Below are 72,089 nucleotides of genomic sequence, written 5' to 3'. Positions count from 1 at the left end.
GTGACTAAAATATAAATTTTGGAAACTTTGTGCTCAAATTCAAATAAGTTAAAAGTTCAGGGACTAATTGAAATATTCTGGTATTAGATAAAATGGTAATTATAGAAGGATTAAAAAGGTATTATGGTAATTTGAGCTTAAAGGATATTTTATCTCTTTATTTAGGGAGATAACACGTGGGAATAGAGGGATTTGGAAGCTTTCTTCTTCTTGCTTTCATCTTCTTCCCGTTGCTCCAACTCCCAAATGTGAGTTTCATTGTTAAACAATTATTCATTAAAATTTTGATCATTAAGTGATACTTAAGCTTATAGAAAGCTTAAGTTAGCTTTAAAACAAAGAATGGAAGAGTTAGGAGAGATTGAAGTCAAAGAGTTTTTAAATGAAATATTGAATAAGAGTTGATAAGTTAAATTGGAGGTTAAATTTAACTTGTCAATGGTTATATTAAGAGATATGAAGTGATAGAATTAAATTTAGAACGTGTTAAAATTTGAGTATAATTCTTGAATTCTATGTAGGGAAGTGGATTTTGAAGTTAAGGATGTATTGAATGAGTATAAAGTGAGTTAAGCATATATAGGTGAATTTGTTATATGTGAGGGGATTAAATATGCAGTTTTGAGCTAAGTTGAGTAAATTGCGTGCTCAAAATATGAATCTCGGCCTATGGTGTATCGGTACACATTCAATATGTACTAATACATCAAGAGTAAAGTGCAGAAAATATACAGAGTGTATCGATACATAGGAAGTGTATCGATACACCCCTTGTAACGAAAAACATCGAATGTAATTTGTGTATCGATACATAGGTAGTGTATCGATATACACATTAAGGAATGTATCGATACACTACAGAGTGTACCGATACCTACTTTAATCAAGAATGAAAGTCGCCTTTTCTTTAGTTAAGAAATGAAGGATTCAAATCATAGTATTTAGAATGCTGATATGCATATATGATTATGTAGATATCGATCGAGAGCAAGTCCAGACCATTCGACAAGTAATAAGCATCGAGGAAAAGAAATAAGAGATCAATATTGATTAGTGAGGTCAGGTGAGTGCATATGGATTGGTATATGATGTGTATAGAAAAGACTAGCGATGAGTCTATCTAATATTTGATTACATGATTTTATGAATGTTAATATGGGTGATATGATTATTATGTATGCATGAATACATGAATATAGTCATAGGTGTTATATGTGATTTCATGTGTAATGAGTATAGGTAGTGGTATGATGATAATGTATCAATTTTATGAATTAGATTTAAGTGAATAAATGAAAAGTAAGATAAACTAAGTAAGGTTGACCTAAATGATAATATAAGAATATGAATTAAATTATATGGAAGAAATTGAACATGTGACATATGAATATGAAATCATATGAGAATTGACACGAACTACGTGAAAAGAAACTACTTGATTACATGTATACGTGAACGAAACTATGAGCTTATATGAATATGTGATATGCTTATATGAATATGTGATATGTTTATATGAATATGTGAAAAGATAAAAGATAATGCCCATTATATGAGTTATGAGAGCTAGAGGTATAATTGGCATGCCAAGAGTCGAGGTTACCTATGTCTTTCGAGAATTATGGACAGATTACCTATGTCTTTCGAGATATATGGACAGTTTACCTATGTCCTTCAGGATATATGGACACGTTACCTATGTTCTTCGGAACATATGGATAGGTCCTTCGGGACACAGATTTCATATGCCACTTAGTGGATTTTATACGCGCTGTGGTGACAGTATATATGTGCACAACCTCATAGGACTTGCATATCTTTAGTTCTTACATATGTACATGGGCTATCTAAAAGATATAACATGAGTAAATGTTATGTATTTGTTTGGTGATATTATATAATATGATGTGTATGAGTGTGAAAGATAAGATGATAAGACATAAAGGGATTAATGATAACTTATATGAAAGTAATTAGAATGTAGATGGTAATATATGTGCATATGTGTATATTTTACAAGAAATAATATATTCTTTTGTATGTTATGATAGCATTGGTTATTCATGCAGTATTAAAAGTTAGAGTTTATATTAGATATTTTATATGCCTCACTAAGTCATCGACTTAGCGTGTGAGTGTTTCACACGCAGGTTGCGGAAAGTGAAAAGAGAATCTAAGAGGAGCAAGAAAGGTCAGCATATTCCTTACAAAGTTCATATCAGAAAAGTAATGCTTACTATGTATGTTGTTCTTTTAGATATAGTTGGCATGAAATATAACGATTTGAGTTGTATATGCTCTGATAAGTTTATAAACTTTTATTTTGAAATAATATGAAGTTTTCTTTAACGAGAAATTTTCATTATTTTGAACAAGTAAAGGTTTTAAAAGTTGATGTGACATCTCAGCCTTGGATTCAGGTCGGATACGGGTTTGGGGTGTTACAGCCTGAGTGAATGAAATAGTCTATACGAGTTACTTATGCATGATAATAGTGTATCAGTCGTCCCTCCAATTCAAGGGTGAATCAAGGGAAACTTGATGAGAATGACTAGAGTGTCACAACTAATTAGCTAACCTAAGTCGAACATCAGGCTAACAGATAACCCAATAAGTGAATAGTAGTATCATGTTTCTAACTTGTCCATACCATATGTAGATCGTTAAATGTGCATATATGGTTAGTTAGGTTTATGAATAATACTAGAGTAAATCCATGGTAAATTTTGCATTTGATATTTATAAGCATGAAAGGTGACTCCTTTTGACCACTAAGACCTCAAACAAGACTCTAATAATGTTTGCTAGCCTTATTAGGATGAATGAGTAATTTTGAGACACATTTTCGTGCCTAAAATAGGGCACTTAAGGTTGTGAGTATCGGTATTAGAAGAACAATATCAATATTGTTCTTTGAGTAGTGCAAAAACAAAGGCAAATGTGAGGGTATTATCGATACTCCCTCAAGGAGTATCGATATTCGTGGTCTAGTTTCAATACCCGAGGGGTGGTTTCGATATCGGTAGTAGCTTAAGGATTCTATAATACATTTTGGGTATCGGTACTCATGGGAGTATCGATACCAAGGGTAGAGTATCAATACTCCCATAAGAGTATCGATACTGTAGGTTTTTTCAAAACATCAAAGCCATTTTTTGTATCGATACTCGAGCTAGTATTGATACCCACCTATAAGAGTACCGATACTTCCATAAGAGTATCGATACTTCCATAAGAGTATCGATACTAAAGGTTTTTCCTAAACATTGAAACTATTTTTAGTATTGATGTTCAGGGTATTGGGCAATAAGGATACCCAAGGACCAATATCGATATTGTTGGCACAGTATTTATACCATCGCCGTGTATTAGGCAATTTTATCCATTTGGTTTATGTGTTATGGTTTGGGTGTTTTGAGGTTGTATAAGTTTTAAGTATCTGAATACAAGTGGAAACAACTAAATTAACTAATTACACATGTAGAAATCAAGCAAGTTAGGATGACATAAGACTAGCTATTGTATGACGCTCGGGAAATAGTTAGGACACCTAGGTTACTCTAGCATTATGACGTTTGACTCTATGTTATGATATTCGAATATCTTTGACCATGTACGCATCTGATGCATGTAAAATTTCAGATCATACCCAATACTCAAGAGCCTATATGTGGGTTTGAGATGTGAGCTTTCGATGCACGTAAAATTCATGTCCTCACCCCGAAACTCTCTAGTAGGTGAAATAGACGAGGGAGATAAGTTTCGATGCACTTAAAATTATGGTTCTTACTCCGAGACTATTCCGTCGTAAGATAGGCTAGTGTGTAGTCTGAGATGCACGTAAAATTCCTCCGACCAACCTATCTCATGTTTTTTATATACTTCTACATACCCTTGGGGTACAAGGTAAGCTAGGGGTGTCATCCCGAGATGCACTTAAAATTCCTCCAACCACACCACTAGACTTACCTCAACATGTTTTTGATAGTATTTGTATGCACATGTCTTCGTTTGTTAGCATGATCAGTTAATGAATGCATGTAGTATGGTACAGGTATTGTGTGACGCGGAGCTTGCGAGCTCAGTATTTGAAATGTGTTTTCGTTCGCACGTTTTAAGTTTCGTGGAGTGCGATGGGACAACGACATCATTAGAGGAGTCTCAGCGAAGTGCTAGAGTATAATGACGACGACTTAGTGGGCTTGTAGAGGTCATGATTTGAAATGAGTTAACTTGTAACATTTTAATAATTTATTCTATTTATCGAGTTTCTAAATTGGGGTCTCATTTTTGTAAATTTTATGATTTTATATGTTGTATAAATGTTTTAAAGTGAGTATGGTTTCAAGGAAAAAAATTGGGTTAACCACTTTGGTGGTCCTGTGTGGCATTCAAATTCGTGGGATTTGGGTGTTACTTTTGTTAAAAGTCAATTTTTTTTTATATTTGTTGTGTTAATATAAAAATTTGTATTTTTATATAAGATTCAACTTAAATTATAGATATAATTTTTAATCTCAAACTGAATTTGATGATGTTTTGTAAAAAAATTATTGTAAAATACACAATTATTTATTTGGTTTTAGTTTTAATTTAAATAATCTCATCAAAATATTTCTTAACAATATTTAACTCATAATGAAAAAAATAAATATTTTAATATTTTAACACATCAAAAATTAATATAAACCCTAATTTATATTTAATAATAAATATTAATCTAATAAAAATTAACAATAGTATATGCGTGGATTTACCATGATGTAAATGTAAAAGATAAAGATAATATAAAAAAAATAAGCACTCTTTTGCTCTTTAATCACCCATTTTTAATACACAAAGTCTAGCACTACATTTATCCCTATATAAACTAACTCTAATAGTTGTATGTAACATACTAAATCCGAATGGGTCTAAAATGCCACATTAGGCTACTGAGGCAACCCCTGGTTTTCAAAACATTTTCATTTTCTTTTCAAAACATACATCATGGTATCAAATAGACATAAAAGACAGTTATAAAAATATTTTATAAATCGGAGCTCCGTGACATATTTTTAAACCAAAATAATATAAACTCAAAGTTTGATAAACCAAATACATGAGTAAGGTTATATAAATACATATGCCCACTAAAGTTGCAGTACAATACTCTGAAGGAGATGCTAGAAGTCCTGCTGTGAGGGAGCTCTACGAATAGCCCAAGCTAAAAACCTGCGAACGAAAACGTCTGAACGTTGATCTTACAACGCCCAGTAGTATAATCGCTAATCTACAATAGTATTTTGAGTCCCATAACCATAAGCATGCTAAATACATGGTACTAAGCTGTAACAGCCTCAATACCGGGTTAGTGACTAAATTGTAAAACTTCAGAATTTGGTGACCAAAGCATAATAATTGAATAGTATTGTATTTGGTATAGGGTTAAATTGCAAGGAAGAGAGAATAGAGGGGTAGAATAGTCATTTACATGGAAAAGAATTAAAGAAGAGATATTTATATTAACTCCACGTGGAAGAGAAGAAAGAAAAACAAGGTTCCAGAGTTCTCTTCTTCTCTTTTTTCTCCACACGTGAAGAAGGCAAAACAAATGTGAGATCTTTTAAAAGCTAATGGTTTGCTGAAATTTAAGTCTGGTTTTGATCCTTAGATGCTAATTAAGCTTATGGAAAGCTTAATTTGTTTTAAAGTAACAAGATGAAGAAGTTATAAGAGATTAAAGAAAATGGGTTTTTAAATGAATTTATGGAAAAGAGTTGATAAGTTGAATTTGAAGAAAAATTTGACTTGTCATCATGCTAATTAAGGAATACGAAGTGTTATAATTGTATTTAGAACATAGTGAAATTTGAGTATGATTCTTGAATTACATATGAGGGATAGGATTTTGAGGTTAAAGATGATTTTCATGGATATAAGTTAGTTTAAGTAATGATGGTTGAGTTTAATGACATGATAGGGGTTTAAATAGAAGAATTGAATGAAGAATTGATGATTTTCGGGCTTAAAATACAAATTATGGGTTGTGTGCATCAATGCACATTCAATGTGTATCGATGCACTATCAAATAATTGAACATCGAATGCAATTAGTGCATCGATGCATGAGGAGTGCATGGATGCACCTACCTAAAATACAAACTTCGAATGGGATTTATGCACCGATGCATAGATAGTGCATTGATACATGGTGTAGTGCATCAATGCATACCTTCATTAAAAGATAAAAAATAGCTTTCTTTTTAGCCTAAGGAGTGATAGTTTAGAATATATCAATTAGTATACTGATATGTATCAATGTATTACTATGTAGATTTAGAACGTAATCTCGTTCTGGAATAATCGAGAGATTAGAATTGAGTCAAAGCCAGGCTAAGGTGAGTGCCCATACTGGATAGAATTGTATGGAGATAAGACTTGCGATAAGTCTATCTCTTATAGTTGAATTCCTGATTTCATATTCATGTATATGCATCCACATATATATATATATTGGATACAGTGATTTCATGTATAGTTCATTTATGCTTTACTATGATATTATATGAAAGAATGAAATTGTCAGAGGATCAATCCAGGTATGTGAAATAATGAAAGTGATCACATGTGTGTATATGAAGTGAATGTTTATATGAAAAGTGATGAGAAGATATGAAAATGAGAAATGTATTCATATTTAAGCCCATGAGAGTTAATATGAGAGTTGTAGGTATAATTGGCATGCCAAGAGTCGAGGGTTCAACGTAGTCCTTCGGGACATATATGTAATTATGTGGAACATATATGTGGTACTTTGGTACACTTATTTGGTTCATTGTATTATGTATATGGTTCTTAAGGAGTGGTCTTTCAAGATATATACAATGGTCCTTCGGGACATAGTGGTTCTTCGGAACAACCAGTGGTCCTTCGGGACATAGTGGTCTTTCGGGATAAATATTCAGTGCCCCTTGAGAGAATTATACGAGCTGTGGTGACAGCATAGTGCACAACCTCTATGTACTCACATACATTTGTTCTCAATAATGTACATGGGCAATCCAAAGATAAATTAAAGCAAAATTAGCATAAAAATATATGTCTTATAAGTGCATATTATCATCATATATGTTATAGTATAATAAATATATGCAAGTTAAGATGTCATGATCAATGGTAAGGATGCATGTTCATAAATTCATTTTTATACATGTGTATACATATATTTATGTTATGCCTCACTAAGTCTATGACTTAGAGTGTAAGTGATTTACACGTAGGTACCAAGAAACGAGAAGAACAGAAATAGGAGTGGCAATAACAGCAGCACTGCCAGAAGATCAGATCAGAAGTAACTGATAAAGTATGTATTTTGTCGTGTATAGTATGTTGGCATGTAAGTAAAGTGTCAGTTATAAATGCTCTGATCGATTTTGGTTGTTTTGGTTATTTTATGTAAATAAATCGCTTTTATGTTAATGAAGGTTTTAAATTTTCCTTGAATTATTGTCAAGAGTCAAAGTTTGAAAAGTCAATGTGACACCTCAGACTCGTATTCGGGTCGGATACGGGTTGGGGGTGTTACATAAGCAGTAGGTACATGCATTATCTTAATCAAGTGTTACCTACTTAACGTTTTAATATTCTATCGCTAGGGATGGGCATGGGACCTGAACCCCACGAGTTCTGACCCAACCTGACCTGATTGAGTCGGTTTTTTTTTTAAAAATTGGGTTCAGTTTGGGTCAATTATTCTTTTTAAAGGTGATGTTCGGGTCGGGTCGGGTTCTAGTTTAGGTTGAAAATTATCTGAACCGACCCGACCCCAAAAAAATAATTTTATATTATATATTTAGGGATAATTACAATAATACTCCTCTATATATTATTTTTTTCAATTAAATCTCTATTTTTATTGAATAAAAATAATGCTTTTTATTATTTCAAGTGGGTCGAGTCAGGTTCGGATTTTATCTCAAAAAGTTAGGTCGGGTTTGAGTCAGGTGAATGGTGTAGATTTTTTGGGTCGGGTTGGCCGAAACCCAACCCATGCTCATCCCTATATATCACCGAAGTAGGAGTTTCTTCCCTTAATCATCTACTAAAGGCCTCGCCATGAGTACACCTTTCTTGGGTCTCTACCCACACTGGCTGTAACTGTTGTGCGTTATTTAAATACTGCCCTGACTAGTATCTAGTCTCACATAACCATCAGACACTAGTTAACTGAGAGAACCCAGTGTCAAATAACATCGGTAAATTCTCACTAAATTATTGAATGATCTCCTGGTCTCACATAGTTATCAGGTATATCCTAGAGGGGGAACTCGGTCTCATATAACATTAGTACAATTCCAGCTCTATTAAGTATTGGCTCAGTCTCACACAGCCGTCAAGATAAGCTCTAAGGATATATGTTATATTGGATTGATGTTGTAATATCCCAAATTTTGGACTAGTGACTAAAATGTAAAATTTGAAAGTTTGGGGATCAAAGTGTAAAGTTATAAAAGTATAGGCATTGAAAATATAAATTTTCAAAAGTTATATTTTGGGTTTGTAAATGATTAGTTCATCACAAGAATAATATTTTATTGGGTTTTAAATTTTTGAGCTGGAGTTTGTATAAAAGCCTATTAAATTATAAAGTTCAGTATAATATTCAGATAAACATATCGAATCGAAAGCTTACAAAAATTTGAAAGAATGTATTTTTGGGTTATAAAAATTATAATGATAATTTTAATCAGTGGAAATTGATGTGGATTAGTGGAATTTGGTGAAATTTGCACTATAAAGTGGAATAGTGTAATTTAGTGACTAAATTGAATTTTTGGAAAATTGGAAGGGAAAAAATGAAATTGATAAATAGTGTTTTTATATTTATTTATTTTATTAAATTGTAAATAAAATGATGGCATGGAGCTAAATTTTAGGATTCATTAAGGGTAATTTTGACTGTTATACCAAAATATTTTTTAATTCATTTTAAAGGGGAAATTTACGATATATTTTACATGAAATTTCAAGAATTTTCTCTCCTTCTTCAGCTGGCCGAAACCTCCATAGCCAAGGTGAGAAATTTTCTTTTTTCATTTTTTGATCCATTTTATTGAGCTTTAGGACCAAGATGTGAAATAAGAAAATGTTCTACACTAGCTAGTTTCTCTACAAATTGGTACAAGTATTTCATTATTTCATGCTTTAATTGTGAAGTTTGTGGTTTTTGGTGGATGAAGGGGAGATGTGAATTCAATGAAATTAGGTTTGATTTTGATCTTAGAAGTGTTATGGAATCTAAATCAAGCATGAAAATAAATTAGAAACAATTAGGGGGCTTACTTGAAAAATTCTGCCACCTTAGGGATTAATTGATAAATATTGAGTTTGGTTTATTTTGAATTGTGATTGATTGAGAATGGTTGAAAATTGTTTGATTAAGAATGGTTGAAAATTGTTTGGAAATGAATTTGGATGATGATTCAATCTTATTAAAGGATAAAGTTCAGTATAATATTCAGATAAACATATCGAATCGAAAGCTTACAGAAATTTGAAAGAATGTAGTTTTAGGTTATAAAAAATATAATGATAATTTTAATCAGTGGAAATTGATGTGGATTAGTGGAATTTGCACTATAAAGTGGAATAGTGCAATTTAGTGACTAAATTGAATTTTTGGAAAATTAGAAGGGCAAAAAAGGAAATTGATCAATAGTATTTTTATATTTATTTTATTAAATTGTAAATAAAAGGATGGCATGGAGGTAAATTTTAGGATTTATTAAGGGTAATTTTGACTTTTATAGGAAAATATTTTTAATTCATTTTAAAGGGGAAAATTAGGAGATATTTTACATGAAATTTCAAGAATTTTCTCTCATTCTTCTTCAGCTGGTTGAAACCTCCATAGCCAACGTGAGAAATTTTCTTTTTTCATTTTTTGATCCATTTTATTGAGCTTTAGGATCAAGATGTGAAATAAGAAAATGTTCTACACTAGTTTCTCTACAAATTGGTACAAGTATTTCATTATTTCATGCTTGAATTGTGAAGTTGGTGATTTTGGTGGATGAAGGGGAGATGTGAATTCAATGAAATTAGATTTGATTTTGATCTTAGAAGTGTTATGGAATCTAAATCAAGCATGAAAATAAATTAGAAACAATTAGGGGGTTTACTTGAAAAATTCAACCACCTTGGGGATTAATTGATAAATATTGAGTTTGGTTTATTTTGAATTGTGTTTGATTGAGAATGGTTGAAAATTGTTTGGAAATGAATTTGGATGATGAATTTGGAAATAAGAGAATATTATTGGAAAAAAATTATAAAATGTTCTATGGGTTAGATTGAGTATTAGAATGATCTTGTATACTTGAATTGGTGATTTGGATTAATTGGATCTTGGTGGAGTTGTTAGGGACCATTTTGCAAGGTTCGGAAAGTTAAAGAATTAAGATATAAGCTTTTGGAAATTGAAGTGTTATGCTGGAAAGTTTTGTTTGAATATTGAAATGGGTGAGTTTGGAAACTGGTAAAGGTTTGAGGATCAATTTGAAAGTCTTGGAAAAAGTATTAGTGATGATTTTGCAAATATATAAAGTTGAGATACTAAATTAGAGTTAGTGGAAGAATGATGAAAATGATGATTAAATTAAAAGGAAGTGATCATCAAGGGATTAAATTGGAAGTTTTTTGAAATGCAGGGGTTGAGAGTAATAAATGCTTAATTGGGGGCAAAATAATAGACTGTGGAAAGTTAAGTAATTAAAGGTTAAGGCATATTATTTTAAGGACTAGAAAGGTTATTTTGGAAGGTTGAAATGGAAATGGATTTTTAATTAAAGGAAGTTGTACTGAATATGTAATTGTTATGTTTTGAATTCAGGTGAATGCATATTTAATATGTTAGTTAGATACTAACATATATTTAATATAATATTTTCAAATAATTTATTCTCAGATAGATCGTGATCGCAATCAAAATCGAACTGAGCAAAAAGAAAACAACAAAGGATCGGAGTGAAAGAAAAATTGACACTAAGATTTACTAGTAAGGCAAAAAGGTGAGTGTGTCTAAATTATTTTATATATTTATATTAAGAGGAAGGCTTGCGATGAGTCGACCTCAGTTATGTAAAAGAAACATTTTTTAAACGTACTTGAAATTATATTTCTATTTGGTTTCTTTGCAACGTGTTAGATACTTTCGGATACGAATTTTTCGATACATAGTTTTCTTGATATTTTATTTTATTAGTATACTCGAATGATTTTATATGAGAATTAATATGTGATTTGATAAAATGCCCAATGTGTATGGATTGAGAGTGTGAGGTAAAATTGGCATGCCATGAGGTGGAGTGACTATATGATATGTGTTTTGTATGTAACCTATGGTGAAATTCTACGATGCACTTACGAGTGCAACCCTACGAGGCACTTTCGAGTGCAATACTATATCTAACACTCGACGAGACTCACATACCTTAGATTCTCGATTATAATATATTGGGTTATAATTGTTTTTGAAAATAACCAAGATATTTCATTTATCGAAAGTCTATCAACAAACGTCTTGCAAGTTACAGACTGAACAAATACAGTCGTGACTATCATAAATAAAATATACCAATGATCGCTTTGTGATAGCCTAATAAACAAAAACATTAACAAGTGAAGTAATGATATACATAAACTTATCACACCAACAGATCCGAGCATCAAATATGGAGGAGAGAAACTTGAAAAAGAACCAAAATGGCCAACAGAAAAAGCGATCTCCCCTTAACAGCATTCTCATCTGACAAATATATGCGATAACCAACAAATCATCTTGTACAAAACGAACAGAGGAACCAGACATCGGGTACGCAACCAACCATGGATTCATGTAAAATAGTAGACCGAGAAGAAAACCAATTAAAAAACCTACACCGGAAGTCCATAAACACCGGTAGCCATGATACCTTTTATAAAAAAAAGGGCCAAGAGAAACATTATTATTAAAATAAGTTAAAACTAACAATGAAAAACTAATAAAATAATGGACGAACACGAAAAGGAAGCAGAAGGACAGGGAGGTGGCCTTGAACAGCCACCATAGCTACCCTTTAACCAACATTGGGCTATAATTTAATTAATGAAAATTACACGATAATACGAATTTATATGGTTTGAATATAAATAGTATAAATTATACAAGTTAGAAATATACAAGAAATTTTTTTTATATTTGATTTGCTTTTATATGATTACATGTGAATTATCCTTGAATAGTAGAATTTTATGTGTTTTAATATTAGATTGATAAGTTTTCTATATTTAATTTTTACATGATATTTTGTAGTCTGTTTGGTTTTATTTTAATTTAATTAACGCCTCACTAAGTAAATACTTAGTTTGTGACCAGTTTACACGTAGGGAAACAAAAAGAAAAGGTTGTCGAGTAAGGAGCAGATCAGTGTCGCCTCATGCTACTGTCTGAATCAATAAGGACATCTATTTTGATATTTTGTTTAGATAGTGGCATGTATAATATAAATATTTTAACTGCTTTGGTAGTAAGTTTTAAACATGGTTTTGTAAAATAAACGCTAATACTATTAAAATATAATAATATTTAATATGGTAAGCAGTAGTTTATAAATTAGGTATGAATAGTATTTTAGTTTAGTGAAAATAAAGTTTATATTGCAATTTCTAACGAGATTTATTATTATAGTGTTTTTAATTACAATAGTCGATTTTAAATAAAATAGAAATTTTACCTATTTTGAACAATATATGTTTTATACGGTTGATGTGACATCTCTAACTTTTATACGGGAACATATATGGGATAAGGGTGTTACAAATGCAACTATACATGCATAACTGAGGGCCCTAAGCCCGTATAACACTAACAATGTCCCACTAGGGCAACTAAGGTAGTCTGACTACACCTTAGCATAGTTGGACACGCTAAAGCAAGGTCATCCTCTCACTAGCTATTATCTAGCTCTTTCTCTCATCTATAACGTTATGCAAGGGTTCATTAGTCTATTACTATTGTTAATTATTAATCTACTCTATTATGGTTGTTCGTTACTTAAGGGTGTTTTAGTCACTTCTGTCTCTAAAGAGATCTCTATGAATTTCATAACTTAACAAAAATTATTGTGTTTGATGTTAACTGGTTGTAACACTATCTAGCCCGATACCTGACTCGGGTTCATTATTAGGTAGCGATACTCTAATCGTTCTTATCACACCTCTCCTTAATTCATCAACATTATCATGGTATATGATTCCTCTATTGCGTGATATGATTAGTTTATCATACCGCTTGTCGGTAGATCCTGTACAACGATCATTCGTTCTTAACTACTCAATACGTGATTGATTGAGGATACTTGGACGTATCACGCCTAGGGGTGTAAACGAGTCGAGTTGAGTTCGAGTATTGCTGAGCTCGACTCGACTTGACTCGAAAACTTTGAAATGGAGCTCGACTCAACTCAAAAACTCACGAGCTTAAAAGTTTCAAACTCGACTCGAACTCGAACTCGAAATCCTGAACTGAAGCTCGTGAGAAGCTCGAAAAGGCAAGAAATGAAAAAAATCTTAAACTTAAATCGATTGAAGCCTCAAACTCAAACCTGAATCTTAAATACATGAAAATCTTACTGTATTTTTTAAAAAAATCAATACATAAATATGAATATTAATATTATTAATAATTTATTTTTTTAAATAAAATCTTAATATATATTATATTTTCGAGCTGCTCACGAGCTTTTCGAGTCGAATATCAAGTAGCTCGTTTTGGCTCGTTAAGAACTCGAGTCGAGTCCATTCGATCCGAGTATTTATCGAGCCTTGATCGAGTCGATCTCGAGTAGCTCACGATTTATCTCGTCTCATTTACAACCCTAATCACGCCTAACATGGTTACTTCGGTCGTAATCCACTTCTAAGAGTGTTTCTCGGCATCTTTTTCTATTAATGTTCCTTGCAAAGATCATTCATTCACAATCATTTGCTACGTGCACCTTTAGGGTTACTTTTGAAGTTTATTTCTCATTAAGGGTATTTTGGTAGTTTACCAGGGTAGTTCAGTCATTTCATAAATTATTATCATTTTTCAAGATTAGTACATTTCATAAAATCTATAGACATTTGGAAGCAATGAACGATGTTTAAGATCTTTTGATGTTGATGAGTATTGGTAATGCAAGAACAGTACTGTAAGAACTGTAGTGGTACTCACAGTATCTATACATCTACTTCCAGTATCGGTACTCTCTGCTAGAACTATTCAGAATTCATCTCAGTTCATTCACTACCAATACTATTCATCTAGTATCGATACTCGAACCCAAAAATATTTTATCTAAGCTCAGGAAATACCCAAAAATCATCCCCCAAAGGTTTTAGTTTAGTTCCAAATCATGTGCTAAAGCTTAGGGAAGTTACTTAGGGTCATCTAGCACCCAAAAACACAATCTAAACTAAAAAAATGTCTTTTATGGCATGAATAAAGCATAAAGCCTATAATGTTCAAATACTCAAATATTAACAAATCATCATGCTTCTGAAAGCCTTAACACCACAAAGGATTAGATATACATTATCTTGGTTAAAGAATCCTGAAATGAAGCTCTTTAACTAGCAATCACTCTCCACCAAGACTTGGTTGATAAACCCCCACTTTTCTTGCAAACAAAAGAACCCAAGGCTTTGAATCATTAAAACGACATTGCTAGAGGGATTAAGAACAAAATTGAAGTATGAAAGATGCCCAAGAACTTATCTTTGAGCTATGGTGCTTGGGAGGAAAAATGGATAAGAAAATATGGAGAAAGGAATAAGAAGAAATGAAGAGAAGAAAATATGGAAGAACACACATATAAAACCTAAGGTATCATCCTCTTTTCTTTAATGATCTAATTATGCTCTTAGTCCTTCATCTTTTGCCTTATAAACAAAATTCCCTTTTTTATGGCTAATTGAGCCCAATTCCAACCTAGTTATGCCTAGCTTGATCCAACGAACTTAAATTGTATCGTCCACACGATCCACTTACATCTCGGATAAATCCGAAACTACTAATCCGAAATTTGGGGTGTTGCATTTTCTAATTTATGGAATCAGGATATACTAAACTATGTCTTTGGTCCTTATAATTTTATTTTTCAAAGTTGTATTTAATGATACATTGGCACATTTTGTAAAAAATACATTTTTGCCACGTCAGCATAAGATGATTATTGTATAACACACATTTTTTGAGTGGAGTGTCATATGTGAAAAGCAAGTTTTGTAGGACATGCCTTATTATCATGTAATACGAAAAAGTTACATTTTGATAAATAGTGATAAATAGATATTATTTCGATAAATAATAAAATTTTAGGTAATTCTTTTTAGTAAAATTGCCACTTACACTGGGCTGTTAATCACAGCTAAGATAAAACTATATATGTTTATATAATTACCTGGGCATTGAAAAGAAAGAGAGAAAAAAAAAAGGTGAATGAATGAATCAATGAGTCAGTAGGTGAGTCAGTGAGTCATCAGTGACAACCTTTTTTTCTGTCAACTTCCCAACATCAATGCTCTCACAAGGTACTTTGATATTTCCCTCTAAAATACAGTGTGCCCCCTCACCATTGAGATAAAACAACCAAAATTTTAATGCTTTTTATGGTTGGGATAGAATCATATTATATTTTCGTAATCTAAATTCATTGTACTCCTACAATCTTGCAGACAACAACTCTCATTTTGAAATCTTTTCAGTTTTTTAGTGTTATTCCTTTGAAGATATTTTTCAAAAACTATTAAATCTATGTCAATAAGAATCTCCGAAGACACCACGTCATTCGAAACCATCGTTTATTTGAAATGCACTTTGAAGTCTATAATCTTCAAATTTTACGTGATATCTGAGCAGAGTTAAATATATATGTATGGTCTTATCTCCCACTATAATAAATTTCTAGTTCCGCCCCTAAGTCTATCAACCTATTAATATATATGATGACTCTAGGTCATACACCACCCGTCAAATGCTAGTTATAAATGCCCATTAGACAAGTATGATGAGTAGGTTCTTTTTTACTATTTTTTTATTTTACTATTGGTATCTAATCTATTGATCAACTAATTCGAATTTGATTTTGCAAAGACCCATCATGGGGACCAGGGCCGTGGCTGAGGCGGCGCGAACTGCGCGACCGCACAGGGCCCCCAAAAAAATGGAGCCCCAAAGAAGTATATATATAGTGGCATTTTTCCAATAAATGCCACTATAGATGGACCTATTGCGACGTTTTTAAAAAAACGCCACTATTATTGCGGCTAAATTGATAAAACGCCATTATAGATGGATCTATCGCGGCGTTTGTCAAAAAAACGCCACTATTGTTGCCCCGAAATCAAATATATCTAGAAAATAGGGGCCCCTTTATAAGAATTTGTACAGGGCCCTGAAAACCCAGCCACTGCACTGATGGGGACCACCATTTCAACTCAGTTTGTTCCATTCACAAACGTCAAGGTTCGAATCTCTGACATTGCTTAAATAATCTAATGTCTTATATCACTGACAAATAAGTTGAACCTATTAACTTCAAAGGGTGTTGTGATTTATAGTAGTCATTGAAAAATATTAAATTTTTGTTCACCAGAAAAATATTAAACTTTATTTGTTGAGTTAAACTTTATTTGTTGAGTTAAACTTACCGTCTCATTGGCTAAAAAATTACAGCGTACACACCTTTTATATGTAACTACTCAAACTCAAATTTTTTTTAAGAGAACAATAATTCTGTTAACCACTGAGGTAATTGGATTCAAATTGAAGTGTTATTTAAAAATAATAATTAAAACGATTTGAAATTTAAATTAATCTAAAATTTAACCTAAATTTAGCCATGAATATTTGACCTAAAGTATTTGTTGAAAACATTTTGATATTTCGATATAACAAATTAAGTTAAATGAATTTTAAGATTTTCCAAATGATTTTCTATGTATATTCGATATAACTATTCGAATATCAAAACATTACTCCAAATCTTTCAAAAATCATTTTTAATCCTTACTCAAGTGTAAAATTAAGTTTTAATCTTAAAACAATCTCAAAATAATTTTGCAAAGTATTTCGAACCATTTCAAAGCCAAAAATTCCATATTTCTCAGAGGGAACCGATTCCCCCCAAGGGGGTACTGATTCCCCCCTGAATGGTTTGGCTCCGAGAATTCCAGTATGCTCGGAGGAACCGATTCCCCCCTTGTATAACGGTCGAAATATTTGAATTTTACACTTAGGGAACCGATTCCCCATAGGGGGTACCGATTCCCCCCACGCTCCAAGCTGTTTTATTAATTGTTTTCACACTAAAACGGCTATATGATCTTCACTAATCATCCCCAACGTTCAGAAGTGATTCAAGGTGTATTTAAACAAGTTCTAAAGCCTTTAATCGATAAGAAATCATAGAGAAACAAGAGAGAAAGCATCAAACACCAAGTTTGTGCAAATCAAGCCAATTTTCATTCCATTATTCATTTTGCTTTCAAAGAACGCCAATTGTGCTCATTTGTAATTATTTGTGAGTGTTCTTGTCTTGTTCTAGAATTGTGCAAACATCTTACCTTGTGAGGTTTTCCTTGTAAGTTTGCAAATTTGTGTATTTCTCTTTGAAAAAGAGTGTGCTCAAGAATTTGGGGTATAATTCTTGAGGGAGCTGTAAGGTTACTCTTTGTCCTCAAAAGAAAGAACAAATTAGTGAATTTGTTGGAAAATCCTTAGTGTGGATAGCTAAGGTAGTGGACGTAGACTTTGGTTGATAAAGTCGAACCACTCTAAATCGCTCTGCAATTACTTTCAATTTTCTGCAAAAGCTTCCACCAAAATTTTAATTGCCAATTCACCCCCCTCTTGGCCGATTCCGTCAATCGATTAACTCAACAATTGGCATCAGAGCCTAACTCATTTGAAGGTTTAATCGCCTCTTGAGTCGATTCTGGAAGAGTTATATCGATAATCAAAGTCATCAATGGCCTCCGCTTTAAACTCCGACTCCGGTCTCGATTCGATGCCCGTCAACAAGCCTCCTTTCTTCAATGGGGCTAACTATGCCTATTGGAAGAATAGAGTGATGTACTTCATTCAAGCAAGTGACATGGGAGCATGGAATGTCGTAGAAGAAGGATACTTCAAGCCTCTCACTCATCCAAGATTATAGAGTGAATGAGAGACAAAAATGTTCCAGCTCAACTCCAAAGCCATCCATATCATATTTTATGCTCTTGGACCAAATGAATACGGAAGAGTTTCATCTTGTACAACCGCCAAAGAAATATGGGACAAACTTCAAGTCACTCATGAAGGTACCGATGAGGTAAAGAAATCTAAAATTAGTATTCTAACGCATAGCTATGAAAATTTCAGGATGAAACCAAATGAAGATATCAAAGCTATGACGGATAGATTTTCAACGATTGTCAATGGTCTCAAATCATATGGAGAGATCATTTCAAATGAAAAGCTTGTGAGGAAGTTAGTCTACTCCCTCCCAAAATCATGGCAATCAAAGAAGACGGCAATCATCGAGTCTAAGGATCTAACATCCTTAACTCTTGAAGAGCTAATCGGTTCACTCCTTACTCATGAAATGATGCTTGAAGATGAGGTGGACCTTGATAAGATTGAAGAGACACCAAAGGAGAAGGAGAAGAAGAAAAACATTGGAGTTGCTCTCAAATCCACAAAAAATGAGAGTGATTCGGATGAAGATGACGATGACGAGGAAATGGCATTGTTTGCCAAAGGGTTCAGAAAAATGATGAGACCTTACCGAGGAAGAAAATTCAAACGAAATGAAGGCCTCAAAAATGAACCAAAAGAAAAGGACCCGATTATTTTCTATGAATGCAAAAAGCCAAGGCATGTCAAATATGATTGCCCACAATTAAAGAGGAAGGGTCAATCAAAGAATAAGCATAAGGCTCATATGGCTACATGGAGCGATGAAGAAGGTTCCGATGAAGAGGAACAAGAAGTAGCAAACTTGTGCTTGATGGTATTCGGGGAAGATTCTAAGGTAACCTCTAACTTATCTGATTTTGATGATTTATCCCATGATGAGCTATTAGAGGAATATAATGGGTTGGCTTCGGATTATGAGAAATTCTTTTAAAATATAAAAATGATGTTTCAAAATTGAAAAATAAAAATAAACTCATATCCAAAACCAACAATGATCTTGAAAGTAAAATCAGAGATTTGCAAATCAAACTAGAAGAGTTTGAAAAGAAAAATTTAGATTTGCAAAATTTACTTTCAAAGGTCAATGATGATCATCAAAAGAAAATTGATGATCTTAAAGCTTCTTTTGATAAAGTTGGAACAAAACGTTTTGAAAGTGGAGAAAATTCAAAATCCAACTTTGTTAGAAAAAGTTTTAAAAACTACAATCATAGAGGTCCCCAAAGAACCTCTAATGGAAAAATCGTTAGAAGTATATGGGTTCCTAAGGAGCTCATTACTACTAAAGATAAGGATATCCTACACAAATGGATACCTAAGGGGACTAGGATTTTGGAAACTAATGAATATGGACCCAAATGAATTTGGGTACCAAAAATTAGAAATTAATCTATGTTTGTAGGAAAAGGAGCATTGCTACAAGGCACGGGAAACAAATTCAAACTCATGGTACCTTGATAGTGGATGCGCAAGACACATGACCGGAGACAAAAGCCGGTTTATTAAGCTTAACGCCAAAAATGGAGGAGAAGTGACTTTTGGTGATGATTCAAAAGGTCACATTGAAGGTATTGGTACTATCGGTAATACCTCTTCCATACAAATTAAGAATGTTTTATATGTGAATGGATTAAAGCATAATCTATTGAGTATTAGTCAATTTTGTGATAAAGGATTCAATGTCATGTTTGATATTAATGGTTGTAAAGTTATTGGCATTGCATCTAATCAGATTATGTTTGTTGGTCATAGAATAGGAAACATATACATGGTGCATTTAGATTCTATTGATATGACTAATTTGTGCCTAGTGGCTAAGGATGAACATGATAGTTGGTTATGGAATAAGAGACTAGGACATGCTAGTATGAGTGTTTTGCAACGGCTAATTCAAGGTGATTTAGTTCGAGGGTTGCCTAAGCTTAAATTTGATAATGATAAAATCTGTGATACTTGTGCTAAATGAAAACAAAAGCGAATTTCTTTTAAATCCATTAATGACGTATCAACTAGTAGAGTATTACAATTGATCCATATAGATCTTTTTGGGCCAACTAAGACTACTGGCTTGGGTGGAAAACAATATGCATTTGTCTTGGTAGATGACTATTCTAGATATACTTGGGTTTTATTTTTAAGTACTAAAGATGAAGCATTAGAAAAATTCATCACGTTTTCAAAAGTAATCCAAAATGAAAAAGGTTACTCTATAACTAGTGTTAGGAGTGATCATGGAACTGAATTTGAAAATCTTGGATTTACTGAATTTTGTAACTTTAACGGTATTAGCCATAATTTTCAGCACCTAGAACCCCTCAACAAAATGGAGTTGTTGAGAGGAAAAATCGAACTTTAGAAGAAATGTCTAGAACCATGCTTTGTGAAAATATTTTGCCAAAATATTTTTGGGCGGAAGCCACAAATACCGCTTGTTATGTTATAAATCGAGTAATGATTAGGCCAATTTTAAAGAAAACTCCATATGAAATTTTCAAAAATAAAAAGCCTAATATTAGCTATTTTTATCCTTTTGGATGTAAATGTTTTGTTTTAAACAACGGTAAAGAGAACCTTGGCAAATTTGATGCTAAAAGTGATGAAGGAATTTTTCTGGGTTATTCCTTAAATTCTAAAGCTTATCGAGTATTTAATAAAAGAACTTTAGTTGTAGAAGAGTCTATACATTTTGTTTTCGATAATAATCCCCTTCCGAGGAAGGACTCTTGTATGAATGATGATGTAGGTGTTATAAATACAAATGACGTTAGACATGACGTTGGAGAACCATCATCAAAGGAAGAAACAAAAAATGAGGAAACTCATGATCCTTTTAAGAATCCAACCATTGAAGAAAGGGAAGTATCTTATCCAATAGAGTACAACTATGTCAAGGATGGTGAAATTATAGGTGATCCATCCAAAGGGGTAACAACTTGATCTTCTCTTAGAAATATTTGTAATTTATGTTGCATTTATCTCATGCATAGAGCCTAAGAATATTAAAGAAGTATTAAATGATGAACATTGGATTATGGCTATGCAAGAAGAGTTAAATCAATTTGAGAGAAGTAAAGTATGGACATTAGTTGAAAGGCCTAGTAATAAATCTACTGTAGGTACTAGATGGGTGTTTAGGAATAAGCTTGATGAGAGTGGTAATATAGTGAGAAACAAGGCTAGACTTGTTGCTCAAGGGTATACTCAAGAAGAGGGCATAGACTATGATGAAACATACGCTCCCGTAGCTAGGATGGAAGCAATTAGAATGTTATTAGCATTTGCATGTTTTCATGAATTTAAATTATATCAAATGGATGTTAAAAGTGCATTTTTAAATGGTTTTATAAAGGAAGAAGTGTATGTGGAACAACCTCCAGGTTTTGAAGATTCAAAATTTCTGAACCATGTTCTTAAATTGACAAAAGCTCTTTATGGTTTAAAACAAGCTCCTAGAGCTTGATATGAAATATTGTCAAATTTTTTAATTGAAAAAGGTTTTTCAAAAGGGAAGGTTGACACTACATTGTTTTTAAAGCATAAAGGTAAAGATTTATTAGTAGTTCAAATTTATGTTGATGATATAATATTTGGTACTACTAATAATGTTCTTTGCCAAGAATTTTCTAAGCTAATGCAAAGTTAGTTTGAGATGAGCATGATGGGGGAGCTCTCATTTTTCTTGGGACTCCAAATCAAGCAAAGAAAAGATGTCATCTTCATCAATCAAGCTAAGTACGTCAAAGATATGCTCAAGAAGTTTGGATTGGAAAATGGCAAACCTCATGACACTCCAATGAGCTCTTCAACAAAGCTTGACTTAGATGAAGGAGGTAAATGTGTAGATGTTAAATTATATAGGTCAATGATTGGATCTCTACTTTATCTAACTGCAAGTAGATCGGACATTATGTTTAGTGTTTGCTTATGTGCTAGATTTCAATCATGCCCTAAGGAATCACATTTACTAGCTGTTAAGAGAATCTTTGGATACCTTAAAGACACTCCTAGTTTAAGACTTTGGTATCCTAGAGACTCTAGTTTTAGCTTGCATGCTTTTTCTGATGCGGATTATGGAGGATGCAAATTAGATAGGAAAAGCACCTCTGGTACTTGCCAATTCCTTGGAAATATGTTGATTTCTTGGTTTTCAAAGAAACAAAATTGTGTTGCATTATCTACCACTGAAGCCGAATACATTTCAACTGGTAGTTGTTGTGCACAAGTTTTATGGATGAAACAACAACTTTTTGATTATGGAATTGAAGTTGGTACCATTCCTATCAAGTGTGACAATACTAGTGCTATTTGTCTCACTAAAAATCACATCCAACACTCTAGAACTAAGCATATTGTTAGAGACCATGTCACTAAGGAATATGTAGTTCTAGAATTTGTTGATACTTTGCACCAATTAGCGGATATCTTCACAAAACCTTTAGACAAGGAAAGATTTTGGACACTTAGGAGAGAATTAGGTTTGACCAACCTATCTTCACTTAGTGTTTAAAATAATTTTAGCACTTTTAAGAATAAATGAAAATGCTTATAATAGCAATTTTTGATTGCATTCATTGCTATTAGTTAGGGGGAGTTTATGATTCTTGATGAAAAAATAATTTTATGTTCAAATATCGTTTAAAGATTAATTTAATTGTTTGAACATGATTAATTTTCAATATATGAGTTTCCAATACCACTAGAGGAAATTAATTTAGCATTTTGGGTGTTTAAAATCAGATTTTAGCATTTTGGTGCAGAGGGAATCGATCCCCCCATGAGGGAACCGATTCCACCTTTGAAGGGGAACCGATTCCTCCACAGGGGAATCGATACCCCCCTGGGATTCTGGATATACACGGGCAGAACCCTTCAAAACTTCAAACCCTCTTCTCTTCTCTTCCTTGTCGCCTATCACTCCTCTACTCTCTCAAATCTCCATTTTTGCCTCAAATCAACGTTCTTAATCGGAATTCACTTCAAATATCATCTTCTAAACCTGTTGGAATCATAAAAAACGTGCAAACTTCATCTAATCTCACTCAAATCTGAAATCCTTCAAGGTATTTTTCCAAAACTTCTATTTCATCAATTTATGAACATAGAACTAGTTTTAATTAGTTCTAGGATGAACTTTAGATCGGGCATTGAGTGTTTAGTGATTAGAAACTAGATATCACAACTAATTTCATCAAAAACACAAGAATTTTCCAAAAAAATTTAAATTTTCGAAATAAAAAAATGTTGATTTTCAAATTATTGTGTTTTGATTGAATTATGTTGTTGTTATGAAAACTATACATATATTGTTTCTCAAAACCGTATTTTTCAAAAGTTTTTCAAAAACTTTGCCCATTAGGATTGATTTAGAGAACCTTGAAATATTGAGGACTCAATTGAGTTTTGGGATTGATTGAATTGCATACATGTGTTTTCTAAATTGTAGGTTATCCATTCTATTCTGATTTCCTAAACCATGTCCAATCCTAAACGTGCTAGGTCATCATCTAGTCGCTCACACTGTCAACCAAATCCACCTCCAAATCCTCAAAATCCAATTCCTAATCCTAATCCCATTGATCCTAATTTGACTATCCAAAATTCATGCTTCAATCATCCTGGTCCTAGAAATCATCGTTTTTGGTATTATCAATATTTTGACTCTTACAAAATTAGAGAAAAATGTATTCCTTCTCGTCAAGCTATGTTAGATATTAATTTTAAATATCTTCCTCTTTTACAAGAGTGGAAATTTGACAAACTTTTTTATCTTGAACCCATTGTCTACCATCAACTTGTTCGTATTTTCTATTCTAATGTTGTTTGTGTTAAAAACCAAACTGAAACCGAAACCATAGGAATTCATTCCTACCTCCTAGGACAATTCTTATATATTGACTCAGCTTACATAGTTAATACATTCGGATTAGATAATGATGGTATTTCAAATGAAAAACAAATTTTAGGATCTCGTTATAAAAGAAGGGATAGTGCAAGTGTCTTAGACCTTCATGAATGTTTTCTTCATCTAATGATTTCTTGGTGGTTTCGACCATCCGGAGGTCGTTATTCTACTCTTAGAGCCTTAGATCTTTGGTGGTTACATTGTTTTGAAAACAATATTAAAATAAACCTACCTCAGATTATTTTTGCTGAAATTGTTGAAACCGTAAATCTTGTTCCTAACAAGAAGCTATGTTCATCTCTAGTTTACGGTTGCATTTTGAGTAATCTGTTTTCCAAAGATGGGCTTAGAGTCGGTCTAGATGTCGTTTTTCCCCTTAAGAATCAAATTAATCTTCTTTCCTTAACGAGAGCGGGATGGATAAATGATAAGGAAACCGGTGAATGGATTCGATCCTCTGCAAATACTTCGGGAGCTAGTTCTTCACGAGCTCCACCAGAAGCTGATGACGATCTCGAGCTTGAGCAATTAATGCGAGACATCGATGAAGCCGAAGATGAGCCTGAGCAGCCCGAGGAGCAAGCACAACAAACGCATCAAATGCCTCCATATTTTCAATCCTTTACGGAGACATTCGATTTCTGATATGCTACCATGGATTCGCGCTTTACTTGTATAGAGTCTCATTTATCAACAATGGGAGCTCAACAATTAGAAATTCTTCGGGAGATGCGTGCAAACAACGAAGCAACCAACGAGCGTATTAATGAACTCACTCACGAAATGACCGCTATGCGAGCTCGTTTTCCTCCTCCTGATCCTGATATGTGATTCTATGTTTTGCTTTGAACTCCAAACTTATTGTTTTACATTTTGAATATTTTGGAATGATTGAATTTGTGGATTGAATGATTTTGAATTTGTTTGGATTTATGAATGGTGAAAACTTATCTATTTGGTGTGATTAAATTTATTCATTATTGCATCATTTACTTCATGTTAGATATATGACCAATTTTGTCATGTCACATTAATTATGAATATTGATTATGAAACTAATGGCTAACGTTTCTCTTGCTTGTGATCTTAGCAGCTTATATTATATATAATCAATTGGCTAAATGATTTCAAAACCTTGTTTAAATTCTTTAAAATGTCTTTTTGATTTAACAAAAAGGGGGAGAAGTGTTAAATGTGTTTTAAATTTAAATGTATTTTAAATTTAAATGATAAATGGGAGAAGTGTTAAAGTAAGGGGGAGTAATTTCAAAACTTGATTTCAAAATCTTAAAATTACTAAAATATTTTGTTATATCAAAAAGAGGGAGATTGTTGAAAACATTTTGATATTTCGATATAACAAATTAAGTTAAATGAATTTTATGATTTTCCAAATGATTTTCTAAGTATATTCGATATAACTATTCGAATATCAAAACATTACTCCAAATGTTTCAAAAATCATTTTTAATCCTTACTCAAGTGTAAAATTAAGTTTTAATCTTAAAACAATCTCAAAATAATTTTACAAAGTATTTCGAACAATTTCAAAGCCAAAAATTCCAGATTGCTCAGAGGGAACCGATTCCCCCCCAAGGGGGTACCAATTCCTCCTGAATGGTTTGGCTCCGAGAATTCCAGTATGCTCGGAGATAACCAATTCCCCCCATGCTCCAAGTTGTTTTATTAATTGTTTTCACACTAAAACGGCTATATGATCTTCACTAATCATTCCCAACGTTCAGAAGTGATTCAAGATGTATTTAAACAAGTTCTGAAGCCTTTGATCGATAAGAAATCATAGAGAAACAAGAGAGAAAGCATCAAACACCAAGTTTGTGCAAATCAAGCCAATTTTCATTCCATTATTCATTTTGCTTTCAAAGAACGTCATTTGTGCTCATTTGTAATTATTTGTGAGTGTTATTTTCTTGTTCTAGAATTGTGCAAACATCTTACCTTGTGAGGTTTTCCTTGTAAGTTTGCAAATTTGTGTATTTCTCTTTGAAAAAGAGTGTGCTCAAGAATTTGGGGTATAATTCTTGAGGGAGCTGTAAGGTTACTCTTTGTCCTCAAAAGAAAGAACAAATTAGTGAATTTGTTGGAAAATCCTTAGTGTGGATAGCTAAGGTAGTGGACGTAGACTTTGGTTGATAAAGTCGAACCACTCTAATTCGATGTGCAATTACTTTCAATTTTCTGCAAAAGCTTCCACTAAAATTTTAATTGCCAATTCACCCCCTCTTGGCCGATTCCGTCAATCGATTAACTCAACAGTATTAAACCTTATTCAAAACGATAATGCCGAATTGATGAGTTTACCCCAACACCCTCATGCCGATTCTAGCCCCATTGCATTGGTCAGTGCGTCATGGCAATCTATGTAAACGAGGTTGGATCTTCCTATAGGGTTAATTCTTTAGTTTTTACCGAGTGTTCCAAAAAAAATTAAGTCGACTCTGCTCTACAGATGTCATGACAAAGCTCGATGGTATTGTGGTCATTCATCTTCTCATCCATAATGTGGTCCGAAATTATTTGAAAAGAGACCTTAATGATATCTTGTATTCTTAATTTGTAATTGCTTTTAGCCCTCTTATATTGGAGAAACATTTATTAATAGTTAAGACCTGATTAAACGACTGGCAGTCCATTTTGAAACAATTACCATCCATATTTTGTTGGGATAATCTTAGCGTTCATACTTTAAAGGTCATAAAATTAATTCATTAAACGATCTCATTGATTAAAAGGAATATTGTTCTATCTAGAGATATTGGGTTCAAGCAACTCCGTTTATAGTGTATGCGTGCATTATTAGGGACTAAAAAAAGATTATAATAAGATATTATCTTATAATCATCTAAAATATTTCAAAAAAAATTCATAAAACTTACTATCCCAATATTGTATTTAGTTCAAACAGTTCATGCTATTGTTCTAAAAAAAAGACATGTAGGTCTAAATATCCAGAAATATAATAAAATAAAGCACATAAGACCTATATGCAAAGACCATGCCATTGAAGAATTAAAGTTGAAATCTTTTGTTTCATGATCTTCTTTAACAGTGTTTGTAGGCATAAAAGACCACATCACTAAAACCATGTGATGGAAAACCCCAAATGGGGGAGAGATGAGAACCACAAAAACCAGAGGGACCCAAAATGTGGTCCATGTTACCATTTTTATACAATTATGAATGGAGTAGTCAAGTCACATCCTGCACCCCAAAAGGAAAGAGATGTGTCAAGTGGTCCATCATACGAAATACAAATCACAAACATAATCTCTCTCATCTTTTGTCAGTTTCCCTTTTCTTTTTCTTAATTGGGATTACGCTCAAGAGTCTAAAGAGGAGAGGGATCATCTTCAACCTCTTAAGATTGCTCTTATTTAACACCATCTATTCCTCGAGAAGGCTGGATAAGTAAGCTTCTTCTTCTATTTGACTAGTTCTTTTATTAAGAAATTGAATCATTTCTTAAGAAGTGCCTCATAATTTACTTTGTATTAATTACTTGATTCATGATACCAAAACCCACACACACTATAAATAGTATATATTTGTGTTTGTTCATGTATGAAGAATAAGTATTCAATTAAAGGATAAAATCAATTCGAGTCCCTTCGGGGTAAAAGATCTTTGGGGTTTTGGAGTTTGACAAAGTTCCATAATAAAAAGCCACAATAAAATAATAGGGCTTGAAAAAGAATGGTAATCAACCATTACAAAGGGAAGCAGCATCAAATGGGCCAAAAAAAAAAAACAAACAAAAGGAATAGCAAAAATCACAACCTTCTCCCAAACTATACCGTGTATACATAAATTCACTAATAATCCAAAACCTTGTTTATGTACTCACAAATTACACAGGTAACTTGCCTCCATTTACGTTTTGATTGAGATAGAACCAACCAACCAACCTCAAATTAAAGACGGAAAGTAGTAGCAAAAACCTCAAGTCGATCGACATTTGCAGATGCACACTTTGTCCTTCGACCGAAAGAATTACATTATCCAATAAATCAGGAAAATATCAACAAATGCCATTTCAGTGCTAACTTCTTGTTGCCTCGCATTCTCATTTGCTTTTTAGTTCATTCACGTAGAGTGCAACTCTTTTGTGCAATGTCATCAAAAGGAGGTAAAATCTAAAACAGACCCTAATTGTAGATTTTAACAGGCTTCTCAAAGGTGTGCCGGTTCTGCAAAGAAGCGCGATGTCATTAAAGTAGAGTAGACTATTCTCGGCATTTCAAAGGCTAGCTATTTTTATGGAGTCGGGAAAAGAAATTGGATTATTCACAGCCTTGAAGAATATCTTAATCCTCAGGCTAGGAGTCTTATTAACTCAATTTGTGATGAAACTTGGGAATACTTTTAATAACGGGTCATTACCTGATTAGCAGCATAAGATCTTTTCGGAGCATTGTCAGAGTGTTCCAGCCCAAGATACTGCTCCCAAGCACCATAAACATCTCGTCTCTGAATATATGTAAAGAAAACAAAATTAATGTAAAATTCTAATGAAACTTGGACAAAATTTTCAAATATCCATACGTAAAATGTGTGCACCTGAAAACGAGTAGATACAATATCAGAATCTTGAAGGTACTCTGGCCGACCAAGTGAGAGGAATGCAAACTTCCACTGAAAAGATCGGTTTTATATAATAAATAAAACAGAAAGAAGGCAGATACACGAATACAGAGGTGAATGAAAAATGACTAGTGTAAAAAATGGATGTCACAATGGATATGTCACACTCGGAATTCTGACTCTCCATGAATCTATAATTCATTTACCCAGCCAAAAGGAGAAGTGAAAAGCAGTTGACACGAGAAGGATAAGGGCAAATCAGAGAGCACAAGCTCACATATCATTAGAAAGTACAACAAACCTTAGCAAAATCCTCATCTGGAACTTGCAGCTTCTTCTGTATTCGGATTTTTATTTCAGCCAAGGTTTCACCTTCATGAATCATCAAGAAAAAGGGTTCTCCAAAATTCAGAATTTGCTGTCAACACAAGAGAGCTAAATTGGTAAGTGAACATAAGTGATAAAGAGCAATCATAAGCAAAGCAAAATGATAACCGAAAATAAGACAATAAGTAATAATGTCAAAATTATTACCATCTGGTTCTGAGCTGTTTCTTTAGTGAAGTGGTAAACATGAATAAGGCGGTCATTTGGACCAAGATTTTTCTCTTCTTCTGGAATCTGTAAGATTAAAGAACAACAATCAGAACCAGCCCTCCATGTCTTAAAGAAAGCCATTATCTCAGAAATTACATTCATAAAATCAAAACTGGCAAAATACATTAACAGATTTAGGAAGAAGAAAAATTCTTATTTCTTCTAATCAGAGTACAACCTTTTAACATAGAAGAAACAAAATAAAAAGGAAATAATTTCTAGTAATTAGCCTATCCCTAAAAATTAGTAATTAGATTATGGCTAATATTTACAAGGAAATTCCTAGAACTAAGGAAGAGAATCTGTTTAATTTAAGGATTTCCAACACTCCCCCTCAAGCTGGAGTGTAGATGTTAATCGAACCTAGCTTGCCCATAATTTCTTCGAACCTTTTTCTGCTCAAGCTTTTGGTTAACACATCTTCTACTTGTTGTCGAGTAGGTAGATATGAAACACAAACTTCCCCTTTGTTAATTTTCTCCGCAATAAAGTGGCGATCAATTTCCGCATGCTTGGTAAGGTCATGGTGTACAGGGTTATGAGCTATGCTAACTGCTACCTAGTTGTCACAGTACAATATTATAGGTTTTGTATAGGATAATTTTAGTTCTCCCATTAGTCGTCGTAACCACACTCCTTCACATATACCGTGGGACAGAGCTCGATACTCAGCTTCAGCACTGCTGCGTGCCACAACAGATTGCTTTTTACTCTTCCATGTCACGAGATTACCCCAAACATAGCTACAGTAACCACTTGTGGAGCGCCTGTCAATAACAGCACCTGCCCAGTCTGCATCAGTGTAGACTTCTATTCTTTGATTTTCATCTTTCTTGAAATGCAACCCTTACCAGGAGTCCCTTTTAAGTATCTCAATATCCTTTAGACAGCTTCCAAATGTTTCTCCCTAGGGGCATGCATAAATTGACTAATAACACTTACTCCAAAAGCTATGTATAGACGAGTGTGAGAAAGATAGATAAGTTTTCCCACTGACCGTTAATATCTCCCCCTGTCTACCTCTTCTCCATCCTTATCAGTTCCTAATTTAAGGTTGGGTTCCATAAGAGTCTCGGCTGGTTTGCAAACCAATAATCCAACTTCAGAAAGTAGATCAAGAACATACTTTCTTTGAGAGATTGAAATACCTGCCTTTTACCTTGCTATCTCCATTCCAAGAAAATATCGAAGATTCCCCAAGTCTTTAAGTTGAAACTCAAGACTTCAGAACTCTTTTAGTCTTTCAATTTCGATAGAATCATATCTTGTCAATATTATGTCATCTACGTATACAATGAGAATACAACACTTCCCATTATCCGAGTGTTTGTAGAATAAGGTGTGATCAACTTGACCTTGAATATAATATCTACTCATCATGGCTTTGGCAAAAATATTAAACCAAGCCCTAGGGGATTGATTTAGTCCATACAAAGACTTCTTCAACTTGCATACTTGGCCCTTGCTTCCTTCGAATCTGGGCGGAAAATCCATGTAGACTTCTTCGTTTAATTCTCCATTGAGAAAAGCGTTCTTTACATCCAATTGGATCAAAGGCCAATCTATGTTGACAGCAATTGAGAAAAGCACTCGAATAGTATTTAGTTTGGCCACTGGTGCAAATGTTTCCTAGTAGTCCAACCCATATGTTTGAGTGAAACCCCTGGCCACAAGTCTAGCCTTGTATCGATCAATGCTCCCATATGGTTTAAATTTTGTAGTGAAAATCCACTTACAACCCATGGACTTCTTCCCAGTAGGTAGTTTAGATATTTCCCACGTTCCATTGTCTTCAAGAGCCTTTATTTCTTCCAACACAACTTGCTTCCATTTGGTTGACTTAAGAGCCTCTTTTATGTTCTTTGGAGCTTCTACAGAGTCAATATTAGAAACAAAGGCATTGTAGGATTTAGACAAGTTCCCACAGGATACAAACCGAGAAATGAGATGTTGAGTGCAGCTTCTAGTGCCCTTTCTTACTGCAATTGGAAGATAAATGGAAGGTGAAGGAGGTGAGACTTCTTCCTCAGGGCAGTCCTCGGGTAAAGATGGCATTGGCACTGCTGTTTCAGTCTCTAGCAGCTGATGTTTCCGAGAGTATACACGAAGATGCTGAGTTTTTTCTTCTTGTTTTTCAGAATGAGAAGGTTGCTTTTCTTCATTAGTATGGTTAATCACCCTTGATTCTTGTTGTTGCACAGTGGAGTCGAGTAAAACAGGGTCCAAATCAAGAATTATAGCGGTTGTAGGATTTTCTGCAATGACTGTAGGATTTTCAACAGTGGCTGTAGGATTTTTAGTAGGTTTTGTAGTGGTGGTAGGACTGATAGAGTCTTGAGGTATAATGAGAAGGTTGTTCAAGGTCTCATCTTCACTAAATATCTCCCCCTGAAGATGAGAGGCTGAAAAATATGGCTAGTTTTCGAAGAAAGTAATATCAAGGGACACAAACATCTGGTGTAGGGTTGGAGAATAGCACTTGTACCCCTTTTGTCTAGGTTAGGTTGATGGTTGTGGACAAATGCTTTAAAATCGAAAGTTTTGGTTGGGAGATTAGGAACACGAAACAAGGGAATTTTTTTTTGAAGAGTGTAAAGTTGTTTGAAAGTTTAATACCTTTGATGGGAGTCAATTTATAAGATAACAAGCAGTGAGAACAGCTTCTCTCCATAAATACTTTGGTACACCCATAGTAAACATAAGAGCACGAGCCACGACTACACGGTGTCTGTTTTTCCTCTCGAAAACCCTGTTTTGTTTAGGGGTGTCGGGACAAGAACTTTGATGTATGATTCCTTGCTCAGAAAGATAAGGGCTTAGGATAGAATTAAAGTACTCTCTCCCATTATCAGTTCTAAGGGTGTGAATTTTGGAATTGAACTGGGTTCGAATCATTGAATGAAAACTTTGGAAGACTCTAGAAACTTCGGTTTTTTATTTGAGGAGATAGACCCAACAAACTCTAGTGTGGTCATCAATGAAAGTTATGAACCACCTAGCCCCTGTGAAATTTTTTACTCGACTGGCTCCCCATAGATCACTGTAGATTAAAGAGAAAGGTTGAGATTGAACATAAGGTTTCAAAGGATAAGGGACACGAGTATGTTTAGACAATTGGCAAACTTCACAATTCAAGGAACTTATTTTTTTATTTATAAATAGTAGAGGAAACAGTTTCTTCAAGTACATGAAATTAGGATGTCCTAGTCTACGGTTCCATAGTATGATAGAATCTTCTTTTGATGTAGATAAGGCCATCCCTTCTTGTGAACTGTTTTTGTTCCAAACATTTAAGCCATCATCAACTTTAGCAGTGCCAATCATCTTCCCCGATTCCTGTTCCTAAACCACACAACTGAAAGCAGAAAATTCAGCAAGCATTTTCTCATCCTTGGTAAGCTTGCTAATTGAGAGTAAATTACAAGAAAGATTTGGAACATATAGAACTTTATCAATGGAAAATTTTTCAGTAAGTCTAACTGTTCCCATTCCAGCCACCGGTGAGTAAGATCCATCAACTATGCGAATTCGGGAGTGATCATGACAAGGTAAATATATTTGAAACAAACTTAGATTACATGTCATGTGGTTGGATGCACCCGAGTCTAGTATCCAGATAGGTTCATGTGTAGTATTTAAGGCAATACCTTGAATAGCTAGTGACCCTGGCTATAGGAGTTTTGGTTAGCCGGACATCTTGAGCATCTTCTTCAATAGTAGATATCATTGCTGCCTTGTTTTCTTTTTGGTTTTTTCCAGGATAGCCATGGAGTTTGAAGCATTTGTCCTTGGTATGCCCAACCCAGTTACAGTGGCTACACCATGGCCTATTTGAACCAGAATCAATTCCAGCCCCTGTACCTTTGAGACTGTAGGCCTTTTGAAATAAAGGCAGAGTTCTCGGAAGGACGATGACCTGCTGTGGTCAATGGTTTTAGTTCTCTTGTGTCTCCCAACATAATAAGACCTTGTTTCTCTTCCCCCCTTACTGCAGTAAATGCTTCTCCTATGGTTGGTAGTGTGATTCTGCCTAGTATTCGTCCTCGGACCTCATCAAGATCACGATTTAGTCTTGCTAGGAACTCATAGAGACACTCTTTGTTAAGATGGTCCATGAACTTGATGTGTTCCTCGCCCTCGCCCCAATCAGCTTCATAATAAATGTCTAACTCCTACCATAAGATCTTTAGGTTGTTGTAATATTGAGTGACTTCAAGTGTTCCTTGTCAAATATCTTTCAACTTTAATTTGATCTCGAATACTTGGGAAGCATTTCCAAGATCCGAGTAATTCTCCTTAATTGCATCCCACATTTCTTTGGCAGTTTTGAAAAAAAGATAAGTTCGGCTTATATTACCTTCCATCGAATTTATAAGCCAAGCCATAACCATTGAATTGTTAAGCTCCCAAGTTGCATAACCAGAGTCTGTTGATGCTGGTCGAGGAATTTCTCCATTAATGTACCCAATTTTTCCTCGACCACGAAGAATCATAAGGACAGATTGTGACCATTGCAGGAAATTTTTTCCATCTAATCGATGATTTGGATTATAAGAGAGGAGTTAAGGTCAGCTTGAGGGATTCCTTGGCTGTCATTTTGAGTTATTTGTGAGATCTTAATCTTAGAGAGGGTTTCATTGATATCACCACGAGAGAAGGGGAAAAAATTTAGGAACAGAGAAGAGAGACGAATGAGTAGGATCGAATGAATTCTAAAGCTCTTGATACCATGAAGAGATTTAGGAAGAAGAAAAATTCTTATTTCTTGTAATCGGAGTACAACCTTTTAACATAAAAGAAACAAAATAAAAAGGAAATAATCTCTAGTAATTAGCCTATCCCTAAAAATTAGTAATTAGATTATGGCTAATATTTACAAGGAAATTCCTAGAATTAAGGTAGAGAATCTGCTTAATTTAAGGATTTCCAACAATACAAGAAAAGAAACGGATTCATTAGATCACAGCAGGATGTATGATTGCATGTGAGATAGGAACAGAAAGAGGGGTGTGGGAACTGACCTCTTCTGCCTGTAATGTCCAGTACTGGTCATTTATATTCTCAATCTTCTCATTAGGCGGGAAAATCTACAAAAATGAGTAGAAACATACATAAATTTGTAATCAAAGGAAAGGGGGAAAGGTGATAAAGGAACCCCAAATTACCAAACCAGGAAGAACAAGAAAAGGATAAAACACATAAATGGATATGCAATTCAATATACTAAACAGTGAAACAGTCTTTTCAACAAGCAATGTCAAGTTTTAAACAAATAAGAAAACTTGATGGCATTACTGCATTAGAGGATTATGAAAGAACAAGGGTATTAGACAATCCATCAGCTAGGCACCCGGAAGAAATCAAATAAAGATGTAATAAGTTCCTGTTGCTCATTTCCCACTTTCAGGGTAAACACTGACATGAGCAAGAAAAAACAACCATGGAAAAACGACAGACCTTGTAGATCTTGTGATAGAAAACTTCAAGCAACCGCAGTTCTGCATCAGGATGAGACAACTCCACCTGTTTCAAAATAATGATTCGCCAATTTTACTCTATTAAAACAAAATATCCATAAAAAATTACATACCTCGAAAGATCATTTGACCCATGGAATGAAACTGGACTTACCTTTGTCTTAAGATCATTAATCACATCACCCACAGTGCTCTGTTTTGGAAGCCTAATAGTATGAATAACAACCTGGGATAAAAAAGAACCCAATTTTATTGTACTAAAACAGAAGTTTAACATCATTCATCGTTACTCTTAAATATGATTCACATACTCACTTCATCCTTGGTAGGATGATGAAATGCCACTTTCAAGGTTTTCAGACCTTGCAACTCGGGCAGAGGGATGTCTAACACTTCGTAGTATAAAATATCAGAAGTCTGTCAACAAACAAAATTGGTTAGCTCCTAGTCCTTGCATCATTTGGCCTCTCGATATGCACTAAAAAAGGAATTTGATTATTACCTGATTGTAGTGGACCAGCATCTCAGACAAATGATCCACCCCACGGTACTTAATAGGCTGAGGTTTGGGTTGCTGAGAGTAACAATTGTGAGATATAAGCCTGATTTTGGACGGATCATTCAACCCAAGTTGTTGAGCTACTCTTTCCACAACATCATCATAAGTATAAAGCCTTGACCTAAACATTCAAAAGAGAGGAGCGTGAAGCTTTTATCCTCACATTCATATAAAAATGGAAAAAAATACCAGTAAATAAAGGCATGTCAATTGCAATGTAAAGGAAGGCAACTTCAACCGAAATTTTGAACTTACATCTCCAGACAAAAATCATCTTCCTTGGGTTTTTCCAAAGACCGAAAGTGTACAATCTACCATAAAGAAATATAAAAAAAAATGCAAATATTACTTTAAAAGCGTATTCAAGCAAGGGTATAACTGAAGGGTTAAAGACCAAAAGTGTACAATGAACCATAAAGAAATATGTCTTCACAGATAGGCCAACAGTTTAAAACACAAAGGCATGGACAATATTTACAAGTGAACTAAAATAGTTTGAAAACTATATGGGTACATAGAGCTTTAAATGAATCATTACTAGACAATATATCCATACACCTAACTCTTCTTAGTTTTGGGGCGAGCTGTTTTTTTGTTGGGGGGGTTTGAAGAAAGATTCATAATTCATAAATGCATACAAATGAAAAAGACTGCAATCATCACTTAACCAAACATGTAAGAAGTAGCATCTTTCCCTCTTCTATTTAGTTTTTTACGCAGTAGTCATGTTAACTTTCATGTTTAACATAAACCAATCGAAATTAATTATGTTTATAGATAATTTTCTTTAAATAGGAATGTAGAACCAAATGTGATTTTACTATTTTCATTCATCAAATGCATTTTTCGAAGAAACATGATTAATTTCAGATTAGGAAAATTAACATAGAGATGTTTACCAAACACTATTATTGACATTTTAGACATCATGATCTTATCAATCAGAATGTGAGGCCTGTTGAGAAAATGAAACTAATGCCAATGCAATTAAAAGAATTTAATTTGTTTCTGCCTTAACCTATTAGCAATGCTGACCAACACTGACATGTGTAACCACTATCCTAAGATGATAGACCAAAAATTGCTCACTTAGTTAAAGAAATGTGTCCAAGAAAGCATACAAAAACTCTTCGGTTAATCAAACAAATCACAAAGAGAACAAAGTGCTCAATAAATTGCACATTAGCTCCTGGCTAATCAACCTAGCACACACCATCAATTGCAAGACGAATTTCTATAAGCTGTCAGATGACAGACAAATAACCCCTAGAACACATCACCAAGCACATGCATATTTCTGAAAGCAACCAAGTAAAAGCGGCCATATGACAGACAGGTCAACCCTCATATCACGATTCGAGATGAAAATGTAATGGAAAAAATAGAATACACTCACTGCAAGAAAACTGTATATAAAGGATAAAGAGATTGTACTTGGCGATTATGCACATATTCCAAAAATGAAGGAACGTCTGGATAGCGGAATTGTTCAATGCTTTCAACAGGAAGAGACTTTTGAAAGCAAACTATGTCACCATCCTCAAGCTGCAGTGGAAAATGAAAGAAGGACAAAGCACTTAAATAGGACCAAACCAAATAGCAATCATTCTAAAATGAAGTGCAATGCATACCTGGCTAGCTCGGAATGCGATTTTCTTGTCAATTGGTTCACACATAACACTGGGCTCAAATTTGATTTCCTGTATATTAAAGCATACTCAATGTATTATTCCTCATTGGAATGTCAAAATATATGCAGAAGTTTGGATGAATTAACCAGATGGAAATGATAAAAGTTTCACAGTCAAATTCAAAAGTACTGTTATATAGATACTACTATTAAACAAATAATTCATCAACTGTACAAGTGAAAGTATTAGAACATGCCCGAAAAATTCCATCTAAAACCGCTGTAAAGGGGAAAAAAGCTCATTGATATGACAGAAAAGAGTTAAAAGAGAATTGAAAATACAACCACTTTAGGAAGAATTAGTGGAAGCGAACCTCATAAAGGTTGATCTCTTCTTCAGGAGCATACCCTGCCATTTTGTTTAATTTTGATAAAATTTCCATTGGCTTGCCAGTGCTTTTCACAAACAACCTTCCAACAAAGCTGATGCAACAGAAAGATAATCCCTCATACAATTTCACATAATTTCTCAGAAGACAAGGGGAAACAAACAACATGAAACAACTTACCGAAGCTCTTCCTTCCCAGGGTCATAGTGCTTGAAGAAAAGTAAAATATCTTCCTTTGTCTTATCTGGCGGAGCAATTGGGCGTAAATCCTGAAAAGTATTGTTTGTGATGAAGCAAATACAAAATAACCAAAAAATTATAAAGGAGAAGGGAGCAAGACTAGATTAAACACTCATTTTTATATGATTCATACAAAGCAATTCCTAAATAATTTAGCAAAAGGAAGCTAGTTACAAATCTCACTAACTTAGATTTCAAGGGCAGATAAGTAATTCTACAGTGGACATAAGTGAAGCATAAAACCTAGAAGTGTGATGCCTAACTTTTTTCTTATTTGAGTTTGTCAAGCTTCGATCCATGGTCAATACTCACTGGTACTAAGAATTCAACACTCTTCCAGCAAACAAGGTTGTTGGAAATGCCTAACTTCTACTCCGACAAAACAACCTTTTGCACTTGGAAGCTTTTAGAATCTCAAATAAGACCCCTTATCTTTTTGGATCTCCTAATTCTTATTTTGGATTGAGAATGAAGACCCAGAATGAGATATATATCATCACTAGACATGAAATTTTAAGAAATGGAAAACCATTTTACCAGTCGAAGCTCAACTTCCAAGAACAACTTTAATTCTGCATTGTGAACCTTATTCGATACCTCCCGCAGGGTTCCAACCTACAGTGAGGAAAGTCAAAGTTGAGCACATAGTTAAAAGAGAGAGGGAGAGAAGAAAAAAGGTAAACTCAGAATGTTTTCCACATTTTCCTTGGTTTTCTGTATTGATTTTAAGAGAAAAACAAATGTCAAAATTTATATTCATTCAACAGGAAAAGCATACAAACAATACACATGCAAAGGCCAAGTCTAACAGGATAAATGAAGACAACCAATTAAAGCCCAAAGGCACTTAACTATGCTAAACAAAAACTGAAGCTAAAACTAAACACATACTCCTGAAACAAGGTATTTGAACCGAATCATAGATAATTTATGCCAAGGAATATTACAGATTGTGTTTCCTCCAAAGGTGTCAATGGGCGATTTGGACGGTATGTATGATTTTGACGCTTGGCCCACAACCAGAAACGCTGAAATTGAACTGGTATGCCAAACTCTTTAGCAATATCTTCCTGTGTGAAATAAAAAGGTAAATCAGGATCATGGGGAAAAAAACTATTACCCTAAGAGTGTGTTTGGTTCACGGAATATAAGATTACAAGTGGGAATGTAAGATTACCAGGGAATAGGATTACTAGGAATGTTGTATTTTGTGTTTGGTTGATTTAGCAGGAATGTAAGATTACTGTGTTTGGTTAAAGGAATAAAATATTATTAAAATGTATATTTGACCAAATTGTTCTTATTATATATTTGTTTTTTTAACAAGTTGGAAAATATTTATATATTTTCTTTAAAAAATTTAAATTAATAAAATTTATATAATGTTTTTACAAAATTGAAAATATAAAAAAATTTAATGAAAGGGTAAAATTTTATTTTAACCCCTGAACTTCATATAAAATTTTAATTATAGATTTTTTTTGTAAATCTAAAATAGTTTAAAGATAAATTTGTAATTTAATCTTCGTAGAATTTTTATTATTCAATGACAGAAGAATGATATTTTTAAAAGAAAAAAAATTTAAAGGCATTTTAGTCCAAAACGCCGGTAATCCAACAATACTTAAGGAAAGGGAGATAATGACATTCCCGGTAATATACCCAAAAAAATCTACTATTGGTAATAAAACATTACCAGGAATGAGATTCCCGTCCAACCAAACATGGGAATGTGGATTCCATTCCCATGGGAATCTTATATTCTTTGATCCAAACACCCCCTAAATGCCAAGTACAGAGGAAAGAAAAAGCTCTCTTTCTTTTTTCAATTTATCATACCTTAAACACATTGAAAGTTATCTGCTTCTGAATTCGGAAACTCCTAACCTTATCATGATCCACAAGATCAAAATATATATCCTTCCCAATCTGCTCTGCAAGATCATCATCTCGTGCAACCTACACAATCATATAGTTGTAAGAAAGTAATCTCAAAAATGCTCAATCTAGTAACTAAAATAATGACTCAAACAACCTTGATAATAGTGTAAAGGTGTGCCTCTGCCTTCTCTTTTTTTTTATGCTCCTTCTCTTCTTGTTCTTTCTTCAACCTCTCCTAAGAACATTAAAAACCATTGCATATTAGATTGTGAGAAAGGAAGGATCTGAAATGACCAAATAGAGATACAACTCTTAACAATCAGCTTGATAATAGCTCATTTCTGATTACTCACGATAAAGCAACCAAGACAAAGTCATATTGAACCTCATTGAACTTCAAATCAAGCTTGAGATAAATACTATTCTATTTTTTTGGGGTTCAGTTTGGTTCACAGCTACCAATTCTCGAACCTTGTCAAGGTTTTAGCAAAAACCACCTAACCATTGAGGACAAAACAAGAGATGGTACTATTCTATTCAATATGCTGAGCTACTCAAAGTTGAAAAACCACTTGAAATCAAATCACCCAATGCCCTTTAGGATCATTGGTGTTGAAAACAATCCGAGCTCAAACCTAGTGAGTGATTAATTACCTTTTTCAAGCCTAACAACCTGCTTATAACATCTCGACTCGACTCATCTGCAGACGAATGCAGAGCATAAGAACGTCCAAGGAAGCCTTGGCCCGTCAAAGAATTTTGAAACAATCCAAGTGTATATATTTATAAGTATTAATATATTAAATAAAATTATATTGGCCCCTCAAAATGAATTTTATACTATCGACGGTAACTTAGTTCTATGCAAGATAAACCAAAGAAGTTAAAATAACATTGTTATTCATAATTTTATTTTACCACCAATCTTATTTATATATTAATTGTTTTATCATAAATATCAAGTCAAAATCATGTAAACTTAAACTAAATGTCAAGATATAGCAGCAAGAACATATTCAACAAGATTGCAATTTTTTCTTGAGCAATTTAGTTTTTCAATTGACCCCGTAAAAGATAAAAGTCAAAGATCTGCCACTATTTTCAGCAGGGATTTAAATAGCGGTAGCGGTGCCCTCCGCGACCATTATTGTATGACCGCGATACCTGCAAACCCTGCAATAGCGCCCGCTATGTCCGCAATCGAGACAAACGCGACGCAACCGAAAACGCGACCGCAACTTCTATTTGAATCCCTGATTTTCAGCTATAATATATTAACAATGAAATCTTACCCTGAGATGTTCAGCAATATCCTTCTCATCCACATTACATATTATCTTGTCTTTGTCACTTTCACGTATATACACCAGCATGTATGCATTTGAATATTTCGTAAACTTAAAAGGAGTATTATTGAATCCTGGATTTGTCTGTGGTAACTGGCACATCACAAGAAATTTTTTTTTTTTCAAATCAATAACACTGAAGATAAATATAGTTAAAAGCAGAAAAGCTGAAACAAAGGTTTATAAAAACCAGTGCAAAAACATACTAAAGTAGTACCTCTTCTTCACCACCATACTGCTCCTCTAATGCCCTTTTCATATCTTCTTTGGTTACTCTTTCATCATCAAATTTATACCTGAAAAGCAGACAATATCAATATGAAAGAAGTATCACCTTCAAGGCTCCAAAGCATAGCTAGCATACTCAAGCTGTAAACAGAGTAACTTAAATACAATCTGCATAAGCTAATTTAATAGTCATGCACCAGAGTAAGCATTTAGTAATCTATTCCTTTTTTCAACAATAATTAATAACCTATTTCTTCTTTTTATTTATTTATTTTTTTGCATAGTATAAATATTATGCATTGATATGATCTGTACCATTGATCAGAAAATGCCAGCCTGATAATGCATGATAATGTCCGACAATAATTAATAACCTATTTCTTCTTTTTATTTATTTATTTTCTGCATAGTATAAATTTTATGCATTGGTATGATCTGTACCATTGATCAGAAAGTGCCGGTCTGATAAATGCATAATAATGTCCACCATGCACTCCACCACTGTGAACGAGGACACTGTAACCAAACTCAAAGACGTAAGCAACACATGTCATTATAAGCATTAAAGAAACATATAGTATGTTCTGCCCTTAAAAATTGTGCAACAGCAAAATCAACTTGTGTGCATAAACCATCTTTCATGGTCTCATTAAAAACCCCATGTACATGGTAGGTTTCTAAATTTAATGTTATTATAAGCATTAGAAACATGTAGTATGTGGTTCCCATCAAAACTGTGTACCAGCACTATCAACTCGTATGAATTTGCAATCTTTTTTAGCATCATTAGAGAATCCAAGTACATGGTTGGTTACTAAACCTCTCGTTTGTTTACCTCAGCATCCTTAAAGTAGGCAAATAACCCTGTGAATTGTTGAGGACGGTCGTGGGGAATGTAACACCAAACTTGGTAGAGTTGAATTAATCAAGGATATGAAGTATTTTTTTCTTTCGAGAATATTCTGATTTAGCATTAGTCCTTCACTTGCTACAGTTTTCGAGGATTCAGACTACTTTTCCACAAACAAGAGCTCTCTGTGAGATAAAAGAATCTCAACTAAATTAAACCCTAATTAACTTCCAACCATCTCCCAATTACCAAGATATCAAAAATGTTATAAAAACATCTAGACAAGTATTTCCACCAAAAAATGTATTAAAAATATTTTTTTTTAAATTAAGTTAAAAAGGAAATGGGAAGGTATAAATTTTTGTTTATCCATCAACTTACATCCAGAGTGAATTATTCTAACTAGTGCTTATAAGAAGGAAATGAAAGAACACAGTTGAGACACGATAAATGTTTAATGTTGTAGGTACCTGTGTAGCATGTAAAGATTGCGGACTCTCCTATCAGCATCTGGTGATAAGTATTTTCCACCATCTCGGTCAAGGTCAAGTTGCAATGGGAACTCATAGCAATCATTAATCTACATAAGTGGAAATATTAATTTTACCATTAGAATAAAGGATAAAGACACTTAAACTATTAGCACATACCAATAAAAGCATGCAAAAAAATTTTGATATTTGTCAAATGACAGAACTTGCCTAACGTCTCACTGAGATATAAAAATTGTCATTATATGCCGAAAAAATTAAACAGTCATGACAGTGCCTATTTTAAGTTTATAGAGCAAACTAGTCATTGCATTCCGTCCTCTAAACAAAAAGAAGAGAGGCTGTGAAGTCGATGAAGTTAGTTTGAACACAAAACTTGATCAGCACCAACAAAAATTGCACGGATCAACACCACATAAAACTTCACACACAAAATTGCAGCACATTGCGACAGCTTCTAATGAAGATAAAGAGAACTAGTCATTGTATTCTGCCAGATGAGTGGGTCCACAGAAAAAAAATCAAATAACTTACTTATATTTGAGTAGCAAAGGAAATAAGAAAAATAATGGTCAAACACCAAAGGGGAAAAAACACTAGGGGCAAGGAACCCCCACCCCCCTTTTCTTTTACAAACTTGGGGCAGGTCATCTATGTTGCTTCAACTGTTCTTTTTTTCTTTTTAAAGTACATGAGTCCGACACGTGGATATGGTTATATGACCTCCAAGAGTCCAAATACATATAAAAACCTTGGAAAATTTGACCATAACCGTGTCAGCCACATGCTGTATCCAATACCCACCCAGGTCTTGATTAACATGGTTAGCAGCAGATGGTTACAGCTCATGATATCTTTGGTTTTTAAAACAATTGTTTGCATGTATTAAAAGCTAAACAAGAACATAAAACTAAATTCATCTACAATTCTGTGAAAAGGAAATTTTCTCTTTGTATTAAGCACAAACACTGGAGGCCCCTGGACTGCACATGTACCATTGACGAAGAACCACAGAGAATTAAGATGTTATAACGGCTGACCTTGACCATAGTGTCCCGCATAAAATCATATTCAAATCGTTTAAGCTGAAGTTGAAGAACCGGAGGGAAGTCAATGAACAACACACCCTTCTTAGCATCCTGGAAACATCATCCAAAATTCAAATGCAATCATTTAATAATGAAAAGATATAACACAAAATCAGATATAATGCACCAAACATAAAATAAAACTGAAAGAAAAATGAATGCTTGTGCAAAGAGTACACTTCCAAAGCAATGCAGTTCCAGAAATTGCACAAATGGCATTTTGCTACAACCACAGCAAAAATAGCCACACATTATGTACACCCTGGCTAAAATAGAAGCTTTTATGAAGCCTTGTACTGCTGAACAATGATCTAACTGAAGGCAAATTTCCTAGCACTCAAGTAATTTCTAATGTTTGTAAACATCCCATTGGTATTGTCTTAGAAGCATGAAAATTGATTGATGAAATCCTCCGTCTACTTTAATCATCCTCATTACAAACTTCTAGAACCTTGAATTTCACAAAATACAATAGCTTACCTGCAATCCATATTGCTCAGCATGATATTTATTATCACCTTCGAGGCGTTCAACTTCCACGTACTTGTCAAAAGAAGCATATACATCGTGACAGCCTTTAACATCAAGCTGAAGATCTGGTATAGGCAAAAAGTAAAATCGTATCACATGGAGAACAAGACTATGAAATCCCAAACAGTCATTAAAACAAGAAAGATACCATAAAATGACTCCTTCCTTGTAGATTTATAATCCACATTAATGCACTCAATGTAGTTCATATGGTGCCCCTCAAACAATTGCTGTATGGTGCCCTCTACAACAGTTCCCTGGTAGCATAACAGAAGCAAATGGAATTTACTTCAGTTTCACATTAGAATAATATCATGATTAAAGATCATTGACGCATTTCACCTTCATTTTATCTTCAAGTTTTTCACACAGAACCCTATTAAGTTCCTGAACATCATGTTGCATGAAAGAATCATGTGTGTCCCATCCAAAAGATTTGGTCAGCTCTTTTGTCGCAACACTGCTGTCACTATACTGAAGTTTGTAAAATAAACTCTGTAGAGCAAGAGGTATGCTTCCAGATGGCATATCATTCTCTGTTGTAGGCATATGATACACTGCCTGAAATATAATATGTGAAACATTAGCAATAATAACCCAACACATGATTTCAGCAAAATATGGAGCATCGGTACTTACCTTCCTGAAGTAAGGAATGTGATACAGAGTTTGGAGCAAAGAATTCATGTAACACGTTGCTCCTTGATTTTTAAGTCCAACATAACCAGTTTCCTTCTTTGAGTCATATGTCCAGTAATCAACAATTCTGCGGACAACAACCTCTGCTTCAATAATCAAAGTGTCATTCACAAGAAACCCTCGGCCAGGATCATATAACTCGCCAAGGGGCATAAAGGATGTAAAACCCCAATCACTTTCCCGTGCATTAAACTGGTGCTGCGTGTCTGCAAAATACAAATCAGGTAAGTGCACATTTTAATAAGATTAAATTATTTTCTCCAATGTTATGATAACATTCATATCAAGTTACCAAAAATAATTTAGAAAAACTAAGACTTGAACATATTACTAAGAGTTAAGCTAGTGAGCATATAGATTCAAACAATAAAAGAGGGAACAGAACATTAGTCAGGTGCCATACATTCTAGAGGAGAATCATGGTCACAATGAAAAAGGGGATTACAGAAAATATCAAGGTTCTACAAGATCATGCTGTGATTATCTTCTAAAATTCAAAAAATCTTAATAACAGCCAAGTGTTGGTCATGCCTTTTAATCATCAGAAATGGAAACTATATCAAGAACTATTACTGAGGAATAAGGCATCATAACAGCAACATTTTCTTTTTAATCTGATTAATAATCAGAGATGACCAGCCGTTGCATCAAATCCATATTAGAGTACATATCGAAAGGGTAACAAAAGCATGACTCTTTGAAAAGATGAAAGAGCATCATAGATGAGGATGTTCTTGACCGTAGAATTGGTCATAAAAACAGAACTGACGCAACAAAACAGCAACAAACTATTTTGATTTTATGATACCAAGAAAAGAATACTTCAGTGTACATATAATCTACTTAAAGGATAATACCTTTCCTAATGGAATATTTACTATGAATTTGATTAACTACTGCCAAACTGAATTGCGCATATCTACTCCACCCATAGGGTAAGCTTGCTGAATCAGCAACATCCAAATACATAGACAAATGATCCACATTGTTTCCCTTTGGAAATTGCAGTATTCGCCTAAGCAATTCAAACCAAAATCAGCAACATCAAAGTCATCAATTACCATCGCCAAAAAAAACAGAGAGATAGAACAATACAACTATCAACAAGAAAGGAAATATAACTATACCATTTGTAACCACCGACAACGAAGACTTCAGAATAATGCTTCTTAGCGTTTAACCTAGAGAAGTTTTCAATCCTCCAAGTGAATCTTGAAGAAGGATGATCCTCAACTGGTTGATTTTCCACAGTGTTTGCAGCCTCGGGTTGCGCAACAACTAAAAATTAAGATATAAATCACGAGGATCACAATCAGATTAAACCCCACTCTTTTGACTGCTACACGATATAGCTAGAAATTTTTGGAAACTTGCATTGATGTAAGCGAATCAAAGAAGTAATTTCCCGAAAGGAAAAGATGAAGAAGAAGAAGAATACCATCCATGGGCTGGTGATTGTCGGTCAAATCAGACTGTGGGACGAGCATTTCCTCATCTTCTTGTTGCTAACAAAATCATAGAAAAATCCCGGGAAAAAAGTTAAGTAAATCAGAAGAATCAGATCCATCAAGAAGCCAAATTTGCGAACCAAAAAAACCCTTAAAAAACTCTAAAAAAAGATCAATTAATCAGAGAAAACAAATCACTAAAAAGAAGTAAAAGAGAGATAGAGAGTACATCGACGGGGGAAGGGGTAATGACAGTCATAACTACGAAATTGAGAGGTAAACTTCGAAGTGTACGAAAACAAGAGGAAAAACAAATGGGAAACTGAGGGAGAGAATTATTATTATAATTATAGTAATTATTTTTTTCTTGAGATGATTTTATTTTTTGATGATTTATTACAGTGAAGGAAGCGAGGAGAAGACGGTCTTTCGAGGGTTTTTTGGGAAATGGTTATTTTGGGATTTTCTTATCTCCTTCTTGTTTTTAGGATTAGGTTTGTGTAAAATTCTGTTCGACTCAAAAAATTAATTTTTTTAGTTTTGAGTTATTCGAGTTAAGTTAAATTATTTTTTTGATTTTTGAATTTGAGTCGACTTGAAATTTTAAAATTTTGAGTTACTCTAAAAATAAAAAATCTAATTAAGTATTTTGACAGTTTTACAATTTAGTGTTTAATTTTATTATTCTTTTAATTTTTCATTCATTTTAAATTAATTTTTTATTAAATTTAAACCACATATTCCTAAGACATCGTAAAATAAATATATATTTCAATTTCTCTTTTTAAAAATAATTTTTTTATTTTTCAATTTAATCCTTCAATTATTCATAATTTTCTTATTTCTTAAATTCATCCTTTTATTTTAAGTATGTTTTTTATCAAATTTAAATCACATACTCATATACCACAATAGAATATCTATGTAGGTTAAATTTATACTTTTTTACTACAAATATACTCTCTTTTATTTGGTCCTTTAACTTTGCATTTTACTCGATTTAGTCTTTTGACTACAATTGTTTGCAAAACTCTTTCTTCCCATCAATTCTTTGACTCATTTATACTCTCATCAATATTTTACCCTCAAAATACTTTCTTAAAGATATAATACTATGAATATATTTTATAATTTTAGATTGTATTTAAATATTAAATAACATTATACTGTGAAAATAATATAATATATATATGGTTAGAGAAAGTCAAAAAATAGAAACAAATCATTGCCATAATACTATAAATAATTATAATAAAATTAGTATAGAAACTCGAATAACTCGACTTGAGAAAATTTCAAATAAAGTTCAAGTTGCAAAATACGATTCGTCAACTCAAATAACTCTAAATTTTTTAACTCGAATCGATCGAATGCTCACACCTACTTGGGACATTGTTTGTTGGATACGATCCAAATCCTTATACTATGCAATACCAGTATTTATATACGATGTTAGTTCTAAAATATGGTAAACTAATTGTTTAGCACCCAGACTATTAGTTTTGTTCGATTTTGGTTAGTCAATTATTTTTTATTTTAAAATTATATATAATGTTACGTTTTGATTTCATTATAGTCACTAACTATTAAAAATTTAATAATGATGTTGAAGTATTGTCATAAGATAATATCACATGATTATTGAAAAATTTTAAAAAATTTATATCAATAGTTCTATTAAATTTTTAACAATAAATGTCTACAATGAAACTAAAACATATAATTTACCCTAGAAAATAAAAGTTGAAGTTCCCTTTTAACTCCCTTGACTATAATGTAATCACTTTTTTTTCTTGGAAATTGCCAAATAATAAAATAAGATAAAGCCTCATTTGCGGAGGACGTCCATTGATCCACACAGGTTCAATACAACCATCACGTCATATGAGAAAGAGTTGATGGGTTTTTTTATTATAATATTTTTTAAGTAAAAGGTACCTGACTTTTACTTTTTTTAAAAAAAATTTAACGTGGTCTTTCATTTTTTTTCACTCAACGTAATCTTTTAATTTAAAAAAAAATATTTAATGTGGCTCATTGATTAATATTTTTTATCGTTGATCGATGAGGTTATTATATTGTATTGATGGGATCTTTTTTCTCTTAATTTAGTATTCCAACTCAATAAAATAACTCAATATGGTTCTCTTATTTTTATTTAATGCTGTTGTAAATGAGAAAATTATATTATTCATCACTTAATTATCTTTCCTCTTTTATTTTAGTCACTAAATTTTAAAAAAAATTCAACTTAATCACTCAATTTTTGAATTACTTATTGTTTGATCATCATGATTTATTTTATTAATATTTATGTATGATGTGACATTTATTATAATTATTTTATTAATATATGATTAAAATAATATTAATTAAATTAAAATTTTAAAAATATATTGAAACAAAAAAATATTCCCTCTGCTTTATATATTTCCAAATATTCACTCTCCTCATTTATGCTCTCATTTCATTCTTCTTCCTTTTCAACCAAAGATTTCTTTTTTTTTCATTATCTGGTCAAGTAGTTCATCCACAGTTTTTCAATTTTTTTATAAGTTTAATATGGGTTCACTAAATTTAATAATGAAAGAAAAAAAATCTTTGGTTGAAAAAAAAATGTCACATCGTACATAAATATTAATAAAATAAATCATAATGGTTAAAATAGGAGCAATTCAAAAGTTGAGTGATTAAATTAAAAACTTTTAAAGTTTAATGACTAAAATAGAAAAGAAAATTATGAGGGTTACATTGAGTTATTTTCTTGAGTTGGAGGGCTAGATTGAGAGAGAAAATGATTTGACCTGCTTAACATGCCATGTCAGTACAAAGTAACGGCCTTATAGGTCAAAGACATAAAACATTGATTAAAAGACCATATGAAATCTTTTTTATAAATTGAAGGATCACATTGAGTGAAAAAATTGAAGGCCACGTTGGTTTTTAAAAAAAAAATTGGAGTGCCTCAGTTCCCTTTTGCATATTTTTTAGATTCCTTATTTAATAATTTAAAGCTTATTAATATCAAATTATTTATTGTTATGGATTGTTTTGGTTAAAGTATTCATACTAATTTGAATCTTTCATTTTATAAATTAAATTCAAATTTATTTAAATTTTCAATTTCATTTATTTAATTCTAATCATAGTTATATAAATTTATTAATTATAATTAATTGATTTTATTGTACTTATATAAATTTATTATTTATAGTATTCCTTGTAAATTCAAAATGAAGTGTTAATAAGCTATAAAAAAAATTCATTTCATTGAAAAGTTTCAATGTTTAAATTTTTAAACACATTTGGAAATTATATTTATTTTTTTAATATAGATTTTTTGGAAAAAATTTATTATAACAAAATATATATTCATAACGTGATTTTAAAAAAAATAAATATATCATATATGATTCAAATTGTTCTTTAATTATGTGATCAGAATTTGATCCTAAACCATGAGATAATACACATTTCATATTAGTTAGGCTTAATATAAAAATAAGTACTTAAACTATAGTCAAAATTAACTTTTTGTACATAAAGAATTTTTCGCTAAAAATAAGTGTCTAAACCATTAAAAAATCGTTAAGTGACAAGTGTCACGTCCAGATTTTTTAAAAATAGCGTCACTTAATAGTTTTTTTAAACGGTAGGTAAAAATGTAATAGAGAAAACTTTAGACATTTATTTTTAACGAAAAATTCTTTAGGCTTTAAAATGTTTTTCAAAGCATTCTTTACACACTTATTTTTGTATTAAGCTTATTAGTTATTTACCTTTTAAAAAAAATCATAATGGAATTAATCAATGTGTACCATGTTAATATATCAAAATAATTATCCACTTATTTATTATATACAACATATTTTATTAAAAATTATATTGATTAAGAATTTAATATAATTATCATGTACAACTAAATATTAAATATTACTTTTCAATGAAAAATATTTTTAATAATTTATCAAATCTTAAGGTTTTATTTGATCGGATGAAAATAAAATTAGAATGATGAAAAACTTTAAGTGATAGAAAATTAGAAAGATGAAAATATTTTATTTTTATTAGTGTGATTGAAGGAAGGGTTGAAAAATGAGAATAAAGGTTTTAGTTGAGTATCATTAACGAAGAGTATCGTTGAGCACCATTAATTTAGTTTATAAAATTTTAAAATTCTAAAATACTCAACGTATAATTATAAATTAGTTAAAAATTTAAAGGTAAATTATTTAAAAAATACTAATTAACTTATTTTCCATAATCTTTTTTAACAATTTTCAAATAAAATTTTAAAAGTAATTTATAATTTTTTATTGTTAAAAATTTATGGAAAATAATGTAATTAATATTTTATTTTAAATCATTTATCTTTAAATTTTTAACTAATTTATAATTATACGTTAAGTCGTTTATGATTTTAAATTTTTATAAATTAAATTAATAGTGCTCAACAGTACTATTGTTAGTATTGTTCAACGGTGCTTGTCGAGCGTGGCGGACCCAACTCACATATCTCTTTCATTTTTTTCTCTTTCAAGTTAAAACAATTTGTTTTTACACATGGGGATAAAAAATGATTATCCCTCCTCTTTTATCACATTTTTCTTTATTACAAAGCACAAATTTCTTTTATGGGTAAAGTATAGTAATTAATGGTCACTGAACTTTTCTAAAGCTTTTATTTAGGTCCCTAACTTTTAAAACTTACAATACAGTCCTCCAATATTTAGTCTGTTTGTAATGTGGTCCCCGACGTAATCGGCCGTTTGACGCCATTACACTGCCGTTAGTATGTTTGTAATATGGTCACTGAACTTTTTATGCGCTTACATTTAGGTCCCCCCATTTTTAAAACTTGCAACACAGTCCTCAATTTCCAAAACATGTAAAAAAAATCCAATTCGTTAACGATATATCAATCCCATAATCAACATGAACTTATTAAAAAGATTACGAGTTCATAGGATGCCAAAAACCACAGGTCAGATCAATATAATTCCTAGTAAACTAGTACCAGCACTCTCTCGGATTGAGCCTGGTGATTTCACTATGTCGATACTCACAATCAATTCCTTGATTTAAAGAAAACCAAACTAGAAGATCAAAAAAATTTAGCCTATGACCCTCTTTCACTTCTATTCTGATGGACTGAATATCTTTCATAAGGAGTGTTAAAAGTTTTTATTAAAAAGAAAGAAAATTGGATGGTTTTGGTTCAAAACTAACACTGAATATCTAGATCATTGACATGCAGTTCCACAAACATAAAAATTTCAACAAAAACACACAATGCGAGCTGAAAATGGGAAAGTGTAAAAGAGGAAAAGCTTACTTCCGGATAGCCCAAAAGAGAAAATAAATACCTTGTTGCAAGTAAGGGGACAGGCTAAGAAATAAACGCAATCGGTGTTGCGTTCCAGCGATTCTTCCTCCATTTTTTCTTTGTAAATAAAAAGTTGAAAGATAGAGCACTGCTTGGGTTTACAATTTTACATGGCAGAAAATTGAAGAACAAAAACCAAACGAGAGTACATGTGAGCGAAAGAGACTAAGAGATGAATGCACTGTTTTTGATTTCATTATATTTGATCATCTGTTGGAAAATCTTTAACCACAAGGACTAAACAAAGAAATTATTATATGCCATTTATACAAAAATGATTCTAGCTTTGTTGGTGACTTTCAACAATGATACTTAGTTCATCTTAGTAGTATTTGTCAACTCTGCATTTCTAACCCCATTTTTTCTCACAAGCATTTCATCAAACATTTATGTTTCACCTGAGATGACCTGTATCTAACATTACACCTTGAATTGTTAATGGTCCCGATAGTCCCTTGGTCGGGTCTTCTCTCAATGGACCCTTATTCAAGTCAACACCTCCACATAATTCAAAGTTAGATTAGAATTTCCCATACATCCCCGACTAAAAAGTTACGCTAGAAATGAGAAGAGAGAAGCGAAAAAGAAAATTTGAGATCGAAAAGGAATTTGAGGTATATAATAAAATTGAGGAGTATATTGTAAGTTTTAAAAGTTAGAGGACCTAATATAAGTGTATGAAAAGTTCAGTGACCATATTGCAAACGTACTTGTTAGGATTTTCGAAAGCTCGAATCGACAACCGGAACGGTTTGCAAAGAGGGGTCGGAATGGTTTTGTGTTTAGGGAGTAAGGAGATTGAAAGATAGAGAATTGCACAGCGATTTATAGTGGTTCGACTTTCTCAACTAAAGTCTACATCCACTACCTTAGCTCCTCACCAAGGATTTTCCAACAAATTCACTAATTTTTTATTTCTTTTAAGGATAAAGAGTAACCTTACAAACTCCCTAGTTTTTTGGGGCTAAACTAGAACCTTTCCCTAGCTTTTACACGGGATTAGCTAGAACATTTCTGTAACATCCTCAATACCGGGTTAGTGACCAAATTGTAATATTTCAGGATTTGGTGATTAAAATGGAATAGTTGAAAAGTTCAATGATTTATTTGGAAATATTACCTTAAAGATGCTAGTAATTATAAAAGGTATTAAAGGGCAAAAGGGTCATTTGACCAAGAAATGAATTAAAAATGGGATATGGTAAGGATATATACACGTAGGAATGAAAGATTTCTCCAGAGCTTTCTTCTTTCTTCTTCTTCTTCTTCATACGTGAAAGAGAGCTAAGCAAAGGTAAGCTTTCTAATCTGTTGATTATTTGTTAATTTAAAGTTTGGGTTTTGACCGTTAGATGATAACTAAGCTTAAGGAAAGCTTAAGTTATCTTAAAATCAAAAGATAAAAGAGTTAGGGAAGATTAAAGATTTTGAGTTCTTGAATGAAATTTTGATATAGAGTTGATAATTAGAATTGAAAGTTGGATTTGACTTGTCATCAATCTAGTTAAGACATATGAAGTGTTAGAAGTGGAATTAAATCATGTTGCAAAGTTGGTATAATTCTTGAATCTCATAAGGAGGATAGGATTTTGGGGTTTAAGATAAAATAAATGAGTATAGATTAGTTTAAATAGGTGTATAAGAGTTAAGAATAGAAAAAGGGATGAAATATGAAGAGTTGAGAGAATAAAAAAGGGATTTTCGTGCTCAAAGTATCATTTCTGGGTTTTGTGTATCGATGTATCTTCAATGTGCATCGATGCACTCTCAAATAAATGAACATCGAATGCAATTAGTGCATCGATGCATAAGGAGTGCATCGATGCATAAGGAGTGCATCGATGTACCTGCTTAAAATACAAACATCGAATAGGATTTATTCACCGATGTATGGATAGTGCATCGATGCACCTGTCAAGGGATGCATCGATACATGGTGTAGTGCATCGATGCATGCCTCCATTAAAAGATGAAAATGGCTTTCTTCTAGCCTATGAAGTGATAGCTTAGAATATATCAATTAGTATATTGATATGTATCAATGTGTTATTATTATGTAGATATAGAATGAAAGCTTGTTCCGAAACAATTGAAGAATTAGAATCAAATCAAAGCAAGCAAGGCTAAGGTGAGTACAATTTCATTGTACTTATGTTATAGAATAAGTATTGGCTTGCGATGAGCCAGTGACGGAGTTACTATGGTAAAAAGTAACTCGTAAAATGTTATTTGATTTATGAATTCTATGTGTGCATGTGTATATGTAACATGATTTATATGATTCATATGATATGTGATACTGAACTACATGAATATATGAGAATATTATATCAGTGGTGTGATAGATTTGACATGTTATTTTATGTGATACGTGTTTACCTGATCACAAGACATGAGTTATATGAAAGAGAAAGTATATATGATACGTGAAAGTGAATCATATGTTTATATGAAAAGTGACATGAATTACATGAAAGTAAACTATATGACTATATGCAAATGTGATATGTGACAGAGGAAAGTAATATGTGATCATAAGAACAATGAAATTGTATAAGTGAAAATGCCCATGTTATGTATATTGAGAGCTAGAGGTATAGTTGGCATGCCAAGAGTCGAGGGTTTACCTATGTTCTAAGGAACATATGGACAGTTTACCTAGGTTCTTCGGGACCTATGGATAGTTACCGAGGATCTTTATGACCTTTGGATAGTTACCGAGGATCTCTATGACCTCTGGATAGGTCCTTCGGGACATTTATACGAGCTGTGGTGACAGCATAGTGGTGCACAACCTCAATAGACTCACGTATCTACAGTTCTCACATGTGTACCATGGGCTAATAAAGAGATAATATTAATAAATTGGATATGATGATATGTTTGTTTCCTTGTGAAATGTTATGTGTGATATATGATGGTACAAATGGTAATTATAAGATTATATGATAAAATGAATCAATAATAGTGATAAGAATGAAGATGATGATATAGTTGCTTGTGTGTATTTGATTTACGATAGGATATATGTTTTACATGACATGATATATATATATGTTGTATGGTATACGTGAGTACATGTTAAGGTATATGTGAATGAGTATAATTGATTGACATAATGAGATAATAACAAATCTATAAGATATATGATAAGGATATAAAAGATCATAGGAATAGGAGATAAGAGATATGAATGATAATGACATATATGTATGTACTTGTTACATGTAAAAGTATATGAGTTGTGTGAAATGATGACAGTAATTGTTTATGTATGATTACTAGTTAAAGTTTGAAAAATCAATGTGACACCTCAGACTTGTATCCGGGTTGGATACGGGTTGAGGGTGTTACAATTTCCCCTTTACAAAAGGATAAGAAATGTAAACAAGAAAACCTCTCTAAGGTAGGTGTTTACAAGAATTAAGCTCACAAGAACAAAATATTTACAAGAGAAAGATGAAATAAGAATGAAAAACTCTTCTCTTGTGTTTGATTGCTTGGATGGTTGTTCTCTTACTTCTTCAAGTGTCCTTAGCTTGTATTTATAGCTTGAAATGTGTTTGAAGTCGTATATAGCCGTTAGGGATGTTTTGGAGCCGTTTGGAGATGAGAATCCATTAATAAAACAGCTTGGAGCATGGGGGGAATCGGTACCCCCTCATAGGGAATCGGTTCCCTAAGTACAATCTGATTTCGACCGTTAAACAGGGGGGAATCGGTACCCCCTGAGAAGAGGGAATCTATTCCCCCTGGGGGGAATCAGTACCCCCTTGGGGGAATCTGTACCCCCTTGACATTCTGTTTTCTCGGAGCCAAAAACTTGCAGGGGGAATCTGTACCCCCTAGACAATTTGATTTTTTCTTGGCTTTGAAACGGTTCGAAATACTTTGTAAATTGTTTTAAAAATAGTTTAAGTATAAAACACAATTTTACACTTTAGTAAGGATTAAAATGAACTTTGAAAGACTTGGAGTAATATTTTGATATTCGAATAATTATATCGAATATACTTAGAAAATCTTTTGTAAAATCTTAAAATTCATTTAACTTAATTTGTTATATCGAAACATCAAAATGTTTTTAACAATCTCCCCTTTTTTGATATAACAAAACATTTGAGTAATTTTAAGATTTTGAAATCAAGTTTGAAATTACTCTCCCTTGCTTTAACACTTCTCCCCTTTAACACCTTAACACTTCTCCCCCTTTTTGTTAAGTCAAAAAGACTCTAATCTTTGAAGTTCAAAATAACTTTGGAGAGTAAGTAGTAAATTTGACATTTTAAAAATCATTTGAAAAAATCAAAGCTCCCCCTCAATAAATGCTTTCCAAATAAAATTATGCTTTTAGGATCTTGACACTTAAACAAAATTGAATTTCAACAAAGAATAACAAACATGTTAGTAGCACATGAAATTCAATACATCCAAGTCTAAAATACTTTATGCAATATCAATTATTGAAATTAAGTGCATATGCATAAAGTTTTCCAAAAATGTTATGTATTTGAAAATTTTGATATCAATTGTTTGAGAGATATCATTTTCATTTAAATCACATGCATAAACATTTAAATTTAGGTAAAAAAATTTAAAAATTTATAAATCAAAACATTTGGAAAGTTGATATCAATTGTTAGAGAGATATCATTTGCATTAAAACCAATTTTGACCAACATTCCTTATGATGAACTAAAAGTTCTAAAAAATCATTAAAACTTTAAAATGTTTATCATAAAACCTTTTTAACATACATGAGATTAAAACAATAATGTATAATTATTTAAAAACAAAACTCATGCATGCTTAAAATCAAATGAGCAACCAAATAACTAAAATAAAAAACATTAAGCTTAGAGGTTACCCATTCATTTTCATGTGTGGCTAGAGCATCTTGAATATCATCATTTTCATCACAATTGCTTCCACACACCTACAAGAGACATTTAAGTAGATTTTGGTATCCAAATTGCTTTGGATCCTTGAACGTTAGTTACAATACCCCTTGTTCCTTTCGGAACCCATACTTGCCTAATTTTAAAACGTTTTCCTTTCTTCAAAGGACAAGTATGTTCCAAATGACCATGATAAAGGAGTATTTTGCCATTTTTAAACATAATAGGTTGTTTTTATAAATTAATTTTTTTTCTTTTGTTAAGCTTTCAAGCTTAACTTCTAACTCAAAATTTTTCTTTTCTAAATCATTTATTTTGATTTTTGAAAGCTCTAAATCATTTTTCAAAATTTCATTTTGATTTTCAAAATCAACTCTAGCTTTCAAAATCGATTTATTTTCAATTTTGAGTTTTGAAATTAATTTCGTATATTTGGAATTCATGGTCTCAAATCCCAAATACAACCTATTATAAGCATCTTGTAACTCATCAAAAGTAAATGAATTAAATTCATTTGAGTTAGAAGATACCTCGAATTCTTCTTGAGTGGCCAAGAGGCATAGGTTGACTACTTCATCTTCATCATTGGAATCATATTCATCACTCCAAGATGAAACAAATGCCTTCTTCCCCTTTTTCTTTAGAAGAGGACATTCATACTTGACATTCCCCTTTCTTTGACAATCGAAATATACCGGGGGACTTTTCTTCTTGGTTGATTCATGTTTCACTTCCTTGAAAACCATGAATCTCTTGAGTTCCTTCAAGAACTTGACCATCTCTTCTTCTTGTTCATCATCGTCTTCATCCACCTCATCACTTGAATCTTGATAGCTTTCATTGGTGGATTTGAAGGCAATACATACCTCATCCTCCTCCTTCTTCTTCTTGTTTTTCTTCTCTTCCCTTTCTTCATCTTCCTTCACCATCATCTCATGAGTGAGAAGGGAACCAATTAGCTCGTCGAGAGTGAGAGACTTTAGGTTTCTTGCTTCGATAATGGTCGTCTTCTTTGATTGCCACTCCTTTGGAAGAGAGTAGATCATCTTCCTCACAAGCTTCTCATTTGGGATTACTTCTCCATATCCCTTGAGACCGTTGACAATCACGGAAAATATATCCGTCATAGTTTTGATGTCTTTATCGGGTTTCATCTTGAAGTTCTCATAGCTATGGTTGAGAAGACTTTTCTTTGATTCCCTTACTTCGTCGGTTCCTTCATGAGTGACTTGGAGCTTATCCCAAATCTCTTTGGCACTGGAATAAGATTAGATTATTCCATATTCATTTGGGCCTAAATCACATAATAGAATATGTTTAGCCTTAGAATTAAGCTGGAAATATTTCTGCTCTTCTCTACTCCAGTCGTTGTACTTGCCGGGTGGAGAGGAGTAACCGTCTATGATTGAGTTCCAAGCTCCTAGATTGTAGGATTGAATAAAGTACATCATCTTATTCTTCCAATGTACATAATTTGCTCCATTGAAGAAAGGTGGCTTGTTGACCCGTTGTGAATCCATAATAGGATATTCTTCAAGATAATAAGAACCGGAGAAAAAAGTCATTTCTTTGTTGGTTGCATCGGGAATTGGTAGAGCTTCTTCGAGGATCGTCTCAAGGTGGTTAAACCTTCTTAACGAGTTAGGCTCTGATGCCAATTGTTAGGATTTCAAAAGCTCGAATCGATAACCGGAACGGTTTACAAAGAGGGGTCGAAATGGTTTTGTGTTTAGGGAGTAAGGAGATTGAAAGATAGAGAATTGTACAGCGATTTATAGTGGTTCGATTTTCTCAACCAAAGTCTATGTCCACTACCTTAGCTCTTCACCAAGGATTTTCCAACAAATTCACTAATTTGTTCTTTCTTTTGAGGATAACGAGTAACCTTACAAACTCCCTAGTTTTTCCGGGCTAAACTAGAACCTTTCCCTAGCTTTTACACGAGATTAGCTAGAACATTTCCCCTTTACAAAAGGATAAGAAATGTAAACAAGAAAACCTCTCTAAGGTAAGTGTTTATAAGAATTAAGCTCACAAGAACAAAATATTTACAAGAGAAAGATGAAATAAGAATGAAAAACTCTTCTCTTGTGTTTGATTGCTTGGATGGTTGTTCTCATACTTCTTCAAGTGTCCTTAGCTTGTATTTATAGCTTGGAATATGTTTGAAGTCGTATATAGCCGTTAGGGATGTTTTGGAGCCGTTTGGAGATGAGAATTCATTAATAAAACAGCTTGGAGCGTGGGGGGAATCGGTACCCCCTCATAGAGAATCGGTTCCCTAAGTACAATCTGATTTCGACCGTTAAACAAGGGGAATCGGTACCCCCTGGGGGGGAATCGGTACCCCTTGGACATTCTGTTTTCTCGGAGCCAAAAACATGCAGGGGGAATTTGTACTCCCTGGACAATCTGATTTTTATTGGCTTTGAAACGGTTCGAAATACTTTGTACAATTGTTTTAAAAATAGTTTAAGTATAAAACACAATTTTACACTTTAGTAAGGATTAAAATGAACTTTGAAAGACTTGGAGTAATATTTTGATATTCGAATAATTACATCGAATATACTTAGAAAATCTTTTGTAAAATCTTAAAATTCATTTAACTTAATTTGTTATATCGAAACATAAAAATATTTTCAACAGTACTAACGACAGTGTAACAGCGTCATGTAACACCCATAACCCGTATAATTATACTTATACAGATTATAGATGTCACCCGATATTTCAAAAACCATTTCATCTTCAAAAGTGATTTAAATTTTATTTTTCTTAAAATGGTAAATGATATTATAAAAATATCATATCATATGAATTATATTTCTTTATAACAAATTTAAAACAAAATATGAATTATATTTATTTATAACAGTGTATCGATGCACTGCTATAGTACGTGAACAGTGTATCGATGCACTGCTACAGTAATTTCCGAAAATACATATAAATTCATAAAAAATTATCCCTTCATCAATATAAAGATTACCATTTTGTTTCTAAATTAGTTCAACAAAACAAATAGAACATTATTAATTACATGCCACTATCTAAGTCAAATTCCATCATAGGATGTCTTACTGATATTGAAACATACTCCTCGATGCTTGATGTCACTTTGAACTCTTTATTCCACTACTGACTTTTTATCTATGCGTGAAAATCATCACACGCTAAGTATAAACTTAGTGAAGCAATTTAAAACAATAATCAGTGCAATACAATTCATACATGAATTTCAATGTCAAATTCAAAATGCTATAAAATCATGTTATTTGCATATCCAATATTTTACCATGATCAAAATAATATAACATTTCTTATCAATAAATTTACCATTTATCCCATAAGCTCATAAGCTTATTTTATCAATACACTTACCATTATTCCATAAGCTCGAAAGCTTATTTTACCAATATACTTGCCATTAACCTTATTTATCAATCATTATTGGAATCCATACATTCCATAGGAAATTCATACAATTCATGTAATTTCCTTTTAATATTAGCACTCTCAGTGCTCTATCTGGAAAATTATACGCTTAGTATGCTTCCCCTTTCATTTTAGCACACGAAATGCCCTATTCAAAAATTCATACCATTAGTATGATTTTGTTATCATTTTAGCACATGAAATGCCCTATGTGAAAATCCATACCATTAGTATGATTTCCTTATCTTTGTAGCACCCTTAGTGCTTTATCTGGAAATCCATACACTCAATATGATTCCCTTACCATTTTAGCACATAAAATGCCCTATCTGAAAATCCATATTTTCAATATGATTTCCTTATCTTTGTAGCACCTTTAGTGCTTTATCTGAAAATCCATACACTCAATATGATTCCCTTACCATTTTAGTACATAAAATGCCCTATCTGGAAATCCATATTTTCAATATGATTTCCTTATCATTTAGCACACTCAGTGCTCCATATGGAAATCTATACACTCAGTATGATTTCCTTATCATTTTAGCACACACAGTGTCATTTGGTAATCACTATACACACATCAATAAATTATATTATTTTAACTATTACCACATGTATATACATAATTAAATGCACTCACCTTGACACTTTATAATTTCCAAAATATGAGCCTCACTATTATCCACAATAACTCTTTTCTTTTATACTCGAATCGTTTTGAACACCAAGTAAATCACGATCTGTACAAAATATAGATTCATATCCACATATATATATGTTAGTATTGTACTAACATAAATACATTTCCAAAATAAATTCCATAATCATACTTGAAACTCATTTTCTATCAAAATACTCAATACTTAATAATTCATTTTAACATTGGAACCAAGTTTTCCAATTTACACAAAATGGTCATTCACTATTTTACCACTTGAATTCTTAATACCAATAATTCCAACATTGAAATTATTTCCATTCAAATGCTTTTACAAAAGCATAATTACATTTAAGTACCCCAACTATACAAATGTTGTACTTAAATCACAAACCTTTTCAAACTTCCCAAAATAGTCATTTTTCACATTTAACACTCATTTCAATTCCCAAACAACAATTTCCAGCATAGTACATCAATTATACAACACTTACACAACAACCCATCAATTTTCCAAAATTAACGAATTGATCTCTCAACTTTTCAAAATTTACGAAATAGTCCCCAATTTTTCTAAGACTTGTAAAGTACTTCCTTCATCATTTCTAACCCATATATAATTTTTCCATAATTTTTCTCACTCAAACAATCCATGGCCAAAACTTAAAGAACAAGTTCTAGAAAGATTAAACATGTTCTAATCATCACACATGCTTAAATATGAATCTACTACCTCACAAACATCAAGATCCATCATCAATTTCGTGATCCCTTATATGAATACAAACCCTTAGATTTGGGATCTTTGAACACCAACAAGATTATCATACAATATTGGTACCAAAAGATAGCGTTTTTCTCATATAACAATTTTCTTTTTACAACTTACTCAAAATCCTAAGTAAATTGCTTGAAAATTGAGTTGAAGTTTTCTCTCACCTTTGAAGAACACCCACGGTAGCTTAGAGAAGAAGAAGCTGAAATGTTCCCCCATTATTGTTATTCTAATGTTAATTAGATCTAGCATATGCTTAATATAATATTATAATGGAATTATTTTATTCCATTTAATAAGAAATTCCATTTTTGCTCTTAATGAATCTTCATATTCACCATAAAACCAAGTCACCTAATCCATATCATATTACAAAGTCAAATATGAACTAATTTGACTTTTATTTCCGAAATTTCCCTTGAATTTTCAAAAATTGCGTTTTAGTCACTAAATTCCACTATTTCGATTAAATATGAAAAATTGCAAAATTCCAAACCAAATTTCTCTGATCTAAAATATTAAAATAATACTTCCAACCATTTTAGAACATCCTTCAAATTTTTGTAAAATTCCAATTCAATCTGAATTACCGATTCCTTATTGGACTTTAACCCTTTCTAATTTTTCTTTACTAAAATTCCAAATCCAACAATATAATAAATTTCTATGAAACCCCACTCTCAAGAGTAAACTATCTATTTACGGAATAAAATTCTTTTTAAGAAATTATCACTTAATTCCCTAAACTTTTTCCCAATTTTCTACTTTGACCATCAAACTTTCCAAATTTTCATTTTGGTCATTGTCTAAATTTTGGGGGTATTACACGTCAAACGACCAGTTACGTCAGAGACCATATTGCAAACGAACTAAATGTTGGAAGATTGTATTACAAGTTTTAAAAGTTGAGGGACCTAAATGAAAGCTTAAGAAAAGTTTAATGGCCATTACTATACTTTACCCTTATTTTATTTCCAGTTTTATATCCCATCCCTCCATTTTTCATCCAACCAAACAAAGTCTTGAGCTTTATAGGGTGGAAATAAATTTAGAATTACAAAGTGAGAGAAAATTAGAAAGATAAAATATTAACATTTTTATTTCATCGTGTGATTATTTCTTCTCGAATTAGTTGTCGCGGAATGATTTCAATAACAACAATAATATGGGTAAACTACTTATATGGTCACATACATATTATTTAGTTTCTATTTTGCTTACCTAATTTATTTTTCAAAATCCTATTTAATGTTACGTTTTGATTCTATTTTACTTTCTGGTCGTTAAAATATTAACAATGGTATTCACATGTTACTATAAGGTAATGTCAAGTTAGCATTGGAAAAAAATGATATGTCAACAACACCGTTAATTTTGTTAACAATGAGTGACCAAAACGTAACAACATTTATGACTTAAAAAATTAATTGGAAGAACAAAATAGAAACTAAATAATAAGTAGGTGACCAAATAAATAATTGACTTAATTATAAAATAAGTGTTCAAGCTATATCGGTTTTCCAAAGTAAGTGCCCAATTTTTTTTGAATCATCTAGGTGTCTAACGTTACAAACGTTATAATTAAAGGTCTAAAGAGTTAGAGTTTTTTTTCTGATATTTAAAAAAAAAGAATAGTTTTTAAATAATAATAATAATTTTAAATTTTTTATTTTAAATAAAGTTCTCAAAACCATTAGAATGTTACATGTGTCATTTAACAGAAAATTCTAATAACTATTATGGTTCAGACACAAAAAATAGTAACGTTTGTAATATTAGGTACTAAATGATTCAAAAAAAATGTTTAGGTGCCTATTTGTGAAAAACGATAAAATTTGGACACTTGTTTTATAATTAAACTTAAATAATTTACCCTAATAATAATGCAGAAAACGGAAACTTCCACTGATTCAAGTGAGAAGAAATCAAAAGAAAAGTTGTACACAATTTTATTTGACATTTTCTCAGGTAAAAAATATGACCTTATTGTTCAAGAAAATGGATTAGAGTATAGTCGACCAAGATATATCTAAGAAATTTCAGACCCGAATACGATCAGGATCCGACGTGAGATTATATATTAGGAGCGAGTTTATAAAATTTTAAGAGAGACAAAAACAAATTATCGACAAAAAATACAAAAAAAATACTTAAGTTATATGAGTATTTAAAATTTTCAAGGATGATCGTAAAGTTTCCCTCGTCCATCCCTGATTGTGATAAGGGTAAAGTTTCCCTACATATATCCATTCAGTCTTTCTCCACTCAGTGTGGATCTCTTCTGCATGCTGGCTTCAAAGTGTTGAATGGCAGGTTTATAAATGATATAGATAAACTGGAAAAGGTGATATTTTCAGTAGAGGGAAAAAGAGAACAACAAATCATCCAAATGTCACACCTCGAATTTAGGGTTAAAGCAATAGAATACTTGTTTAAAGTTTCAGCAATGTGAAGGGTAAAAACATATTTTTCATGCATAAACAGCCATTGAAATCATCATGCTAAAGAAAATTCAGGGCAAACAAGTAGTACAAACGTCTAACAAGCACCTACAGAGATGGATCACTCATCTGTTTCATTTGGGAATTCCAAGCTCACAGCCACCCATTTATCCTCACTGATGGGCACCACGGTGATGCCTTGTGGAAATGCGATGTCAGGGTAGCATGGATAAACCCTGAACCTGTTGTTGAGTAGATAGCTCCTCGATCCCCGAATTTCCTCCGTTTTCGAGTCCGAAATCGAGAGACAGGAGATGTCGAAATATGTTGATTCATAAGAGATTGAATTCGAGCCCTCTTTGTCTCCCTTTTTCACTTCTCGCACTGCATCTACCAGGCAAGGGTAAGCCACAAGTACGAGTTTAAAGTATTTAAGTAAAAAGTGTGGTTTGGAAATGAATAAATAGAATAATATTGGAACAAGGTGAAATATTTACCTTCTTTAGCATGTTCTTCATTTTCTACAGCAGGGGTCAAGTCTGAACCGGAAGCAGATTTGAGAGTTTCCCCTTTTAAGCCTGAAATTGGAAAAAATAATCAGCAGGAGACGTGTAGTGGCAAGTGATTTCTTAGTTTCCACTTGGCTGAGCAAATTTCAACTCGAAAAAACTGAATTCGACGTTAAGAAATTTGATTCTACTTATAATTTCATAAATTCATCTCAAAAAAATTAAAAAAAAAATTTGAGTTATACAATAAGACTCGAATAACTCGAAATCTTTAACAATTAATGGATTGATTTTCAAGTTCAAGGTTGAGTTCATCAACTCAACATGATATATGTATATCACATATAAAAAAATACAAAGAAATATATATGTATATTGTATATGATTATAGAAAACAATTTAAATTGAAATCAATAGTACTAAACTAACTGAACATTTTTTTTACTTGACACAATATTAAACAAATTCGAAAATAAAATAAAAATTAATCAAAACAAAGAAAAGATGGGAGAATGTTTTACGCTGGATTAGATTGGTATAAGCAAGTTTAGCAGCGTTGATCTCGGCTTCCCTTTTGGATTTCCCTCCTTTCCCATGAAAAACATGTCCTTCCGCTTGGACGGTAGAGAAAAACTTCGGCCTATGAGGCTCACCACATTGAGTTGTCTTATACTCTGGTAAACTCCATTCTTCTCTCTGAGTCAACTCTTGCAACAGATTCTTGTACATTCCCAAATCAGCCTGTTAAAAATTAAAAAAGAATACCCATTTTGTTAATCTAAACCATGAAATAAAGGGAAGAACAGGAGGATACCTCTTGAACAGGATTTGCAGCAGCAAGGGAATAAGAGGAAGAGGAAGTGAAGTGAAGCAAAGCGGACTTAGCGGCGTCGTTTTGAGCTTCTTTACAAGATTTGAAAGGGACGGACGAGTGAAACGAGGTGCCGTTGAGGAAGACGGAGGATTTGAAGCAAGGATTGTGATCAGGGCCATCTTTCATGGAGGTGTACCTTGGCAATGCCCATTGCCTTTGATGGCAAAGCTCCTGCAACTTCGACTTGTACATTTTCTTTTCTTTTCTTTTGCACGGAGAAGTGAAGGAAATGAAAAGATTGTGAAGAATGATAAAAATTGTGAATCTTTTATTAGAAAAAGTCGCAGATGAAACAGTGAAATTCTACCTGAGACAGCTTTAATAATTAAGGAAATGTGCTACTAATTTTTTTATTATTTTTTTAATATTTTTAATAAAAAAATTACCTAAATCATTATTATTTCTACTTAAAAACATTAATATTTTTTTACATTTTACGTAAAGTACCCAATAATAATAAAATCGGTAAAAAAAATAATGTTTTAGGTAGCGCTTTACCGAATATATTAACAAAATCGGTAAAGCGCCCAATAATAACAAAAGCGGTAGAAATAATAATGTTTTAGGTAATTTTTTTACCGGAAATTTTAAAAAAATAATAACAAAACCGGTAGCGCCTTTCCTTAGCCGTATATTAAAGTTGTTGCACGTGAGACTTCCCCGATGAAATGGCAACCGCGAGACGGTTGATCTGTTTCTTGTGTGTACTTTCTATTTTTCTTATAAAAGATATATATGATCTCCGATTAAAAGTTATAAAATAATACTTATAGAGATTCAAATAATGATTGGGTAGCAAAAACGTGTTTGTTGCAACATCTGAGACTGCTATTATGAAAACAATTGGTGTAAAGTTAAATCACACCAATAGCGATATATCGTGGTCGTAATTTAACGGGTAATGTCCAATTGCAATAATCTGGGTTGCTATTTCGATATTGTTACATTATTTTATTTAAAAAAATTATTATTTTTTTCTTTAGAAAAAATTCAAATCATTTAGAAAAAATTCACAATTGCAATACCTGTAATAACATTTGTTATATCTGCTACCATGATAAACGCGGTCGCAACCGTAATTTAAATTTCTTCCCCTAACTATAGGATGTTATTTTTTATCGACTATTAAAAGTTACAAAATGGTTACTCGACTATTCATATATTCCGAACTCATCATTTTTCATTAAAAAATTATTGACTGTCTAAGTTGAAAGTTAACTTACTGATAAAATTATATTTTAATGATGTCTATTGGCATCATTGTTGCTTTAAAGGACTGGCTTAAAGATGTAATATTTAAAGCACTGTCTTGACAACATAATGTAAATGAAGAGTCGATCACAATATACAACTCAAACGATTCTGAAATAAGATTTTGTCATATCTCAAATAACAAGTTTACTTCTAACTTATATGACCATCACTTTTTTTAATTGAAAATGACGAGTTTGGAACATATGAATAGTCGAGTGAACATTTTGCAACTTTTAATAGTAGGGGGACTCAACAAAGCAGCGCCTTATAGTCGTGGGATCATAGACAAACGTAAGATCTTACGTTAGGGGTGTGAAATTTTAAAATTTTAAGAAGTGATGAACTTATAAAATTTCAGGGACATATTATCAATTGATATACAAAGAAAATATCTAAAATATACACTAATGAAAAATTTTAAAGATGGACGACTGCCCCTTTCTGTTCATCCTTATATAGGATCATTTTGTAACTTTTAATAATCATGAGACTCAACAAAATAACGTCCTATAATCAAATATCATTTCATTTTTTTGTAACTTTACCCTTATGTTTTTTGAAAGGCTTATTTTACAGCTTCCACATTGAATTTGTAAATAATGCCAAAATATTTACTACCGTTTCATTAAATAGATTTTATTCTTTCTTTTGGAGTAATTTAATTTTAATCTTTCATTTTGAGATAAAATAATTTATGGTTAGATAAAAATTGTTAGTTAACTAACAACAAATGCTTATTGGTTATTGTTAATGTGATAAATTTTATATGTCCAAAGTATTCAGGTGGCACAAACTACATGTTCAAAGTGATAATGTGTCACATACCACGTGTTTAAAAGTTATGATATAACATCACTACATGTATAAAAATGGCGATGTAGCATTACCATGTGTTTAAAGTGATAATGTGATGTTACCACGTATCTAAAATAATGACATATAATATATCATATCATTACTTTGGACATATATGACTTGACACATTAATAACAATCATTAATCATTGGTCAACTAACGTTTTCTATCCAACCAAGGGACATTTTGCCTCAAAATGAAACCGTAAGGATCAAAGTAGTTCAAAAAAATATGACAAAAAATAATTATTGTATTGAATGTTAGAAATAAATTTTGACCTTGTATCTAAAAAAATAAGTTTCAACTTAGTGTAATCTTTCCCTAACATCATTTTAAATTTTAAAATAATAAAAATTCATAACTTGAATTTTTAATATATATTTTTAAGTTAAAATAAGAATGATATATATATATATATATATATATATTAAATTAATAATATATTTTATATATAACATATTGTATATTTAGCAATAAATAATGGTATCGGGTCAATGATTGGACATTTGTTTGGTTATCGAAACAACTAAGTTTGATTTTCTTTATTCTAATTAAATTGTAACACGTGTCATGATTAAATTTATTTTAATTTATTAAAATTAAGATTAAATTGATTGAATATCTAACTAGCAATGACCAATGTGTAATTATAAAAAGTTAACTACCACATTACCTTCTCCTTTGAATATTAGTGGCAGGAGAATTGATTGTCACTCTTAAATAATTAAGTGATCTAATTAAGAATATTTCAAAATCAGTGATCGTAATGAAAAAGAACAATAATTATGTGGTCATATGAATAGTTTATCCAATTTTAAATATGTGCACATTAAGTTGGATCAAAATTCAAAATTACGCGCGCACAGTAACAAAAGTTTAGCAATGAATTTGTTCTGTTTTATTACTTCATTCAAAATACGAAATTTACATCCATGCCATGCGATGCAAGTGAATCTATCCACCGCCAGCACATGGCTTTAATTTTATGGTTAACGGTCAGATTGTTTCATTCACTGTGTATAAGTACTTTGAATCTCCTCTGAGCTTTCAATCAATCTGCTCCCTTTTTTTGTTTCTTGATTTTGTTGGGTCACAAGCAATCTTACTCTGATGGTGGTCAACCCGATTCTGTAACTGCGACGGATGAAAACGAAGAGGTTTTGAAGGAGGGTAAAGCTGATTGGGAAGACAAAACATTGTTTATGACATTCTCGAGGGGACATCCGGTTTCAAACAAGGAAATCAAAGGTTTCATTGTGGGTAAATTCGGGAGTTGTGTGGAGGCAATCCATATGGATAAAAACCCAAAGCAGCGTTTGTTCGCCTGTGTTGTTCTAAGGTCGCACTCAGACATGTCCAGGATTCTTGGGGGTAACAAATCATTGAAACTCTTCATTAATGGCAAACAAGTTAGGGCTCGAAGATTTGTCCCCAAAACTAGTTTTCTTATGAAAAGAGGTTAGCTGCATTCATTGCTATGTTATTGCAGTAATTAGTGGTACGTAGTCATTAGACAATGATTCATGACAAGATCAAAAACATTCTTAGTTTACAGTTTTCTGTGTTCCATATTCCGAGGTTGTAATGCTTGTTTCTCAATGTTCATCTGTTTCTTTTGCACTGCAATGACTTTTTGACACTCAAACGGCACATTGTTCACATCAAACATGAATGCTTAGTCTTTCTTAATCGGTAAACCATCGAATTATAACTTATTTTAAGCTCGATAGAACATAAGTGACTATGGATGCTCTAGTCCCTACAACATTCTAAAATCGGAGCCAAAATGGTCATACTCTCCAACATTGCCAAAGACCAACTACACACGTACCTCCAACAGTGCCAAAATGATTCATACACGAACTCGTACATGAGCTGAAATGGATTCTATGGCATGCAGCATATATCTGACACTCAACTTGATTTCGAAGGGTAAAATAATATCATGTTTAAGCTTACTTACATATCAAGTCACATATCAAATTCAGAAAGGAAAAGAATGTTTCAAGTTGTAGTATTTACATGACAGATTAACATATGGAGCTTCATATTCTTCATTCTCTTTAACTTGGGACTGCTATCAAGGCTGACCTGCAGTTTTCCGGGAAAGTGATAGGAAATTGCACCGATTCTCAGCTAATTCCAGGGAGTGGAATACCTAACAAAGAAATCCCAACGTTTAAGAACTCATTAACGATGGGGCTCTGAAGTGTGAACCAGATCATGGATGGTAGTTGGACGACAGATGTTGGAGAAAGTTCTTGACCCGACCATGTCGACTCAGCCAGCAACGAGTTAACTCGTGGTGTAGGGTTATACAGATCCCACCAGACATTCGATGAAACAGGGTTGCAGGCTATATCTGAAGTGATGCACCCAATCTCTGTACCATACAAACCAAGCCCACAGAAAGCATTCTTTGCATCCTCAAACCCTGTTTTTAAAGAGAAAAAACATCAGATACATCAAGAAATGATCACCCAAAACAGGGATTTAAATAGCGATCCGCGGTAGCGGTGCCGTTCGAAACTGTCATTGCATGACAGCGATACCTGCAATCATCGTAATAATGTGACAGCAACATCAATTTAAATATCTGATCCAAAATAGCAAGGATTCATACCAAAAATATGTGGAAAAGATAGGATCTTGTTGAGTCCTTGGTAAAGATCACAGAAGACAATATGTGCATCGGGCAACTCATCGTTGAGCCTAAGAACGCTGTCTTCAAGCAGTACATTATACTTCAAAATCACTTCATTTATCTCCTGAACACAACCCATTGTTGAATTTCCATCATCAGTTTGCCATTGGAAGAATGAACTTGGGGAACATCCCAAAGGCAATACCCCATCACCACAACTTTCCTCACGTTCATATCATACAAGTTCATCATGGCATGCACCATTTCGTTAACCAAAATCTCAGCAAATAAATGGTCGTTGTAATGAGCCATTACGCCCGAAAAATTGCGAAGAAAGAGATCGATGTAGTCATCTTTGCCGAACGAGAGGTAGAATAATGACGATCTGATGAACCAGCGAGAGCTTTCGTGACCGAGTTGAAGTTGCAATAGTTGAACCGACTCGAACACTTGCCTCAGCTGGTGGTTAAGAGACTGGTGGCCGAGGCTGCTGGCGGTGAGGATCGTGGCGTGTGCCGCACCGTAGTTGACGCCTCTCAGCAAGCCGTCGATGGTTCCGTTCTGGGTGTAGAATGGCTCGGCGTACGGCAAACCCATCTTATTAGCTGCATGCGTTTGGGAAAATCAAAGTTTCAAGAAATGTGGTCTTCAAGAACCGATTTGCAGAAAGAAGAAAGAAAGCAAGAAATTTACCAAGAAGGTAAGGGAGAAGGATGGAATTGGAGCCATTGCAAGGGAGCAAAGAGAGATGTAAATGGAAGATTGGGTAAAAGAGAGTGTTGGCTCCACAATCCACTGAAGAATCACCCAACACGTACATGGCCGATACGTTCCAGCTTGAATTCTCGTGACCCATTGCCATTCCCATTGAAACCATTGCAACCAAAAACAAAACGAATCCTTCCATCGTCCTTTTGATTTTGGGATTCTTTTGCTTTCAGTTGGAGTTTCTTCTTCATTGGGACACCCTTTGTTTACATTTTATAGCGGGAAATGGATTAAACTAGATGGAACTCCAGCTCGAATTGCTCACCAAGATGAAGCCTGGCCCGATATGACATTCTAATAACTTGGTTTATTTCTATTCACAAAGTACATTAAAGGTCCCTTGATTATAGGATGCCGTTTTGTTGAATCATCGACTATTAAAAGTTACAAAATCTTTCCCTTGAGCAGCTACATAGTATATGCATTATCAATTGATTAAAAAAATATAAATAGATAATGTCGAAACGGTTTTTTTCCGGGTGAGATTTTAGAAACCACACCAATTTTTAATTATTTTCTTTAGATTAAATTTAAATTAAAAGTGAATGTGATTAAAAAACCTCTCGTTTCGAAAATTTGGAAATTCCTTTATGATAAAAATACGGTTCGAGGAGTCGCCACCAATCTTTGATTAAGATGTGATTGGGCACCAAAAACCGTTTTGTCATTTTAAATAAAAATTAATTTTAATTAAAACAACAAATTTAGGTCTGCGTTACCAGAAAATGAGTTCGGGAGTCTGTTACACGTGGGGAAGGATTAGCACCCCCACAGTGCCCTAAATCGGTACCTAGTCGATTAATTAATTGTCTTTGCAATAAAATGTACAAGTTCAAAATTAATTTGATTTATGATCCCCTAAAATAATATTTTTCGAAATTTTGGATGAAAGAATAATAATATTTAATTATTTCCTATCGAGAAGAAATGATCTATCGTACCTTGAAGCAATCGATTCTTACTCCAATCGAAATAAAAAATATTAAAATTTCATTCTAAATTTCAAAATAATAACACCCAAAATAATTTTTAGAGATAAAATAATAATATTTAATTATTTATGATCGAACATTATTATTTTGAAAACCCTTTAAAAACACATGGAAAAGTAAAAAAAAAAACTATCAAGCAATTGATTAATTATTTATTTACCAATATTTAATGAGAATAAGGGTATTCAATTAATTAAATATCAAGAGACGAGACCATAGATTCGATCTAACTGTCTTTTCTTGATGAATTTAATTAAAAGAATACGATCTTTTCCTCAGTCCCCAAATTTTAAAAATGAATCTGTTTTAATTGGTGTCACTTATAGGATAGACTTTCATTTTAAAATTATCGAAAGTAACTTTCTTATACGTTAAGACAGTCACTTTACGAC

At 32.6% G+C, this 72,089-nt stretch overlaps 2 protein-coding genes and 1 pseudogene across 3 annotated transcripts; all 3 read right to left on the bottom strand.

Moving 5' to 3' along the window:
* Positions 1-26,729: 26,729 nt before the first annotated feature.
* Positions 26,730-46,561, bottom strand: LOC120184425 (ubiquitin carboxyl-terminal hydrolase 12-like). Of its 2 annotated transcripts, XM_039188896.1 has the most exons (33): positions 46,432-46,557; positions 46,193-46,259; positions 45,882-46,032; positions 45,612-45,769; positions 44,695-44,960; positions 44,398-44,616; positions 44,204-44,312; positions 44,005-44,120; positions 43,477-43,575; positions 42,416-42,525; positions 41,537-41,611; positions 41,085-41,163; positions 40,814-40,960; positions 39,676-39,756; positions 39,480-39,599; positions 38,588-38,710; positions 38,178-38,255; positions 37,581-37,669; positions 37,386-37,494; positions 37,013-37,081; positions 36,816-36,926; positions 35,637-35,692; positions 35,325-35,502; positions 35,138-35,239; positions 34,977-35,048; positions 34,803-34,868; positions 34,367-34,432; positions 29,283-29,369; positions 29,050-29,166; positions 28,725-28,799; positions 28,548-28,634; positions 28,255-28,354; positions 26,730-26,741 (listed from the first exon to the last, which is right to left on the bottom strand). In XM_039188896.1, the coding sequence occupies exons 1-32, from the start codon at positions 46,459-46,461 to the stop codon at positions 28,313-28,315; spliced, it is 3,354 nt and encodes a 1,117-aa protein (XP_039044827.1). In that variant the 5' UTR covers positions 46,462-46,557; the 3' UTR covers positions 26,730-26,741; positions 28,255-28,312. The 2 variants fall into 2 exon arrangements, with proteins under 2 accessions (XP_039044827.1, XP_039044828.1); XM_039188897.1 differs by lacking the exons at positions 26,730-26,741; positions 28,255-28,354 and having other exon boundaries at positions 28,515-28,634; positions 46,432-46,561.
* Positions 46,562-63,922: 17,361 nt separating this feature from the next.
* LOC120184389 (double-stranded RNA-binding protein 1-like) lies at positions 63,923-65,400 on the bottom strand. The gene is made up of 4 exons (XM_039188872.1): positions 65,125-65,400; positions 64,832-65,051; positions 64,299-64,379; positions 63,923-64,191 (listed from the first exon to the last, which is right to left on the bottom strand). The coding sequence occupies exons 1-4, from the start codon at positions 65,374-65,376 to the stop codon at positions 63,923-63,925; spliced, it is 822 nt and encodes a 273-aa protein (XP_039044803.1). The 5' UTR covers positions 65,377-65,400.
* A 4,083-nt stretch (positions 65,401-69,483) lies between these two features.
* Positions 69,484-70,885, bottom strand: LOC120184388 (annotated as a pseudogene).
* Positions 70,886-72,089: the final 1,204 nt, after the last annotated feature.

The sequence above is a fragment of the Hibiscus syriacus genome, unplaced genomic scaffold (genome assembly GCF_006381635.1).
Source record: "Hibiscus syriacus cultivar Baekdansim isolate YM2019G1 unplaced genomic scaffold, ASM638163v2 tig00112888_pilon, whole genome shotgun sequence".
NCBI classification, from domain to species: domain Eukaryota; kingdom Viridiplantae; phylum Streptophyta; class Magnoliopsida; order Malvales; family Malvaceae; genus Hibiscus; species Hibiscus syriacus.
Note: the sequence above shows the minus strand (reverse complement) of the source record. Positions and strands in the feature narration are given on the sequence as shown.

Excerpts from the sequence above, each read along its gene's own strand:
- LOC120184389 (XM_039188872.1), bottom strand. The coding sequence starts at position 65,376 with ATGTACAAGTCGAAGTTGCAGGAGCTTTGCCATCAAAGGCAATGGGCA. Across the intron at positions 64,380-64,831 it reads TTATACCAATCTAATCCAGC|GCTTAAAAGGGGAAACTCTC; the intron begins GTAAAACATTCT and ends TTCCAATTTCAG. Across the intron at positions 64,192-64,298 it reads TGAAGAACATGCTAAAGAAG|ATGCAGTGCGAGAAGTGAAA; the intron begins GTAAATATTTCA and ends CTTGCCTGGTAG.
- LOC120184425 (XM_039188896.1), bottom strand. The coding sequence starts at position 46,461 with ATGACTGTCATTACCCCTTCCCCCGTCGAT. Across the intron at positions 37,082-37,385 it reads AAGAGATCAACCTTTATGAG|GAAATCAAATTTGAGCCCAG; the intron begins GTTCGCTTCCAC and ends TTTAATATACAG. Across the intron at positions 28,355-28,547 it reads GATCTTATGCTGCTAATCAG|AACCGGCACACCTTTGAGAA; the intron begins GTAATGACCCGT and ends GCTTCTTTGCAG.